Raw genomic sequence first — 69,333 nt, forward strand, 5'->3', positions numbered from 1 at the left:
GCTGCACTGAGACCCCCCACTCCCTCCACTAGCTGCACTGGGACCCCCCACTCACTCCACTAGCTGCACTGGGACCCCCCACTTACTGCACTCGCTGCACTGGGACCCCCCACTCACTCCACTCGCTGCACTGGGACCCCCCACTCACTCCACTAGCTGCACTGGGACCCCCACTCACTCCACTAGCTGCACTGGGACCCCCCACTCACTCCACTCGCTGCACTGGGACCCCCACTCACTCCACTAGCTGCACTGGGACCCCCCACTCACTCCACTAGCTGCACTGGGACCCCCCCCTCACTCCACTCGCTGCACTGGGACCCCCCACTCACTCCACTCGCTGCACTGGGACCCCCACTCACTCCACTAGCTGCACTGGGACCCCCCACTCACTCCACTCGCTGCACTGGGACCCCCACTCACTCCACTCGCTGCACTGGGACCCCCCACTCACTCCACTAGCTGCACTAAGACCCCCCACTCACTCCACTAGCTGCACTGGGACCCCCCACTCCCTCCACTAGCTGCACTGGGACCCCCCACTCACTCGCTGCACTGAGACCCCCCACTCCCTCCACTAGCTGCAGTGGGACCCCCCACTCACTCCACTCACTGCACTGTGACCCCCCCCCCACTCCACTAGCTGCACTGTGACCCCCCACTCACTCCACTCGCTGCACTGGGACCCCCACTCACTCCACTAGCTGCACTGGGACCCCCCACTCACTCCACTAGCTGCACTGGGACCCCCCACTTACTGCACTCGCTGCACTGGGACCCCCACTCACTCCACTCGCTGCACTGGGACCCCCCACTCACTGCACTAGCTGCACTGGGAATCCCCACTCACTCCACTCGCTGCACTGGGACCCCCCACTCACTCCACTCGCTGCACTGGGACCCCCCACTCACTCCACTCGCTGCACTGGGACCCCCACTCACTCCACTAGCTGCACTGGGACCCCCCCCTCACTCCACTAGCTGCACTGGGACCCCCCCCTCACTCCACTCGCTGCACTGGGACCCCCCACTCACTCCACTCGCTGCACTGGGACCCCCACTCACTCCACTAGCTGCACTGGGACCCCCACTCACTCCACTCGCTGCACTGGGACCCCCACTCACTCCACTAGCTGCACTGGGACCCCCCACTCACTCCACTAGCTGCACTGGGACCCCCACTCACTCCACTAGCTGCACTGGGACCCCCCACTCACTCCACTCGCTGCACTGGGACCCCCACTCACTCCACTAGCTGCACTGGGACCCCCCACTCACTCCACTAGCTGCACTGGGACCCCCCCCTCACTCCACTCGCTGCACTGGGACCCCCCACTCACTCCACTCGCTGCACTGGGACCCCCACTCACTCCACTAGCTGCACTGGGACCCCCACTCACTCCACTCGCTGCACTGGGACCCCCACTTACTCTACTTGCTGCACTGAGACCCCCCACTCACTCCACTAGCTGCACTGGGACCCCCACTCACTCCACTAGCTGCACTGGGACCCCCCACTCACTCCACTCGCTGCACTGTGACCCCCCACTCACTCCACTAGCTGCACTGGGACCCCCCACTCACTCCACTCGCTGCACTGGTACCCCCCACTCACTCCACTCGCTGCACTGGGACCCCCACTCACTCCACTCGCTGCACTGGGACCCCCCACTTACTCCACTAGCTGCACTGGGACCCCCCACTCACTCCACTCGCTGCACTGGGACCCCCCACTTACTCCACTAGCTGCACTGGGACCCCCCACTTACTCCACTAGCCGCACTGGGACCCCCCACTCACTCCACTAGCTGCACTGGGACCCCCCACTCACTCCACTCGCTGCACTGAGACCCCCCACTCACTCCACTGGCTGCACTGGGACCCCCCACTCACTCCACTCGCTGCACTGGGACCCCCCACTTACTCCACTAGCTGCACTGGGACCCCCCACTCACTCCACTCGCTGCACTGGGACCCCCCACTTACTCCACGAGCTGCACTGGGAACCCCCACTCACTCCACTAGCTGCACTGGGACCCCCACTCACTCCATTAGCTGCACTGGGACCTCCCACTCACTCCACTGGCTGCACTGGGACCCCCCACTCACTCCACTAGCTGCACTGTGACCCCCCACTCACTCCACTCGCTGCACTGAGACCCCCCACTCACTCCACTGGCTGCACTGGGACCCCCCACTCACTCCACTCGCTGCACTGGGACCCCCCACTTACTCCACTAGCTGCACTGGGACCCCCCACTCACTCCACTCGCTGCACTGGGAACCCCCACTCACTCCACTAGCTGCACTGGGACCCCCACTCACTCCATTAGCTGCACTGGGACCCACCACTCACTCCACTGGCTGCACTGGGACCCCCCACTCACTCCACTAGCTGCACTAAGACCCCCCACTCACTCCACTAGCTGAACTGGGACCCCCCACTCACTCCACTAGCTGCACTGGGACCCCCCACTCACTCCACTGGCTGCACTGGGACCCCCACTCACTCCACTCGCTGCACTGTGACCCCCCACTCCCTCCACTAGCTGCACTGAGACCCCCCACTCCCTCCACTAGCTGCACTGGGACCCCCCACTCACTCCACTAGCTGCACTGGGACCCCCCACTCACTCCACTCGCTGCACTGGGACCCCGACTCACTCCACTCGCTGCACTGGGACCCCCCACTCACTCCACTAGCTGCACTGGGACCCCCCACTCACTCCACTCGCTGCACTGGGACCCCGACTCACTCCACTCGCTGCACTGGGACCCCCCACTCACTCCACTTGCTGCACTGGGACCCCCCACTCACTCCACTCGCTGCACTGGGACCCCTCACTCACTCCACTCGCTGCACTGAGACCCCCCACTCACTCCACTGGCTGCACTGAGACCCCCACTCACTCCATTAGCTGCACTGGGAACCCCCACTCACTCCACTAGCTGCACTGGGACCCCCCACTCACTCCACTAGCTGCACTGGGACCCCCCACTCACTCCACTCGCTGCACTGGGACCCCCACTCACTCCACTAGCTGCACTGGGACCCCCCACTCACTCCACTCGCTGCACAGGGACCCCCCACTCACTCCACTCGCTGCACTGGGACCCCCCACTCACTCCACTAGCTGCACTGGGACCCCCCACTCACTCCACTAGCTGCACTGGGACCCCCCACTCACTCCACTAGCTGCACAGGGACCCCCCACTCACTCCACTCGCTGCACTGGGACCCCCCACTTACTCCACTCGCTGCACTGGGACCCCCCACTTACTCCACTAGCTGCACTGGGACCCCCCACTCACTCCACTAGCTGCACTGGGAACCCCCACTCACTCCACTAGCTGCACTGGGACCCCCCACTCACTCCACTCGCTGCACTGGGACCCCCCACTTACTCCACTAGCCGCACTGGGACCCCCCACTCACTCCACTAGCTGCACTGGGACCCCCCACTCACTCCACTCGCTGCACTGAGACCCCCCACTCACTCCACTGGCTGCACTGGGACCCCCCACTCACTCCACTCGCTGCACTGGGACCCCCCACTTACTCCACTAGCTGCACTGGGACCCCCCACTCACTCCACTCGCTGCACTGGGAACCCCCACTCACTCCACTAGCTGCACTGGGACCCCCACTCACTCCATTAGCTGCACTGGGACCCCCCACTCACTCCACTGGCTGCACTGGGACCCCCCACTCACTCCACTAGCTGCACTGTGACCCCCCACTCACTCCACTCGCTGCACTGAGACCCCCCACTCACTCCACTGGCTGCACTGGGACCCCCCACTCACTCCACTCGCTGCACTGGGACCCCCCACTTACTCCACTAGCTGCACTGGGACCCCCCACTCACTCCACTCGCTGCACTGGGACCCCCCACTCACTCCACTAGCTGCACTGGGACCCCCACTCACTCCATTAGCTGCACTGGGACCCCCCACTCACTCCACTGGCTGCACTGGGACCCCCCACTCACTCCACTAGCTGCACTAAGACCCCCCACTCACTCCACTAGCTGAACTGGGACCCCCCACTCACTCCACTAGCTGCACTGGGACCCCCCACTCACTCCACTGGCTGCACTGGGACCCCCACTCACTCCACTCGCTGCACTGTGACCCCCCACTCCCTCCACTAGCTGCACTGGGACCCCCCATTCACTCGCTGCACTGAGACCCCCCACTCCCTCCACTAGCTGCACTGGGACCCCCCACTCACTCCACTCGCTGCACTGTGACCCCCCCCCCACTCCACTAGCTGCACTGTGACCCCCCACTCACTCCACTCGCTGCACTGAGACCCCCCACTCACTCCACTAGCTGCACTGGGACCCCCCACTCACTCCACTAGCTGCACTGGGACCCCCCACTCACTCCACTCGCTGCACTGGGACCCCGACTCACTCCACTCGCTGCACTGGGACCCCCCACTTACTCCACTCACTGCACTGGGACCCCCCACTCACTCCACTAGCTGCACTGGGACCCCCCACTCACTCCACTCGCTGCACTGAGACCCCCCACTCACTCCACTGGCTGCACTGGGACCCCCCACTCACTCCACTCGCTGCACTGGGACCCCCCACTTACTCCACTAGCTGCACTGAGACCCCCCACTCACTCCACTCGCTGCACTGAGACCCCCCACTCACTCCACTGGCTGCACTGGGACCCCCCACTCACTCCACGCGCTGCACTGGGAACCCCCACTCACTCCACTCGCTGCACTGGGAACCCCCACTCACTCCACTAGCTGCACTGGGACCCCCACTCACTCCACTAGCTGCACTGGGACCCCCCACTCACTCCACTAGCTGCACTGGGACCCCCCACTCACTCCACTGGCTGCACTGGGACCCCCCACTCACTCCACTAGCTGCACTGGGACCCCCCACTCACTCCACTGGCTGCACTGGGACCCCCCACTCACTCCACTAGCTGCACTAAGACCCCCCACTCACTCCACTAGCTGAACTGGGACCCCCCACTCCCTCCACTAGCTGCACTGGGACCCCCCACTCACTCGCTGCACTGAGACCCCCCACTCCCTCCACTAGCTGCACTGGGACCCCCCACTCACTCCACTAGCTGCACTGGGACCCCCCACTTACTGCACTCGCTGCACTGGGACCCCCCACTCACTCCACTCGCTGCACTGGGACCCCCCACTCACTCCACTAGCTGCACTGGGACCCCCACTCACTCCACTAGCTGCACTGGGACCCCCCACTCACTCCACTCGCTGCACTGGGACCCCCACTCACTCCACTAGCTGCACTGGGACCCCCCACTCACTCCACTAGCTGCACTGGGACCCCCCCCTCACTCCACTCGCTGCACTGGGACCCCCCACTCACTCCACTCGCTGCACTGGGACCCCCACTCACTCCACTAGCTGCACTGGGACCCCCCACTCACTCCACTCGCTGCACTGGGACCCCCACTCACTCCACTCGCTGCACTGGGACCCCCCACTCACTCCACTAGCTGCACTAAGACCCCCCACTCACTCCACTAGCTGCACTGGGACCCCCCACTCCCTCCACTAGCTGCACTGGGACCCCCCACTCACTCGCTGCACTGAGACCCCCCACTCCCTCCACTAGCTGCAGTGGGACCCCCCACTCACTCCACTCACTGCACTGTGACCCCCCCCCCACTCCACTAGCTGCACTGTGACCCCCCACTCACTCCACTCGCTGCACTGGGACCCCCACTCACTCCACTCGCTGCACTGGGACCCCCCACTCACTCCACTAGCTGCACTGGGACCCCCCACTCACTCCACTAGCTGCACTGGGACCCCCCACTTACTGCACTCGCTGCACTGGGACCCCCACTCACTCCACTCGCTGCACTGGGACCCCCCACTCACTGCACTAGCTGCACTGGGAATCCCCACTCACTCCACTCGCTGCACTGGGAACCCCCACTCACTCCACTCGCTGCACTGGGACCCCCCACTCACTCCACTCGCTGCACTGGGACCCCCACTCACTCCACTAGCTGCACTGGGACCCCCCACTCACTCCACTAGCTGCACTGGGACCCCCCCCTCACTCCACTCGCTGCACTGGGACCCCCCACTCACTCCACTCGCTGCACTGGGACCCCCACTCACTCCACTAGCTGCACTGGGACCCCCACTCACTCCACTAGCTGCACTGGGACCCCCCACTCACTCCACTCGCTGCACTGGGACCCCCACTCACTCCACTAGCTGCACTGGGACCCCCCACTCACTCCACTAGCTGCACTGGGACCCCCACTCACTCCACTAGCTGCACTGGGACCCCCCACTCACTCCACTCGCTGCACTGGGACCCCCACTCACTCCACTAGCTGCACTGGGACCCCCCACTCACTCCACTAGCTGCACTGGGACCCCCCCCTCACTCCACTCGCTGCACTGGGACCCCCCACTCACTCCACTCGCTGCACTGGGACCCCCACTCACTCCACTAGCTGCACTGGGACCCCCACTCACTCCACTCGCTGCACTGGGACCCCCACTCACTCTACTTGCTGCACTGAGACCCCCCACTCACTCCACTAGCTGCACTGGGACCCCCACTCACTCCACTAGCTGCACTGGGACCCCCCACTCACTCCACTCGCTGCACTGTGACCCCCCACTCACTCCACTAGCTGCACTGGGACCCCCCACTCACTCCACTCGCTGCACTGGTACCCCCCACTCACTCCACTCGCTGCACTGGGACCCCCACTCACTCCACTCGCTGCACTGGGACCCCCCACTTACTCCACTAGCTGCACTGGGACCCCCCACTCACTCCACTCGCTGCACTGGGACCCCCCACTTACTCCACTAGCTGCACTGGGACCCCCCACTTACTCCACTAGCCGCACTGGGACCCCCCACTCACTCCACTAGCTGCACTGGGACCCCCCACTCACTCCACTCGCTGCACTGAGACCCCCCACTCACTCCACTGGCTGCACTGGGACCCCCCACTCACTCCACTCGCTGCACTGGGACCCCCCACTTACTCCACTAGCTGCACTGGGACCCCCCACTCACTCCACTCGCTGCACTGGGACCCCCCACTTACTCCACGAGCTGCACTGGGAACCCCCACTCACTCCACTAGCTGCACTGGGACCCCCACTCACTCCATTAGCTGCACTGGGACCCCCCACTCACTCCACTGGCTGCACTGGGACCCCCCACTCACTCCACTAGCTGCACTGTGACCCCCCACTCACTCCACTCGCTGCACTGGGAACCCCCACTCACTCCACTAGCTGCACTGGGACCCCCACTCACTCCATTAGCTGCACTGGGACCCACCACTCACTCCACTGGCTGCACTGGGACCCCCCACTCACTCCACTAGCTGCACTAAGACCCCCCACTCACTCCACTAGCTGAACTGGGACCCCCCACTCACTCCACTAGCTGCACTGGGACCCCCCACTCACTCCACTGGCTGCACTGGGACCCCCACTCACTCCACTCGCTGCACTGTGACCCCCCACTCCCTCCACTAGCTGCACTGAGACCCCCCACTCCCTGCACTAGCTGCACTGGGACCCCCCACTCACTCCACTAGCTGCACTGGGACCCCCCACTCACTCCACTCGCTGCACTGGGACCCCGACTCACTCCACTCGCTGCACTGGGACCCCCCACTCACTCCACTAGCTGCACTGGGACCCCCCACTCACTCCACTCGCTGCACTGGGACCCCGACTCACTCCACTTGCTGCACTGGGACCCCCCACTCACTCCACTCGCTGCACTGGGACCCCTCACTCACTCCACTCGCTGCACTGAGACCCCCCACTCACTCCACTGGCTGCACTGAGACCCCCACTCACTCCATTAGCTGCACTGGGAACCCCCACTCACTCCACTAGCTGCACTGGGACCCCCCACTCACTCCACTCGCTGCACTGGGACCCCCACTCACTCCACTAGCTGCACTGGGACCCCCCACTCACTCCACTCGCTGCACAGGGACCCCCCACTCACTCCACTCGCTGCACTGGGACCCCCCACTCACTCCACTAGCTGCACTGGGACCCCCCACTCACTCCACTAGCTGCACAGGGACCCCCCACTCACTCCACTCGCTGCACTGGGACCCCCCACTTACTCCACTCGCTGCACTGGGACCCCCCACTTACTCCACTAGCTGCACTGGGACCCCCCACTCACTCCACTCGCTGCACTGGGACCCCCCACTTACTCCACTAGCCGCACTGGGACCCCCCACTCACTCCACTAGCTGCACTGGGACCCCCCACTCACTCCACTCGCTGCACTGAGACCCCCCACTCACTCCACTGGCTGCACTGGGACCCCCCACTCACTCCACTCGCTGCACTGGGACCCCCCACTTACTCCACTAGCTGCACTGGGACCCCCCACTCACTCCACTCGCTGCACTGGGAACCCCCACTCACTCCACTAGCTGCACTGGGACCCCCACTCACTCCATTAGCTGCACTGGGACCCCCCACTCACTCCACTGGCTGCACTGGGACCCCCCACTCACTCCACTAGCTGCACTGTGACCCCCCACTCACTCCACTCGCTGCACTGAGACCCCCCACTCACTCCACTGGCTGCACTGGGACCCCCCACTCACTCCACTCGCTGCACTGGGACCCCCCACTTACTCCACTAGCTGCACTGGGACCCCCCACTCACTCCACTCGCTGCACTGGGACCCCCCACTCACTCCACTAGCTGCACTGGGACCCCCACTCACTCCATTAGCTGCACTGGGACCCCCCACTCACTCCACTGGCTGCACTGGGACCCCCCACTCACTCCACTAGCTGCACTAAGACCCCCCACTCACTCCACTAGCTGAACTGGGACCCCCCACTCACTCCACTAGCTGCACTGGGACCCCCCACTCACTCCACTGGCTGCACTGGGACCCCCACTCACTCCACTCGCTGCACTGTGACCCCCCACTCCCTCCACTAGCTGCACTGGGACCCCCCATTCACTCGCTGCACTGAGACCCCCCACTCCCTCCACTAGCTGCACTGGGACCCCCCACTCACTCCACTCGCTGCACTGTGACCCCCCCCCCACTCCACTAGCTGCACTGTGACCCCCCACTCACTCCACTCGCTGCACTGAGACCCCCCACTCACTCCACTAGCTGCACTGGGACCCCCCACTCACTCCACTAGCTGCACTGGGACCCCCCACTCACTCCACTCGCTGCACTGGGACCCCGACTCACTCCACTCGCTGCACTGGGACCCCCCACTCACTCCACTTGCTGCACTGGGACACCCCACTCACTCCACTCGCTGCACTGGGACCCCCACTCACTCCACTCGCTGCACTGGGAACCCCCACTCACTCCACTAGCTGCACTGGGACCCCTCACTCACTCCACTCGCTGCACTGAGACCCCCCACTCACTCCACTCGCTGCACTGGGACCCCCCACTCACTCCACTAGCTGCACAGGGACCCCCCACTCACTCCACTCGCTGCACTGAGATCCCCCACTCACTCCAGTACCTGCACTGAGACCCCCCACTCACTCCACTAGCTGCACTGGGACCCCCCACTCACTCCACTAGCTGCACTGGGACCCCCACTCACTCCACTAGCTGCACTGGGACCCCCCACTCACTCCACTAGCTGCACTGGGACCCCCCACTCACTCCACTCGCTGCACTGGGACCCCCACTCACTCCACTCGCTGCACTGGGACCCCCACTCACTCCACTAGCTGCACTGGGACCCCCCACTCACTCCACTCGCTGCACTGGGACCCCCCACTCACTCCACTCGCTGCACTGGGACCCCCCACTCACTCCACTAGCTGCACTGAGATCCCCCACTCACTCCAGTAGCTGCACTGGGACCCCCCACTCACTCCACTCGCTGCACTGAGACCCCCCACTCACTCCACTCGCTGCACTGGGACCCCCCACTCACTCCAGTAGCTGCACTGGGACCCACACCAGTAGCTGGCACCACAAATCGGGGGTGCGTGGTGCCTACACCCCCTGGCTGGCTGCAGTAGCTGGCACCCAGTCCACCCACACCAGCCCCCCAGTAACTGGCACCCAGTCCACCCACACCAGCCCCCCAGTAGCTGGCACCCAGTCCACCCACAACAGCCCCCCAGTAGCTGGCACCCAGTCCTTTCAGTTCTCATACACCCAGGAGAGAGAGCGAGACTACGCAGAGAGATCGTTAACAAAAGATTTAATGAGAAGATCCAGGAAGACAGGGCAGACATCAGCTGTGTCCTGCTGCCAATCACTTGTCTCTGGAGAGACTCCGGTGTCACCAGGTCAACCCTCATCTGAAAGTCCTTCAACAAGGTCAGAGGGGACGAATCCACAGTTGCGGGGTTTCTTCCTGCTCCCTGTGTACTTCTGCCTGAGCCCTCTGCCAACAGCCGCCTTCCCCTCTTTCCTCTGGAGCATTAACTTCGTCTCCTCATGTTCCTTCTCCAGCTGTTGACTTCTGCTGCTGTTTCTTTCACGGCTTTCAGTTCGCGCTCCGCCCTTTCCAGCTGGGTTTGAAGACAGACGCTCGTTTGGATGGCAGAATCTCGCTCCTCTGCCACTCGCGCTAGTGAGTCTAGTGAGCTAGACGTCCCAAGCGGCAGCATCTCAGTAAAACCCCTCGAACCCCTCCTTCCCCACCCCCACCTTACCTCAGCAAAGAAAGCTGCAGCCGTCACCCGCAGCTTAACCGAGCAGGAATCCAGCCACGGCAAGAGGTTCTTCACCAGGCAGGGGGAGACGAGCCCAGCACGGAGCAGGACGCTGCGCAGGGGACACAAGTCAGGGACACACAGTTAGTTACCCAGGAAGGCCACAGGCCAGGTCTCCAAAATTCCCTTGCTCCGATGCAGACACTGTTCTTTAGCTCAGAACCGCTTCCCAGGAACGCCGGAAGGGTCCCAGCAGCCTTTTCCCAGGGAGGCAACCAGATGCATCCCTGCGGCTCTTACCCGCTCAGCAGACACACCCCCTCAGGGTGAGCCAGGGGGTCTTCCAGGCGAGCCCACACCGCCCGATTCAAGAGCAGCTGCATCCATTTCTGCGCCACGCATTTCCCTAGCACCAACTCTATAGCTGAAAGGAAAATCCTGGCAGAAGAAACAGAACACAACATAAACAAACACAAACAAAACAAACCAAATCCAAATAACACCACCACAAACCCAAAGAAATCTCAAATCGCAGCACCTTAGGGAAGACTTATCTTTAGCAGAGCTAAATACCCCTGAAATGATGCTTCACAGCCTTCAAGGCTGCAGATAGCAACACTGGCGTTTTCGTCATGCCCCAAACCCGCTGAAGCAGAAGAAAACCCACGCCCCTAGACTGACTCCATGCTAGATACTTACCAAGGCAACACCTAATACCTCTTCCCACCAGCATTTTGCAAAGAACGACACCGGTGCCCACGAGAGCCACTGCTCCCTGCGGGGGTCCACTGCGGGAGCGCAATGCTATTGTGCATGCAAGGGTATGCAGGAGGCAAGATGACAGCCGCCCGCAGTACGAGCTGCGTAAGACCTTCCCGCCCGGGAGCTGGAGTTTCTCCAGGAACGAACAGAAGTAAAACCAACCATGATGACCGGTTTCCACGTCTAGGAAGCAGGGCAGGTGAAGCACTCCCTCAGCCCCACAAAGCCACGTGCTTTGGCGAGGGGAAATGAAGCCAGCCCCTCCATCCGGCCCTTCGGCTCCTTACCTGCACGGCTTCTCCTCAAGCACCCAGCCCTCGAGGAACAGTTGTCTCCAGCTGCTCGTGGGGGACAGCAGCCTCTCCTCGCCCAGCGTTTCACTGGCCCACCTCAGGAGGCTGGGAAGGAGGTGGGGAAGCAGTTGCCTGAGCTCCTCCGTGCTCCCCAGGGAAAGCACCACCTCCGAGATGGCACGGGTGATCTGCAGAGAAACACGACCAAGAACCACCTGTTCAGGCAAGGCCGCTTCCCACCGCCTGGTTCCCCCACCTGCCTGGGGCGGGGGGTTACTGTCTGCAGTTGTCACTTCTGCGACAGCCTTGTGGCTCAGGAGCACAAAACCGTCCTGGCTCCCCACACTCCTTGAGGCCGGCCCAGCACAGCGCCCTGGGAGTCTCCACGGGCATCCGCAAAGGGCACCCGATTCCCTCGCGACCAAGCATGGGTTAGAAAGCAGATGAAAGCTGCAGAAACGTGTCTGCTGTTCCACGTACCGTCAGAGTCTCCAGAGCAGTCTGACGGTTGTGCTGCTCACAAGCGGAGGAGTCAGTTCCCCGGCGGTTGTTTCCTGCTCTGTTTAGTTTCTCCACTAAGCACCTCAGGACCTGAATCCCAAGGATGCTTCTCCCCAGGCTCCTCCACAGCTCCACCGTGTCACTGCAAGGGAACAGACGTTCACCCCCGAGCCCGTATCCTCGCAGCCCTGCACTGCCCTCAAACCTCCTCATCTGCAGCGGGGCTTACAACGCCCCACGCACAGCAGAGACACGAGCACGCAGTCTTGCAACGCTCAAGACTGTTCAGGCAGAAGAAAAAGACCTGCTTCTCAACTGGACCCCCCAGTACGAGCAAGCTGTGGGGTCTCTGTTCGACTGTGGTGGGGGAGTGGGCAGTGTACGTACCTGTCCATGAGCAGGCCTTTCTGGAGGAGACTGCTGATCACGGGCTCCCGGTGAAAGCGGGCAAGGAGAAACACCGCACGGAGCAGGAAGGGCCTGTGGGTGCTCTGCTGCATGTAGGCGCAAAGGGTGTTCAGGATTTTCGGCACCTGAATGGAAGAAGAGGAGAAAGAAGGGCTCGGTGCATCCTTTACCCCTCCTGCAGGTTCCACCCTGCCTGACCCTGGCTCACGGCTGGAGCCGAGTGTGCTCTTGGCAATTGTGTGCACGAACGCACGCACGCACACGCACGCACGCACACGCACGCGGAGCCTCAGTCCCTGCATGTGCCTGGCCCAGCCGTATGAGCAGCTGCGTGCCCTGTGTGCACACAGAAAACACGGACACCTTTCACACCCAGCACTTTCACACCCAGCTCTCCCCACGTGTCTGTAGCGATGCAGGAGCAAGACCAAACACGCTCTTCGAGACCCTGAAGATGCCTTGCAGGGCCTGTGCAAGGGCACGTGACTCCTTCCAGAGGAACCCACTTCTCCGGGGACACTTTTCCTTGCCTCTACCCTCCTTTCCCAAAGCGCCAACCCCTTTCTCACACAGAGGGCCTTCTCTCGAAGCTACAAGCCGTGGCCACGATAAGGACAAGGAGGCAGCCAGGTCCCTCATCCCGTGGAAGACCCCAGCTTCTCCCACGGCTGCCTACCTCTGGCCCCTGGTGCAGCCACAACCTGCTCTGCGCCTGGGGAAGCAGCAAGGGGTGACCCCGCGGCCCACGGATGCGGCGCTCCCGCGGCCCGGAGCGGCCGTGGGCTCTGCAGGGACGGCACAGGGACGCCCTGCCCTGGCCCTAACAGCAGCAGCCTAACAGCTGGGTGAGCTTTAGCTCAGCTGGGTGCGATCCTGTGGGCTGCCACCCGTGGTTGCCATCACTGTGACCGACCTCTGCCAGCGGCGGACAGCCACAGGGTTGGTCTGGGCCGAGCGAGCTGCTGGTGGCCCTAGAGCCCAAGTGGAGCGCAGCAGAGCGCGAGCGGAGGAGAAGAGGAGCCTTGAAAGGGCAGGCAGAGCATGAGGCCAGAGGCTCCCAGGCTACAAACAGGCAGCAACTGGTGGCTAAAGGAAGGGCACCTCGCAGGCTGGGTAACACCGCAGTCGGGGAAAGCAAGGAGAGCAATGAACAAGTATCCAACCTGTGGAAAACCTCACGTGCCCAGCAAATCTCAGAGTAGAGGGAATTGGGGACCAGTGAAGAAAGAGCAGGGCGAAGCGGGTCCCAGGGCAGGGAGGACTGACAGTGACCCACGGAGGAAGGGGAGGAACGGCAAGGTTGGCACCTCATTCATGGGAAGGACCTGGACCAATGTGAGACTTTGGACAAGAAGTGCCCATATCCTTGTCACCAGCTGGAGCAGAAGCCGGCAGCAGGTGCTAACGCATGACTCAGACCATCAGTAGCCCCTCGGCTCGGCACACAGGCGGCGTTTCTTGAGCCCATGCCAACTGCACAGGGTGTAGTGCAACAGCCAACAGGAGAAAAGGCAAAGTCAAATGGAAAAAAAGGTCTCCTTTACCTCCTGGAGTATTTCCTTTCTGCATTCCACCAGGAAGACGAACACCCACTTCCACACTGCTCTTGCACGTCTGGGTGTGACACGCAGCAAGCTGTCCAGGACGGCAGTCAGAAAGTCCGTAGCCTGTGCTGGAGGGATGCATTTGCAAACAGCCTGGAGAGAAGTCAGGAACAGGAGAGACCGCGTCACAGCTCTGCTCCAGCAATTCAGAAAGGAAAGGAAACTTGACGGGACTGTTAGTTTGGCAGTCAGGGAGGGGGCAATCACTTGTCCCTCCTGCTGTGCATGCAGTGGTGTTTACATCTGATGCAGTTAAGCGATTTGGAAGTGCCTCCCCCATGCTGTTTGCTCACCTACCAAATCTGTATTCTGACAAGAGCACTCACACACACACACGCGCACAAACGCACACACCATGGTATCTGCTCCAGCGTGCCTAAACGACAGCCTTGTCTCAAAGCCTCCTGCTACTTGCTAACAACAGCCGTCCTGGACAGCTTGCTCTGGAGACAGCGAGAGACTGGAGGGGAGCAGGGAGGCGTGCAGGAGCCCCGGAGCTGGGCCCCACCCTGCTGTTTTGGGGCCAGTTACCTTTCCTATTTTGGTACAGGTCTCCATCTGAGTCTTCGTGCCTGGGTTGTTCAGCTCCTCACAAAGGCACCTGCTCTCATCTGCCTTCACGGTCTTGTCTGGAACAAACACCAGGAGAAAAGAGGAGTCACGTCTACAGAAACCCAACCTCTGGCCCCAGATACCAGTAAAGGAGAACCCAAGTGGTGGCAGTGAAGGCCACAGGGAAAGCCAGGGCCCTCCGGAGCTCGGTGCAGCAGGACTTCCTGAGCCCGATAAATGGCTGACAAATGACGGGCTGGAAAGAGCCCTCTTCCTTCCTGAACCGTTTGCTGGGGCTTCAGGGTTTCAGCAGCCTCTGCTCCCAGCAGCTGCGTCCGCTATTCCCGCACAGGCCACCCTCATCTCTGGGAGGCAGGAAGCCTCCCCGTGACTTCCTCAGCACAGGCAGACCCTGCTGCCTGAAGAGGAGAGGGTTTGAACACAACCCTTTGCAGCACGCTCCGGGCCTGCAGCTCAGATCTCTCCTCCCTGCCCAGTTTGCTCTGGGCAGCGGATTGGTTTCCTCTCTTGTGCTCGGCAGGAGATGTCTTCCCTGGCAGGGATGAGTTCGGAGACTGCCTGGGTAGCTGCCCCTCTCTCCAGGCTCAAGGCAGGGAGCGAGGGGAAGGCACCCTCCGAAATGTCAGGGACCTCATCCAAGCGAGTTGTCTGACCACCCTCTATCTCTCTAACGTGGAGGGGGACAGACGTGGAGTGGAACAGCCCCCAGCATTGGTGACAACGCGCTGCTCTCAGACAGCAGTGGGGGATGGCCCTGACCACTCAGCCTCACACATGCCCCAGGGAGGTGGGACTCAGCGACCCTCTCCCAGGGATCCTTCCTGAGATGGCCAGGGAGGCAGAGGGTTAACAGGGTGGGGGCACAAAACCAGCCGAGCACGTTGCCTCCCCCCTCCCTCCCGGGGACCTGGGACCCCGCTGGCGCCAGGCCAGGAAGGGAAGGAGGATCAGGCTGAGCAAGGCTGGGAAGCGCCCGCGCTCCTCACCTTGCATTTGGAGAAGGTAGTCGAGGCAGACCCATGCCTCCTGGCGGTCGCTGCTCAGAGTCCCCAGCAGTCCCACCAGGCAGCCAAACTGCTTGCAAGGACGTCCTCTCTGCAGGGGAGAGCAGCAGGAAAAGGGTCGCAGGCAGCCACAGCACCCGCTCGCCTCTACTGCCCATCCTGCTCCCTGAGCAGCGACCAGGCAGAGGGGCAGGCAGAAGGGCTGCCCCATAATCCCAGGAGCCCCGAAACCCAGCACCCAGTTGGGCAGGGCTCCCTTCCGGGGCCATGAATGGTGGGAAGGGGGCACCAGGGCATGCGGCGGGTCCCTACTCACCATGAGCTCAAATCGCTCTTTGCAAGCTCCCAGCACATGGGCGCAAACCCGCAGGGCTCTCTCCTGCTTCCATTCTTCGGCTGAGGTGAGCCAGCCCTTCAGGACCTGAGGCAGGGTGCATCTCTCTCGCAACAGGTATCTTTCTCTCCCCGAGATCCCTCTCCCTCTCCCTCCTTCTCTGGCCCCTCCCGGCACGGCCCCCGGCCCTACCGAGCACTGGCCCTGCTGCCTCCGCCGCCTCACTCTCTCCAACCGCCTCTGCCCTGAGCCAGGTGTTGCTTCCCTGCCGGCGTCTCCCCACTCCAGCCTTCCCCCAGGCTGCTCTCGCCCAGCTCGGGGCTGGCTCCTGGCTTTCCCTCCGGCAGGGCCCACTTCTCTGCCTGTCCTGAGGCTGCAGTGGCTGGGTGCTCCTGTTCCCCAGCTCAGCCCCTGGCCCCAGCCAGACGCACAGACTCGGAGCGAGCAGCCAAAGCCCCACTTTCCCACAGGAAAGGTATCCACCTGCTATTCACCCGCTAAGGCCTCGATTCTCTGCCCCCGCCACGCTTTCCCTGTTGCCCCATGCCTACTCACATGGACCATGTCGTCAAAGCAGGCAGAGGTCTTCTCTGCCTCCAGAAGCGTTGCTATCAGACGGCCCAGGTCTTCCATGCCTCTCCTGTGCAGAAGCTGAAAGCAGGAAAGGAGAGATGAGGTTCTTCATCATGGGGGCTGCCAGGGTGCACCGAGGTGGGATCCTGACCCAGAGGCGGGCAGGCACTGCCGGTGGGTACCTGCATGTTCACAGTTGCCCTCACTGTCTTCCTTCCCTTGTCCATCCGCTCCTTGGACGGATAGGACAAGACACTCTGGCAGCACACCGCCAGCAGGTTGCGATGTTCCTCCCTGCTCAGAGGTGGCCTCAGCTTGCTGGCCAGAGGACAAAGAAGAGAAAACAGAAAGGGCATTTACTAGCCCTCTCCAGAGTGGCTCAAACCACAGCTGGGTTCCTCCTAATCGAGGGCCCCAAATGCAACACCCCCAGCCCATGCCAGCGAGCACTGCCTTCAGCTCCAGCAATTCCTGCCTCCTCCCAGGCAGCGGCAACCCCCCACCCCCAGGTTAAGGAACCCCTGGGGCTCCCTTCCTTTGGGAGACACCCGAAATGGGGAACACCCTCCCACTCCACAGCCCCAGCAGCTCCCGGCCCCATGCTCGAGGCCACTGGGGCTGCCCCAACCAGCTGGGATGGGGCACACCGGGAGTCCCCAGCGCCCGGGGAACAGACCTCACCTCAACTCCTCCAGGACCTGAAACACTCCGTACACCACGGAGTCCCAGGGCTCCCCCTTTATCCAGTCCTGCAAGTCCCAGAGAGACAAGCGCAGAGTTGGCAGAGGGCAGGGACACGGGACAGGCCTCCCACCTCCCCCGGGGACAGGCTCTGCTGCCAGGCCTGGGCAGACACTGCCCTGTCACCCCCACAGATCCCCAAAGGCACCGCAGGGTTCCTCACCCTGCTCCCCAGCCACAGCCACCCAGCACCAGCACCCGTGGGCCCCACCCACGCGGGGGACAGCTCCAGGAGCTCGCATGAAGCTGCGAGACCGTCGTGCCTCTGGGGAAACCCGTCTGATGGCGCAGCCCAAAACTCCCCTGTGCGACTGCCCCGGCTACGGGCACTCACCAGCAGGGTCCACGTCGCCTCCTGCTTTAACGACAGCTCAAAGCTGCCGCAGTCGCCCACAGCCTGGATGGCACAGCTGACCTCGGTGATGCTCTGCACCAGGGCGAGCTTGAGCTGCAAGTTCTGAGGCCAGAGAGCCAGAGAGAGCAAAGCACCCCGTGAACTCTTTGGAGGGCTGAGAGGTGGAAGAGGAGCATGGGCAGGGGGAACCCATGGGCGGTTGGGTCTGGACATTGAGGACAACCCCTCCTTGGGGATCTTTAGAAAGAGACCGTCCATCTCGGGACACCCCAGCCCTGAGAGGCTGGAGCTGGGGCACCCAGGCATCCCTGCCCTGTGCGCCCCGTGCTCTTACCCTCTCTTGGGTTCTGAAGAGCTGCAGGATGTTGCCCACGATTTCTTTGTCCACGCGGGTGAGCAGCTGCTCCTTGGGGGCACGCAGCGCAATGCCGCTGTAGGTGCGCATGAGAGCAGCGCAAACAGCCTGGGCTCTCTCCATCTTCCGCCGCCGCTGTACCTGTGTCGACAGAGATGCCCCGAGACGTCAGCCCCAGGGCTCCTGCGGGCTCCTGTGGCAGGCCCTGCCCCCACCCTCACCAGCTCCTTGTTTCCCTGGGCACCTTCCAGCAGCTCCCCAAGCCGCTCCTCGAGCTGCGAGCTCCGGGGACGGGAGCTGTTTCCATCCCGCAGCTTGGGTTCTCACGTGGGGATGGGGAGGAGGTGCAGCCAGCATCGCACACGCTGCTGGCAGTTTTACCACTGATTTGAGAGGTCGGGGAGCTGTCTGGAACCTTTCTGTGGAAAGGTATCTGACATAGCCTGCCATGGTGCTGCTCAAAGTCGCGCAGCCTGCGCGGGTCAGCGGTGCAGAGGAGCCCAGCCTGCTCACCTCCCCAGGCCAGGCTGCACCGCTCTCTCTGCAGGGCCCGGCCCTGCCCAGAAAGGCTTCCCCACAGCCCCCGGGGGGGAGCAGAGCCAGCGAGACCTCACCAGGCTCCTGCTCCCGGCCCCCAGCTTTCAGGAAGGGGCAGAGTGTTGCACCGTGCCCACCCCACCTTGTCGCCAGCTCCTGCTGAAGTTAAGTCAGGAGCAACGTGGCTGCAAGCAAGCAACCGCTGCAGCTGCCCCGGCTGGGTGGCTCTCATCCACAAGGTGTCAAACCCTGTCCTTTCCAAAGACACCTCAGGGGCCCCAGTGCCAGGATGTCCCCTCTGACACACAGGCTTCACGTAACTCTTACAAGAGGGTTAATCTAAAGACGGCTGCCACGGTTTGGCTGCCGCAGGTGTAGCAGTGGAAATAAGGCCAAAAAAGGAAAGCCAGACAGCAAAACCCTGGATCCTTTACCTTCCGGCCCGTGGAAGTCTGACGGAACCAGGCTCTGGTGAAAGCGTCAGAGAACATAGTCGCCGCGTCCAAGACCAGGTGGAAGTGGTTCTCGGCAGCGTGGGACACAACAGAAATCATCCCCTGCAACCACAGAGAAACGGGGAGTCAGCTCCAGCCCAGGCACTCAGACGTGGCCAGCAACAACAGCCAGGCAGGACGTTGCAGAAAGGGGGAAATCAAGGAAGTCTGGAGCAGGGCCAGCAGCCCTCCCTCTCCCCAGGAACAGCAGGGGATGCCCAGGACGTGAGCGTCACGTCACCTGGGCCTCAGACAGCTCCACAGGGTTGGTCTCCTGGAGGAACCTCAGCACCTGCCCTTGGACGTGCCTGAGGTCCCGACAAGCTGCCAGCGCCGTCCCAAGAGCCTTGTACAGGAAAAGCTGAAAGAGAAGAGGCCGAGCCCGAGATGCGGTCACAGCCCGACCTGTCAGGAGAGGGCTGGCCCCAGGCGGACCCGACTGCCCCTGGGAGCGGGCAAGGCCGGCCGTGGTGCCAGGCTGTAGCCAGTCGCTGGGGCAACCCCAAGCGAAGCTCCTTTTGGGGGAGCCTGAGGGAAGGGGAAGCAATGAAAACCGCCTGCGTGGGCAGAGCACCGGCGCCGGTCCCAGCCCCAGCGCAGGGCAGGAGACACACCTTCTCCCAGGAGCCGGGGGCAGAGCTGCCCAGCTGCTGGCTCAGCTCCCGGCTCAGGCCCACGGTCCAGGCCTTGTCCTCAATGGGCTCCAGCGACGCTCGCAGGAACTGGGGTGAACAGGAGAGGAAGCGAGTGTTGCCCTGCCCTCGGCCAGGCCCCTTTCCAGGAGCTGCTGGGAACGGCAGTCTCTTCCCCCGCCCCACCCAACCCTCTTTCACCAGCCTCCCTCTTCTCCTAACACCTCCGGCGAGACCCCCCGGCACGGCGGACGTAGAGGAGGCGGCAGCGCTAAGGTGCGTGCCACAGCGTTAGAGGGCATTAGCCATCAGCCGTGCAGACAGCAGCTCCTCTGAGCGGGCAGGCACCTACTCCGGGGGGATGTACGGGGTGCTCAGGAGGTGCCCCCACCTCCTGGTGCCTGCACAGGCAGCCCCGAGCTTCCTCCCACAACTTTGTCTGCTCCCTCTTCTCCCCCTTTATTTGTGAACCCCCCCGCAAGGATGCTGTACCTTAAGCACACGGTGCTCCCACTCTGCAGAGTCCAGGGAGCTCTCGGTTCTTCCTAGAAAGCAAGAGGAAGCAAAAGCTCTCGCTGCTGTTTAACCTCAGACCAAAGAAGAGCCCAGTGGTCTCCTCTGCAGTCAGACCTCCCAAAAGTCCCAGGCCATCAGCCTAGAAAAGGCCTACAAGCACCCACGCCAAAGCCCTCGCGAGGCCAAAGACACGGGAGGGATCCCAGGGGCGTTTCTCAGAGCCACTGATTCAAGCTGGGGAAGGACGCACTGACCGCAGCTGATCCCCACCGCTTGACTGCAGCTCCCAGCACAACTCCGACCACTGAGTCACAGCACGCACCAGCAACACACATTTTCTCCTTAATGACCCACCGCATTCTGCCCGTTTGCAGCCCTTCTCCCTGGCTATTGCCAAGGACGGCTGCTGCAAACCTGGCCTGGCCTGGGGACTTGGTCCTCCAAAGCCAGGGGCTGCACCCGCTCCAGGAGCACCAGTCCTGTCCCTCCCCCAAACACCGTCCGGGCAGGACATGGGGGTGCCACCAAGGCCTGCCATCCAAGGGGACATCAACGGCCCCGTCCATCCCCTGGGCCGAATTGATGCCAGGGGACGGCTGCCCCAGCCTCAGTGCTGGCTCCCTGGAAGGGGAAAGGCAGCAGAGCAAGCGCTGGGCAACTGGGGACAATTCTTCCTCTCTCACGCTGGGAAGCTGCATTTTCCTGCCCCCCCTCCCTCCCCGCCAGCCCCTCCCTCCCCACTTGCTCTTTACCTTCCAGGTACTGCAGCACGAGCGGGATCTCGGTCGCCCACGCCGCCCCCAAGGCTCTGTGGATCCTGCCGTGGAGCGCCTGCAGCAGCTGCAAGGCAGCGGCTGCGCGTTCGCTGCTCGCGTTAGGAGCCGCCGCCACCACCTAGGCAAGGGCAGGAGAGAAGGGTCGCTCCTGCTGCCAGAGCCACAGCTTCTCCCGGGAGGGAGAGAGGGAGGGAGGGAGCTCGGTGCCACTCGGCCAGCAGCAGGCAGCCGATGGCTTCACCCGGGGAGCTGCCAGCCCCGAGAAAGGAGTGGGATCCCCGATAGGCTCGGGCAGGCTCGGGCATGCCGCCTCCTCCTCAGGGGCTCCCGGCGCTGGCCTCAGCAGCATCTCTGCCCTGGGCTCTCCCACCACCCCTGGCCAGAAAAGCCCTTTCCCCAGGGCCCCACTACTCACCAGCAGTCGAACAAACAGGACCTGGGGCGCCGGCAGCTGGGCTGCGGGGAGGAAGGAAGGCTGGGTGAGCCAACGAGCCCCCGCCATGCCCTGCCCTTTGCACCTCCGATGCCCCGCACAAGGCTGAGGGCTGAGGGCAGCTGTGCTGCCACAGCGCTGGCCCGGGGGGGCTCCCCAGGGCTGCCCAGCATGAGATGAAGGCAGCTCCAGCATGGCCAGGAATGAGCCCTGGCTCACCAGGAGAGTGCTGCGAGCAGGAGAGCTGTGCCCCTGCACCGGGCAAGGGGCAATGCAGGGCAGAGCCTCCCATATCCAGCAGCAGAGCCTGACTCTGCCCTTTGGTTTTCCTTTTGGCTCCTGCTCAGGTCTGGTGGGGCGCAGGGAGACATGGACTGGCCCGACGCCCGGCCAAACCCAGCAGCACTCTCTGGGGCTCCTACCTCGCTCCTGGGAGTCCATGGCATCCGGCTCCTCCTCTTCTTCCTTGCACCCTGCTCTCTCCCGTCTCTCAACTAGGGCTCGGAGGCAGCGGGAGAGCGGGATCAGCATGCCGCTGTACTGGGCTGGCACCACATACTGCAGCAGCCTCGGCCACAGGAGCTGCAGAGAAGAACCGGGCAATTCGCCACATTGGCATTTCCACTCAGCTCAAAGACAAAAAGCATGGTCTGCGTTTCCCTGAGCCTTGGGTGCTTCAGCACACGTGAGGGGAGAGGTTCAGGGCATGGGGGAGCATGAGGAAAAATGTCCTGAAGGCAAGAAGTAGCCACAGTAGCAGGGCAGAGGGCAACTCACTTTGGTCATCCCTCTCAGAGAGACATCCAGCGAGCCCAGGATGTCCATGCACAGGGCTCGAAGAGCTCCATCCTCCTGCGTTTCCCAGGCAAAAAGGCCTCCTGCCACCTGTAAGACAGAGTTGGCAAAACCCCCGTTACTCTCAGCTCCTGACCGACGAGGCTCAGGCACGACTCACCAGTGCTCCTGTGCCAGCCTCCCGGCAGCACTGACCTCCTGAAGGAGGACAAGGACAGTCGGACCCAGCTTGAGGACCAGGTCCCGGACCCTGGGAAGGACTGGGAAGCCTGGGAGCAGAGAGCGCCGCTGCCTGTCTGCACAGTACCCCAGGGCCCAAATGCTGCTGTCATGACACCAAAGCAGAGGTGAGGAACTTGCCCTTCAGCAGGGCTGTGCGCGGTGCCAAGGAACCCACAAGGAAGAGCCATTTGGAGGCCGCTCCAATGGCAGTGCCAGCGCTGATGGCCCTGCAGCGTGGAGCTCTCCATGGCCAAGGACACCTGCAGGAGCTCTCAGCACAGTCCAGGCACTGGTCAAAGCCCTGGGTGTCCTGCTCTGCCCTTACCAGTCTGCCCGAGGTCCGGCTGAACTCGATGAAGATGTGCCCCACCACATCCCATGCCCAGCAGCTCTGGGAGCCGGAGCTGAGCAGCTCCCTGATGAACTCCAGAACCGCCCTCCGCACCTGCCAGGGGAGAGTGCGGTTACGTTCCTCCTGTTCAAGGCCCAAAGGGAAGCTGCCTTTGCTTGGGGGCAGCCTTTGTGGCTCGTGGAGAGATGACAAGGGCACGGCAGAAGCTTTTGCTCCCGGCGTCAGCACCAAGCTGGACAGGCACTTGCCCCACGGAGCACAGCGACCTCCCTGCTCCACTCTGCCAGCTCTCCCCGGGGAGGAGCCATCACCCACTGCCTGGGCAACGTGCCGGCGCTTCCCCAGGCACCCCAGCTCTGCCCCAAGGGAACGGGTTTCTCTGCCTCCCCTGGCGGCACTGTCCCTTCCCAAACCAGCTCACCTGGGCACTCGGGTGGTTGCACACCGACTGCACGGCCTCCACCACCTGGGGCAGCTTCTCTCTCGTCTCAGGTGCTGGAAGAGATATGGAGAGGTGTGCGTTGAGGCAAAGCCCTGATGGCAGAAGGGATCCCTTGAAGCTTCCAAGTTTTTCGCACACCAACGGGACAGAAAAGTGGGGCCTGACTCTGACTTCACAGGAGGCAGTGGCGTAGCCACAGAGGCGCAGCTATTTTATAGGGACTGAAAGCCATGGTAATGTGGTAACACAGAGGATGACACAAACAGCATGGGTACAAGCAGCTCCTGTGCAAACCAGCCCACCCGCCCGCCCACCAGCCTGTCTGTGTTACTGAGCTTGGATCATCGTCCCTGGGGTGCCGCCATTTCTAACTGCCGGGGGAGAGCTCAATCCCTGTTGTGGGGTGTCAGCTCAGCTGGGGGACCTGCTCTTTGCAGCTCCTTTTGGGTGCAGGTGCACCACTTTCAGCCCGTTCCTGCTCTCAGCCCAGCAGCCCCAACCCCTGCCTCGTGTCCCTGGTCCGGGCACTGACCGTCAGAGTGGGCCAGCGCTCCCAGCAGGCCCAGGGCTGCCACGCGACCGGCCTCGCTCCCACTGCTCAGCTGGGAGCGCAGAAACACGACCGTCTCCGCGGGGCACATTCGTGCTGTGGGGAAGAAATCGCATTCTGCATTAGCAGGCAGCTGCTCCTGACCACCAAGGACAGGGAGAGAGCTGCCACGGCACGGCGGGGCATCGCCCAGTCTCCTCTCCTTACCCTGCAGCACGATGCAGCGGGACAGCACTGCCCTATGGGCCGGGCCAGGCTCCTTGGTCACATCGGAGAGCTGTGGGAACAAGGTGCGTTTTAGAGAAAGCTACATCAGCGTTGAGAGGGACTGAAAAGAAACGGTGCTCTCTGCTCCCCTCTCCCTGAGCTCCCTGGGCACGGGACCCACAGCCAAAACCCAGCCCACCCAACGATGGCCCTGGGCACACACAGAGGTTTGCAGCAGCCCAGGCTGCCCAGGAGCTGAGGCTGACAGTGTCAAAAGGCTGCCCTTAGGGTGCCAGCACGCCAGAGTCCTCCTGCGACTTGGCCGAGAGGGAAATTGCTGTGGGAACAGGGCTGCCCCTCGGGCCCGTTCCAAACAGCCCGGATCAGGCTTCCTGCAGCCTTAAGGTGGCACCTGGATCACAAATCCTGGTGTGCTCCTGGCCTGCAGGAAGGTCCCGGTGGAGGGACGCCCTGCCCTGCCCTGCCCTGCCCTGCCAGCTGGCAGGTCTTTCCCCTCCATGGCAATTAGGCTGGCAGCAGGGCGCAGGCTCCCCTTACCTGGCGATGCACAGCGGTGCTGATGGCAAGAGCCGTGCCCTGTGGGATTGGGGTCTGAACTCCCTCCAGCACGTCCAAGACATAACTTAGGCTCTACAAGAGAACGGGGGAGGAAGAAGAGGCTAAAGGCACCTAAAGGCACTTGGGAAAGGAAAATCCAGCACATCTGGGATAAGGGGAGTCCCTAACACCAGCTCCCAGGGAAAACCCTAAACCCTCCTGCATGGGACTCCTGGATTGCCCTCCCCTCAGAGCAACATCAGGAGGGTCTCCTTCCTCTGAACAGAGCCCGCGGTTGACAACTCAGTTTCCCGGCACTTCCCACTCATCAGACCTCGCCCCTCATGGACGGGGCTGGACACGGCCCTGGGCATTAGGGCAAAGCTCTTCCCGCACACAGAGCCCCAGGGAGGGGGCAATGCCTGCCTTCCTGAGAAGATGAGCCCCAGGGACTCTTGCCTCCCTCCTGCCCCGCCTCGCGTTTCTCTTTTCTTGCCCGAAGAGCCCGGGAAGCTTCAGGCCTCCTCTGCTCTCCCTGTTCTCCTCTAAGGGCTTCCCAGCTCCTCCTGGCACCCCACAGCTCCCCAGCTCCCCCTGGCACTCGCACAGACCCACCCCAGCAGCCATGCCAGGCCCTGCGCCTTGGTGACCTCACCTTGGTGACCCGGGAGGTGTCTCGGATCTCCTGATATTGGTGCAGGAGCCAGAAGACCTGCTCCCAGGCATGCTCTCGGTGCTGCTCCTCATGCAGAAGGACCTCCATCATGGCAGCCACTGCCCCGAGGACAGCCTGCTTGTCCTGAAGAGGGAAGGGAGAGGCGCTGCTTGGAGGGCCGAAGGTCTGCCTAGCGCTCAGCACCCCCTGGACACCAGTCTGCCCTTCCCGCTGGGAGGGGTTTCCCTCTCCCTTCTGCCCTGCAGGAGAAGGGCTCACTCCAGAGGAGAGAGAGCATTTCCCCAAGCTGGTACCCCAGCCCTCCCTGCAGAAAGGCCCCAGGACTCGGCTGTTTCCCGTCACGGAGACCCCTCCCCTCACCCCTCTGCTCGCACCCCACTGGGCACAGACGGAGATCTCTGCTGCAGCCCCAGGTGTGGAAAGCAGCACTTCTCACCTCTTCCTCCTTGCAGTCCAGCCAATTTGCCACCGCATAGCAGAAGACCGGGTAAATGGCTTCACAGAACTGTGCTACCCCCTTGCGAGGGAAGGGGCATTGCTCCTGGTTGCCAAAGTAGGTATTGACTCCTTTGGACCATTGCTCCAGAACTGCACCAGGAGAAAGGAAAAGGGAGCATGTGAGAGTCTGCAGCAGGGATGGTACCTTGCACCCTCACCCAAGCCTGCTTTGAGGACAGTCCCCGGCTTGGCAGGGCTCAGCCCAGGACCAGATCTGGATCTGAGGGCAATGTGTGCTCTTGAGGCGTCTGGATTCAAACACCTCGCTGTTTCTCTCCTCCTCCCCATCACACCTTCTCCTCCTCAATGGCCTGTTCCCCTCCAGCATTTCTCACTGCAGCCCCTCCCCTCCCCACCCCTTCCCTTCCCACACACACGCCCTTTCAGAGCAGGCATTTCAAGCCCAGAGGAAAGCAGGGGAACAGAAGCCGTGGGAAGGGACCCGGGAATTCCTCGCCGCGCGGAAACCTCCCGGGCTTCCCCCTCTCTTCTACACACTCACAGCAGTTTGGGATCATCGAGGCCTGACCTCACTGCGGGCTGACACCCACCACGTTCCCTCTGAGGTCACATGGAGGCATCGAAGGCCCCCACAGCCCCGGCCCCTGGGACCCCGGCCAAGGAGCCGACACTCACCGCTGCAGACGGCGCGCAGGATCCGGCCACTCCCCACCCGGCTCAGCACGGCGCGCAGGGCGAGCAGCGTCATTCCCACAAAGGGGATGCACCGCAGAGCTGCAGAGCAGGCAGGGACAGAGGGACCGAGAGGGTCAGTGAGAGACGTGGGAGACTGGGGTCCGTCCCTGGCAGGGCTGGGGCTGCTGGGCCATGCACGACATGCCAGAGGGCGTGGGGAGGGCTGCCCTCCCCAAGGGGGACACAGGAAGCCCTCTGGAGAAATGGGGAGGACAGTGGGGGGCAGAGACCCCACGGCTTTGTCTCCAACGGGTTCCCACCCTTCAGAAACTGGGATCGGGCTGGTAAGGCAGAGCTGCCAGCCGGCCCTGGCACGGAGCAAGGAGGCACAGCAACTCCATAGCCCCCCCGTTCAACACAGAGCACTTAGGGAGGGGGAGCATCCCCTCTCCCCATTAGCACAGACCCCTACCCAAACCAGTACCGTACCGTAGCTGCGGGCCATTTTGCCCACGGTGAGGAGCACAATCTCATCAGGGACCTTCCCCATGGCCTTCAGGTGGCTCTGGAGCTCGGACATGACGAAGTGGAAGTGGGAGCGGGCCAGCGCCACCAGGACGTCGCTAGCGGCCGTCTTCACATCACCTGTCACACCCTGCAAAAGCGTCACAGGTTAAACACTCCCAAGAAAAACGGCTGAGGCACTCGGACAGGCTGAATGACCCCGTCTCCTCTGCGAGACCCCTCGGGACAGTTGTGCTCGGGGCCGGGCAGCTGCCGCCTCTTGTACCCTGGGATAGGCGAGCAGCTCCCCGGCGAGACGAGGGAGGCTTTTCCCCGGCACAACCCTGTGCTGCTGGCCCCTCTCCATGGAGATGCCAGGAACAAACTGTCGCAGGCTCGACACCCCCCTGGGACCTCTCCGTGGGGCTGGTGGGTTCCCATGGCTCCTCCTCAAGGCAGGAGAAATAACCTTGAGCTTGAACCCAGCTCTCGCTCAGTTAGGAACAGCCCCGAGTCCACTTCTCTGCAGAGCTCTCTGCGTCCCCTCTCCCAATTCCCTGTAATGACGAGTCCCCAGAGCCTCTCCCTTAGGACCTCCGCTGGGTCTGAATAACCGAGGAACATCTCTGCGCCACTCTCTATTTCCCCAAAAACCAGGGCCAGAGGCAGGCTGCTTTGGTGGCCTTGAAAGAGAACAAGCTCACCTGGGCTGCTCGCATGTCCCTGGACGCCTCCGCTATCAGGCGGTTCACGACACCGCTCGTCAAGCAGCCGTCGTCTCCCTGCAAGACGCTCTCCAGCTCCCGGTATGTCTCCACTCGGTCACCCTGGGGACAGACCACGAAGGGGAGTGATGGGACTTGCTCTGCCCTCATTCCCAGGGAGCCACGAGAGAGACCTGCTGCCCCCCAAATCATCTGTGTGACACGGGCACGAGGTACGAGCTGCAGGCATCGGTCAGGACAGCCACGGGGAACAGCAAGATCTTCCGCGGCACCTCTGACATCAGCAGAGAGCCAGACAGGGAGATCGACTCCGCCAGGGTAAAAGGCCGTGCGGGAGCCTCGGAAGTCACTCCCGAGGACGGGAGACGGCGGAGGTCAGAGGGAAAGTGCCAGGCGAGGAAGGGTGTGACTGTTCACTCAACTCCTGCCTAGATTTTGGCTAACCCAGCTCATGCGAAGGCCTGATGTGTGCTGGGAGCAGTGCCATTAGGTCAAAGCAAGAGCCCCACGTAGGCAGGGCAGGTGGCCAGAAAGAGCTGCAGGGCCATGATGCAGCCATTATCACTGCAGATTGCTGTCTGCGGCAGCATCATCTTTTGTCTGGCAGTTTCCTCAGAAACCTTAGGATCCACTAACTTATGGAAATGGTAGAGACCAAACCTCCAAGCTGGAGGGTTTAAAACATCAGCTTACTCAGAAAACTTTTGAAGCGGATCCAACAGCAGCTCAACTGCTGAGGCTTTCGTGCTTCCCGGTGTGATACAGGGGACGCCCGCACCGTGACGGAGGAGGCAGGATGGGCCCTCCCCTCATCGGCTAGCTAACTAATTCTTTTTTTGCTCATAGGTGCACGATATTAAGAGCTACGGGTTGTAAGTTACGAAACCTTATGACTTGACTGGCAAAGAAGTGAATTCACGTCACAGACTAGTCTGGGCAAAAGGCGATTGAACCCCTGTTTGTCGTGTTTGTTTATTGTATTTCTTAATGAGCTCATGAAATAAAGTTTCAATTACAATTACAGAGTACGTTGTCCTGTAAATTTGAGAGATCCAGATGGACCGTGACAAAGGGGAAGGTGTGGGAACAAGACCAGGCCCTGAGGAGGGGAAGCCACGAGCACCCTGCACCTTGGGGCACAGGCAGGAGCCCCGGTGATGGGACAGTTCCCAAACCAAAGCTAAGGAGGGGCCTCGGGCACTTGGGCAAAGGCGCTGGGAGATGCTGGGATTTATGCCAGAGGCTTTGCCTTGCCCAGGAGAGTGCTGCGAGCTCCTGGGGAAAGGAGCGGGGAGCAGTGGCATTAGTCCAGCTTGAGCGGCAGGATCGGCGCTGGGGGACAAAGCGCCTGCAGGAGGGCAGAGGTGCCGTTCTGCCGCAGCACCCAGGGAAGCCAGCGGCATGGAGGGGAGCCCTCACCCCCCCGCCTCACCTCATTGTCTTGCAGCCGCTTTAGCAGAGAAGTCCCGACAGCCGCAAAGGTAGTGACGGCTGCAGGGACAGTCCCCGTTGCCCCGCCTCTGTCCTCAGAACGCGCGGGTCTGGACTGGGAACCCAGGCATGGGCAGAGAGCTGGAAGAAAAGAAATAAACGGTTTTGCTGGCTGCGGGGCTTCGCACCAGGGAGGGGTGAGGATCTCCCCAGCCTCCCCCAGCACTAACAGCCTGTGCTGGACTGCACTGGCAAGAGGGCAGTCAGTGGGATGAGGGGAGGGAGTCTTCCCCTCACTGCAGCAGTGGGAAGACCACTTTGGGGGACTGGGCCCATTCTGGGCTCCCCAGTGACAGAAGGGCAGCAACGCGCTGCAGCGAGTCCAGCGCGGGGGCCCTGAGCTGGGCAGGGGATGGACATGGGGCTCTGCGAGGAGAGGCCAGGGGGGCTGCGGCTGGGCAGCCCCAACAAGAGCCGGCCGGGCCAGGTTGTCTCTGAGCGGTCCCCAGCTGCCCCGCGGAGGGCAGGGAGAGGATGGAGCCAGAGCCCTCTCAGAGGTGCCTGGCAGCAGGATGAGAGGTGATGGGGACGCAGCCCCCAGCACCCGGCTGGGGTGGACACTGCCTCCAACAGGCATCAGCCCCCAACCTCCCGCCAGCCCCTCACCTCTGAGCGCTCTCATCCTCCTCATGGCCGCAGGATCTCCCGGATCGATGCACTGCTCTCTCCGGGCAAAAACCGCGAGAAACTGGGGCAGCACCAGCCCCAGGAGCAAGATATAGACCCCGGCCATTGTGACACCCCTGTGGGGCGTGGCACCCCACAGAGGGCTACTGTGACACGGGGACACGGGGACACATGCTGGGGACACACCATGGGGCGGGGACTGGACATGGCAGCACCCTGGGGACCGCCACAGGCCCAGAAATGCAAGATTTCCCCATTCTCCATCTTGAATTTGCTCGTGGTCCTCAAACAGTTTTAGCAAAGACTTTCTCCAGACAGCCCTTCCCAGCTCTGTCCCCGATCCACGTCCCCCTCCAGGGACCCATCCCTGGAAACATCCAAGGTCAGGTGTGACAGGGCTCTGAGCAACCTGATCTAGTTGAAGATGTCCCTGCTCATTGCAGGGGGTTGGACTAGGTGACCTTTAAAGGTCCCTTCCAACCCAAACCATTCTATGATTCTTTCAAAAAAAAGGAGGAGGGGGGACAGGAGGGTGAGGGGGAAGAGAAAGAAGAAGAGGAGGAGGAGGAATAGCAGGAAGAAAATTAGGAAGGAGAGGAGGAGGAGAAGGAAGAACAGGAGGAGAAAGAAAAAGAGGAATATGAGGTAGGAGAAGAGGAGGAGGAGGAGAAAGAGGGTGAAGAACAGGAGGAGGAGGAGAAGGAAGGAGAAGGAGGGGGAAGAGGAGGAAGTAGAAGAAGAGGAGAAGGTGGAAAAAGAACAGAAGGAACAGGAGGATGAGGATAAAGAACAGGGGGGTAAGCAGAACAGCAGAGTAACAGGAAGAGGAAGAAGAAAAACAGAAGGAAATAGGAGAAGGATGAGTTGGAGGAGGAGGAGGAGGAGGGATATAAGGAGAAGGCCTATGAAGAACAAGAAGAACACAAGGAGGATGAACATGCAGAGGATAAAACATACAGAGGCGGAGGAGAAGGACGAGGAGAAAGAGAAGGAGAAAGAGGAAGAGGAAGAAGAGGTGAAGGAAGAACTGGATGAAGACAAAAAGGAGGAGAAATGAAAAGAACAGGAAGAGGAGGAAGAACCGAGGAAGAACAGGATGAAGAACACAAGAAAGAACAAGAAGAACTGGAAGAACAAGAGCAGGAGAACAGGAGGAGGAAGAGGAAGAACAGGAGGAGGCAGAAAAAGAGGTGGGAAAACAGGAGGCAGAGGAAGAACAGGAGGAGGAGGAGAAAGAACAGCGGGAGGAGGAGAAGGAAGAGCAGGAGGAGGGAGGAGGAGGAACAGGAGGGAAGAACAGGAGGAAGAGGAACGGGAGGAGGAGGAGGAACAAGATGAAGAAGAACAGGAGAAGGAGGAGAAAGAACAGGAAGAGTAAGAAGAAGAAGAACAGAAGGAGGAAGAACAGGAGGAGGATGACCATGACAAAGAACCAGAGGACGAGGAGCAGGAGGAGGAAGAACAAGAGGAGAACGAACAAGAGGAGGAGGAGGAGGAAAGGAGGAGGAAGAGCAGAGAGGAGAAGGAAGAGGAACAGGAAGAGGAGGAGGGAAACGCCTCCAAATTCACTCTAGAGTGTCAGCACATCAAAATTCGGGGGTGGAGCACCTGCTACATCTGTTTGTCCATGGGGTTCACTAAATCCAAGCCTACTGGTGAAGCCATTACTCACATTAGTCGTTCCCTGTCGTGGCCATCACTCCTCTTGGGAACAGACGGGAAAGCTCTGGAGGACAAAGGCTGTCAGGACACGCTCCAGAAACAGAAGACCAGTGCAAGAAGACCTCCATCACCTAATCACATAGAAAAAAGTCTAGCTCAATGAAATGATTCTTGAAAATGAAACACACCGAACAGCATCCGCCATCAAAACTCTTTCAGTGGCAGTTTGAACTGCTGCAGAGCTGCAGGCTGACGACCTTACCATCCTGTCACAGGATCCCAAAAGAAATAATAACCGGCAAACAGTAACTCTAGCCATAGCCCATATCTATCTAGCCTTTAGAGGTAGAATAGCTCAGCCTACAGCTCTGGAGGTATAGACACCATGTCCTGGGCCTATCTACTCGATGATCTGTCCACAAAGTCAAATCAAAATTACCTTTGAAAGAGGGTGGAACTGAGGGGGGCAAGAGGGGAGAAAGAAAGAAATTGCTGGAAAAAAGGGAAAGTGTAGGCACACAATTAAAAAAGAAAGGAGCCGACTTATCCCGAAGGCCAGCTCAGCCCAACTCACTTTTGCTGGTGAAAAGCTGTGCAGCTTGGAGGAAAAAAACCTGACTTTGGTTGTGGGATGCACACAAATGTCTGAGTTCAGATCTGAAACAGCAGAAAAACCTTGACAGGACTCCTTTTCACTGTCCTCATACCTGGGTGCATGCTGTGACTTCCTCGTTTCCTTGAAGTCCTCCCAGACTAACAGGGAAGTGGCCTCTGTCCAGCCCATGTGCCATGAAGAGAAACAGTTTTGACCATTAAGGGGGGTAGCAAATAACGACGTATGCAGAAGCAAAGGGGCAGCCGCACCTCGGCTTCGGAGATGCCCGAAGCTGCCCTGAGCCTGTGACGGCTGCGCTCAACCCCTTCACCAGACCGGCGGTGGTTTGGTACAGGTCCGGAAGACGCAAAGGCCTGAGCTGTAGCCGGGCCGTGAACTCCTCTAGTTTCAATCTGTTCTCTGAGAAGCCACAAAGGAGCCGAGTGGCACGGTGAGCATCGATACGTATGAGCTTGCAACACCCATCACGAGACTGGCACATGAATAGCCATGAAATATGACAGCCTAAGCGAGCCTTCTTTGAGCTCTCCCTGCTAGGCAGCGTGGTTGCCTGGTGGTGATCTCCCCTTGAGCTGGGACACCTCTCAAGGTTGCTCCTTGAGGCAGAGAGACCTTTTACCAATGGCGGATCTTTGGTAAGCGACCGATATCGCGCACAATCTTGTAGTGTGGTAACTTTGATTTTGTCTTGGTAACTTTGATTGAATGCTGAATTGATGTTAATGAAACATTATGTTAATTTTGCATATATAATCCCATAGACCGTTGACCAAGTCTGAGTCCAGTTTGGACTTAGCCGCACTCAAGCTCCATCAGGAGTTTGGAAAGCAAGGGGGTCCACTCTGAACCTCGTGACTCAACGGGACGGCCCTCCCCATCCTTTTGCGTCCTCGGTCTCGCTGTGAATCATTCCAACGCCAGTGTAACTCAATTTTCCTTTGTGTGTTTCTTCCAAGCAGTAATTAATAGAGTGAATCTTGCCATCGGACTTTGTCAAGTCACACTTTTACAGCATCATAATAAAACCACTCTTGCTAATACCTTTGTTGATGATTCTTTAAGCGATCTAAATCACTCATCCGCAACAGAGCCCCGGGAGCCCCTGGCGCCCCAGCATGTGCTTGGCCCTGAAGCCCTGGGGGGCCTGCCACTGCTGGGGAGCCCCGGGGACAGACACGAAGGACAGTGGTCAGCCCCCGCGGGGAGAGTGACGGGGGCTCTGTCCTTCCTTCTGGCCGCAGGAGGATGCCCTGGGCCATGCCAGGACAGGGCGCCTCTCCTCCTCAGCACCGGGGGAAGGCGAGGCCTGAGGAAGGCCCTGGGTGCTGGGCTCAGCACGGGCGGTGTGACCCGGGGCAGAGCCCCGTCTCCTGCCAGGTGCCGGCCTGGCCGATGCGAGCGGCTCCCGTCACGCAGCTCCTCCTGCCCAGGGCTGCGGCTGGCGCACAGCCACAGCCACGTTTTCAGCAAGACTTGCCGATCCACAGCAAACCCATGGCAGCTCCCCTCCTGGCGGCTCCCCTCCTGTCCTGTCCCCTGCCCTCCCCCCCTCCCTGGGCAGGCCCCGACCCCGTGAGCGGACCGAGGGACGGCAGAGCTGTGCACACACCTGGCGCTGCCCAGAGAGCCGCTCCGGGAGCCATGGCCCTTCCTGAGGGCCGTCTCTGCGCAGGCCCAGGGTCCCGGCTGGGAGGAGCAGCTGCGGGGGGGGAGCGGGCGCAGGGCAGCTCTGTGAGGAGAGGCCCGGGCTGCCCCTGCCGCCCGGCAACAGCCACGCCATTGGCCACGGCTGAGCCAATCAGCGGAGCCGGAGGAGGCCTGTCAGTCACAGCTGGCCTGGGGCGGGGCCGGGGGGGGCAGAGGCCGAGGGGCCTGAGGAGAAATGGGTGAGAGACGGGCGGGGGGCAGCTGGGGCTGGGGGGCAGGGCCAGGGCCAGGGCCAGGGCCAGGGCCAGGCCAGGCCAGGCCAGTCACCATGCCAGGACAACGGGTAGGAGAGCTGCAGGCGCTGGAGCAGGTATCTCCCAGCGAGGACAGGCCTGGGGGGAGGGAGCTGGAGACCTCACCACCCATGGGCCCCGCCTTGGCCCAGTTCAGCAGCCCTGGGCCCGAGTGCTCAGCCCCAGGGACAGCCCGACAACCAGGGTCAGAGCGGCTCCCGCTGCTGCCCTGAGAGTCACCAGCCCAAGCCCTGACAGCTGGTGTTTCATGTCCGCAGGCCAGGGGAAGGTAGAGTGGCCTCCTCTCCGACGGGAGGCTCCAAGCTTTGCAGCAGGCATGCTCTGGTGGGACAGACCAGGTGCCTTTGCTGTCCCCAGGCCTTCCTGTGGGTCTCGTGCTCATGGACGACCCCATCTCTGTTGAGAGCCTTTCATAAATGGGGATTTCCAGACGTGTGAGGTGTTTCTCTGTCCTGGTAGAGCACGCACCAGGGCTTTGTTGTCAGAGAAGCAAGTGGGGAGCGCTCCTGGTAGGATGCAGATCCCTTGGCAGATGCTTATTCTCCTCTCTCGGCCCCAGGGTCTGGTACGTGCCTTCCCCCCCACCCAAACTGTGCTGCCGGCTCTTGGGAAATGAGGGTGCGGAGGGTGGATGGTTTTACCACAGCTGGGAGGTTCCAGTCAACCTGCCAGGGATTTTTTTCTTCCTGGTTCTTGCAGTAACAAGTTTTTTCTAAAAAAATACGTATGTTTTCCAAGGAAAGCTCTGATTGGTGTCTGTGTGGATTGTGTCTGTCCTCCGCCAGGCGCACAGTAGCTTTCAGAGGAGGAATGGGACCATTCCAGGGCAAAGTGAGCAATGGGGATCCCAAGCCTGTTTTGTTTAAGGCAATCGGGTGCAAATGTGCACTTAGAGCTGTCTGCATTGCTTACCCTTTTGATTGCAGTGCTCCCCTCTAGTTCTCCCTAATACTCACTTCTACTCGGCTCCATCAGGTTTAAATTTCTGTCAATTTGTGCTACACCTTGCACCTGTTTCTACCTGATTCTTCACAAATTTGAAAATTCCCTCTTCAGGTCTGTCTACTTTCTTCTTCCCCTGTCCTGCAGAACCGTATTTGACTGCAGGGGCTGCAGAGTCTGTGTTTCCTCCCAGTGGTGAGGAAAATATGGACATGAAAAAGAAGTAGATACTGATTCTGAAAAGACCCCTTTCATAGGATCATACAATCATGGAATAGTTTGGGTTGGAAGGGACCTTTAAAGGTCATCAAGTCCTTCCCCCCTGCCGTGGGCAGGGGCATCGTCAACTAGATCAGGTTGCTCAGAGCCCGGTCCAACCTGACCTTGAACTTGAATGCCCCCAGGGATGGGGCATCTACCACCTCTCTGGGCAACCTGTGCCAGGGTTTCACCACTTTGCAAGTTTCTTTGGGCTCATTTTCACATTCAGTTGCCTGTAGTGGGTTCTGACATGATGTGAGTTACTCTGGGTCTTAGCAATCCCTTGTTTGCGTCCCTGTGCATCAGAAACTCTCTTTGGGCACTGCTTCTGTCAGACAAGTGACGGTAGCCCTTTCTGAAAAACAGCTCATGGGTGAGTTGGTTCCTAGGCCGTAACAGAAAGGCTTCGGTTTGCATCTCCAAGAACTCGGGAGCAAACCCTGCTGATGGAAACCCTCAGAAGAAAGGGAAGACTAGAGAGAGAAGAACAGATCAGTAGAGTTATGCTGCTTTACCCCAGAAGGTGTCACACCTCCTAGCACAGTGACTCTGGGTAAGGGTGCCCTCAGGGTGTTTTCTAATCTTTTCCAGTGCTCAGCACCGGAGAGCTGCCAGCCCCGGGGGAAGGGCGGCACCCCCCTTCTTTGTGCACCCCGGGCTTTTGTCACGCTGCATAACCTCCTGCGCAAACAGAAGTGGCTGATGGTGGACTTCTTGGAGGAGGCTGGTGTGGGCACGAGGAAGATCCCGGGAGCAGACTTCATTCAAGTCAGCAAAAGGGTATGTAGGGAGCAGGACAGGAGTGAACTGCTGCCACTGCCTATGTCCTTGCGTGCAGACCCATGGAGGTTCCAGTGGAGGAAGTGGTGGCGGTTCAGCAAGGGGCACTTTCTCTTGTCTTACCCTCGGAGGACGACTCCCACAGCCTGTGGAAAGCTGGAGGGGAAAGGGAGGGCAAGGATGCGAGCAGTGGGATGTCATCTAGAGCGGGTCGCGGGAGTGAGGGGTAACTGTTGCTTCACAGTCTCCAGAGAGACTCGCTGCTCAGTACTGTGGCTGCCCGGATCCTGCTGCAGACACTGAACTGGCACCGCGTTTCCCAGTGTCGATACTTGACCTTTTCCCCACCGGTCTCATATATATGTTCCCATTGCGCTGCCTTCCAGCACGTAGCTGTGTGCACTGCTCACCCTGAGCCTCACCTCCCACAGGGTACAGCACTACGGAGCTGTGAGGAGCACACTCAGGTCTCTGAGGCTTCGGCAGTGCAGGTGTTAACTGATACTCTAATCCAAGCCAAAATAAGCCTTCTGGAAGCCCAGGGGGGCTGGGAAGTTTGGCACGTTAACAGCATCTGCAGAAAGCCCAGTAAAGTTGTTCATGCTTAAACCTCACCAGGTTTTCTTTGTGCTGTGCTTCCCTGCAGAACAACAACAAATCTCATCCCACCTACCTCTGGGGCAAGCCTTGCTGTATTGGTTGCCAGACCAAATTCCCATAAGAGACAAGGATCAGGAGGACGTGGTTGTCTTGTTGATTTCCTTGAAACGGGGAATTTTACAAGCAGTGGAGATCTGACTGAAGGTCAAAACCAGTGGCTGGAGATGAGGAAAGGACAATGCAGAGAGACCAGAACAGGTGAGAGGGGCACAGGGTGCTGGGAGAACGTCTCTGTTACCAGTCGTGGGTGCCAGAGTGCTGTTCCTGCTCTCTCCTCCCCGGTGCATTAATTTAATCTTTTTGTGTATATGCAGGGCCTTGGTAGTGCTACTGTGTGCGCACCATGTATGTGATTGGCAGGTTTCCTGCATATTTGTGGCTGATTTTCCTTATTTCTTTTAAACAGGAAAATCTTGCTATGTAGTCCCCAGGAACTTGAAGAAATGCAAAGAACTGATGAAGAAAGAGGTGCCAATCAAGGAGGGAGTGGAGGTTAGTTCTGGTTTTAAATTTTCTTGTCTGTGTTCTAGCCAAAAGCCTTGTCTTAAACAGTTGAAAGGAGCTGAACTATTGGGTATTTTTCATCCCTACACAATTCTGTGTTGCTACAGGCTTGACCAGCCATAGTCATGGACTCTGGGCCTGTCCTGTAGTGAGGTGAAAGCAGGTATTAAAAAAGAAAAAAAGCGTGCTTTTCCAAACTGTTTACAAGATCGAAAACAGCAGATGGCTGTGGGCAGGTGGGAATACACAGAAATGGGCAGTGTCACTCAGAATGAGGAACGGTGATGTGGGTACAGCCATAGTGTGACAGCGTTCGTGTCCTTGAGCAGCACAGCAAGGATGTTCAGGCGGCAAGGCCAGCTGCCAGGGGTGTGTGAACACCTCCTCCCGAGCATGGAGATGGCCATGGGAGAGGACAATGCTGTTCTTATTGCGTGTAGCAAGGGACAGTCGGTGGAAGCTGCTCTCAGCACATGGAATTAGGCGCTGTCGTCGTGGTACTCGGTGGGAAATAACATGAGGGAGGAGGCTAAGTCATGAAAGGCTGCATTAACTGTATGTGTGAAGTGACGGAAACAACTTCAGGGTGTTAAGGAGACTATTAGTTGTGATTAAGGCTGTGAGTCAGGTGATCCTTGTAGGAGCCTTCTGAGTGGGTGAGAATGGGGCAAGACCGCACGTAAGGACAGAAAAGGCTGTGGCAGTAGTTGAGCTGATCAGAACTCGAGTAGGAGATGATTTGGGCAATACCTGGCGAAGTCAGCGTCTTGTACATGTTGCGCAGACTGCGTAAGGCCTAACTGCTGGCGAGGAAAGGAGCGTGGAAGGAGTGTTGGAGGGCCAAGGAATGGGGATGGAAGTGATCACAGACTCATTTCTCGGTTTTCCATGGGCTGTCTGTACACCCCATGTAACTCCTCTTGCATTCAGAAAGAAGCGCCACCCTTTTGGTGAAGAGAGGGGGGGAAAAAAAAGGTAATCTGTGGCAGAGCTAGAACTTGGAGTGAGGTTACCATGCTTCGTCTTACCATTCTAGAGTATTAAAAAGATTTCCTGGAAACGCTTTCCCAAAATAGCAAGGCATGACTTTTGAAATAGCTGTTTTCCTAGGAGCTCCATCTGAGCTCAGCCAGCTGAGAGAGTCTTGTCTGCTGTTAGTCACTGAGGCTGATGACAGCTCTCCCAGCAGTTTTGGCAAGGTCAGACCAAGATCGATATTTACGCTTCTCTGTGCTGATTGTAATTTCTGGAACGTTTCTTGCATAAGTTGGTCTTCAGGTTTTGCAGGTTGTAGGTTTGGCAGGATCCATTGTGTCATTAACATGATAGTATTAACAAAACCTGGTGGGATGGGGTTGAGAATCAGAAGGGTAAAAGTGAGAAAGAAACTCGTGGGTTGAGATAAAAACAATTTAATAATGAAAAAGAAATTGTTTTAGAAAATTGTAAGGAAAAGGAAAAAAAAATCAACAGAGAGAGGAAAATAAAACCCAGGAAAAACAAGTGATGCAAATGAAAACAATTGCTCACCACCAACCATCTGATGCTCAGCCATTCCCTGAGCAGTGGCCCCCCTGCCACCCTCCCCCCCAGTTTTAATGCTGAGCACGACGCCATACGGTATGGGGTATCCCTTTGGTCAGTTGGGGTCAGCTGTCCCAGCTCTGTCCCCTCCCAACTTTCTGTGCACCTCCAACCTACTCGCTGGCGGGGCAGCGTGAGGAGCAGAAAAGCCTTGGCTCTGAGTAAGCACTGCTCGGCAGTAACCACAACATCAGTGTGTTATCAACACTGTTTTCAGCACAAATCCCAAACATAGCCCCATACAAACTACTGTGAAGAAATTTAACTATCCCAGCCACAACTAGGACAGTAAGGCATTTTGGATTTCATAAAATTTGCAAGAGTGCTTGAACAGTTTAATGTTATGTTGAGGTACGGCAGTTCTAATGTCATCAGAAGAAAGTGAAGAGAAAGGAGGTGAAGACGGCAAAGATACTCAAAAGCGTTATAACCTTTGACAGCAGAGACATGTAATTTACAGTTTATATGAGCAGTTTTCCCTCAATGTATTGTTCTTTTCAAAGATTTATAGACTACGTTTTGCTAATTCCATATCAGAATTTAGTGATTTTAATGTAAAGCTGCCCACTGAAATGTAAAAAAAATGACCGACGTATCCTGGAAAGAAGCGTGATTACATAGACTGGATAGTTTTATTCTTGTAGCTTACAGTTCTCCTTAAAACGCAGGTGTGTGGTTTTGACTTGTGCTGTGCAGTGATTATAAAAAAACCCTCAAACATAAAAAACCACCCCTGAAACTTTGAAATTAGAGGTGGTGAGACAGATCACATTTTCTGCTGGGGGCCAGGCCAAAAAGTTCTCATGGTCTTGAGCAGCAGAGCAGGCAGCAAGGCTGGTTGCCAGGGGTGTGTGAACAGCTCTTCCCGAGTGTGGCGATGACTAAAGCCAACCATCTTGCGCACCTATAAAGGCTGGTCCTAAGTGAGGCCCTTTGAGCTCTCCTGGACCGCAGCGAGCTGCGCCCAGCATCTCCCTCCGAGATGAATGCTCCTCAGAGTTTGCAAACTCTCGAGTTTGCAGTATTCGGAGGATCGTCGCCGGCTGGCACAGGACCTGGGCTGCAATACTCCTTGAGGCTCAACCCTTCCCCCACTGAGAAATGCCAAGACATTTTAGGTGAGTATTTCACTGAACTCGAGGGGGAGTGTTAACAGATATATCTTTGTGTATTTATCCATCTTTGCATCCGCGTGTGTGTGTGTATTGATGGAAGTATCTGCTAGCAAATATAGTCTGCTAAAATCTTATGATCTATCTTAAGATTGTAAATGAACCTTAGGCTGCTGCTGAACAGATATAATCCCTTAGACATATACCGTCGACCAAGTCTGGGACTAGGGGTGGATCTAGCTGGGTCTACTCTGAACCTCGTGACTCAGTGGGAGGGTCTTCCTTAACCTTTTCCTTCTCGGCCTCTGTATAAGTCATCCCAACTCAGTTCTGACACAATACACTGGCTTCGGCTGGGATAGAGGTAATTTTCTGGCTAATAGCCGGTATAGTGCTGTGTTTTGGATTTAGTATGAGAATAATGTTGGTAACACGCTGATGTTTTAGTTGTTGCTAAGGAGTGTTTACACTAGCCAAGGACATCTCAGTTTCCCGTGCTCTTTTCCTTTGTGTGCTTCATCTGCGTAGTAAGTGATAGAGCGAACCTTGCCATCGAACTCTGTTAAGTGGCGCGTTTATAAATTCCTATTAAAATCACTTTCTGCTAATACCGTCAACAGTGATTCTTTGAGCAGCCTCTAAACCACTCTTTCGTGACAGCAGGGGAGAGGACAATGCTGTTCTGTTGTGTGTAGCAGGGGACGCGCAGTGGAAGCTGCTCTAAGGGCCTGTAATTAGGAGCTGTCATTTTGGTACTCGGTGGGAAATAACATGAGGAAAGAGGCTGTCATGGGACTCTTAGTTGTGATTAAGTGAGTGAGACGATCCTTGTCAGAGCTTTCTGAGTGGGTCAGAACGGGGCAAGACTGCACGTAAGGGCAGAAGGGTTCCCTTTGTTGGCTCGGTCTCTAATTCTTACCCATAAGCTTTCAAGCTGCTCGTGGCTATTCTTGTTCTTCAGAGGGAGCTCTTCACAACCTGTCCGTTTCCTGACATAGAGGGACACCCCTCCGCCCCTCCTTCCTCGCCTGTCCCTTCTGAACAGCTGGTAGCCATCGACAGCAGCGCTCCAGCCGTGGGATTCGTCCCACCGCCTTTCGGTAGTGGCAGCTAGGTCGTAGCTTTCTAGCAGCACGGTGGCTTCCAACTCCTCTGGTTTGTTGCCCAGCTGCGTGCATTGGTGCAGAGGCACTTCAGCTGGGCTGTAGGCTGTGTCATCTTTTTAGAGGAACACACCTTGATTCCTTTGAGGTATTTCTCCGGTGCTTCCCTGTTGGCCTGTACTACCTAGGAACTGTGCCGCAAGTGACATCACAAGCACCCACAATAGTTGCGCTGGCAACTATTAAGTTACAAGTGACATTGTGTGAAACTGCAAAAACTAGATTCCCACGCCTGCCTAAACAGGAACTATGCCGGAAATGACATCACAAGCACAGGCACAGACCAGGTTCCTGTGCCTGCCCAATCAGGAACTGTGCCACAAGTGACATCACAAGCACCTGCACAAGACAGGTTCCCACGGCTGCCGTATGAGCTAGAAATCGACCTGTGACATTAAAACAGCAGGATAAGCCAGATTCCCGTGTCAGCCATGTCACCTAGTCAGCCACCCGTGACGTCACAAGCACCCGCACAAGCCGGGTTCCCACGCCTGCTCAGTCAGGTACTAACCCAGCAGTGGCATAAACACCTGCACAAAAGCCAGGTGCTTGTGCCTGCCCAATCAGGAATTGTGCCAAAAGTGACATCAGAAGCACATTTTCTGCTTGTTCCGCTATCCTGCTTTCTCTTAAACTTGTTTGTACCACTATCATAAATTCCTTGCTTACTCTGGAGCTAAGACAATGTAAGATGCTTTTTTCGGGCCGGTCTTCTCCTGTCAGTCAGAGATATCCGTGTAGACATGCTCGGTCACAGAGGCAAAAGGACTAACGGGTGGGTGCGTGCTTAGTGATGGTTCTCCCTTATCAAAAGTGCTGTCAGTCACGTCAGGCAATAATGCTTTCAAGGGGTTTCAGATCGGTGGGACTTACAGAATAATTACGTGGTTATTACCGTGGTAGTCTGAGGGTATGAGAACAAAGATCTGGGGAGGAGAGGGTAATTTTATTTTTTACAACACAGTTTTTGTGGGTCAGTGACGACAATCATGGAGGCGGTGGCTGAGATTCTGTAATGGAGATTCTTTTGTTCTGGAACTGAAGCCCAAATCATCCTCTAACAGTCTTAGTCAGACTGCTGAATCTGGGAGCATACAGTTTCTTTTCTTAAACTGAAGATAATGCAGTTAGAGGAAGAGCCTGTTTGGAAGTTTTAGTGGTCTGGGGACAGAGGCCAGTTGGGGGCGGGGGCCCTCGGGGGTGGGGGCTGTTTCTGCCCCGTGCCCTTGGCCTGGAGCTCAGCTGGGAACGGGCTTTCCCAAATCCTGCTGGAAGGAGCCAGATGTGGGGGCTGTGCCCGAGCGGGGGGACAGGGAGCACCCCTGGACCAGCCTCAGGACCTGCGGCAAACCTGCCTTCAAATCAGCTCTTCCCAGCTGGACACTGCCCAGGAGCAGCTCGGAGCGTTGCTGTTCTCCTTCGGGAAGCACGGTACGCACCAAGCACACCCAGAGCTGCGCCTGTGCCAGGAGAAGACTTCAAGCACAGCCGGGCCGATGGTGACAGTTCCCACCGTCTGTCCAGCTCAGGAGAGTGCAGGGAAGGTGCACGGAGGGGACACCGACCGGTTGTCACTTCTCGTGCGGGAACAGGATTTAACAGCAGAAGGGAGGCAGGGTGAAAGGGCCTCTGAGGTCAGAAGTACGTCAGAGGGCGGGCGGAGTCACGGTGAGAGCAGAGGGAGAAGAGCAGGAGATGCAGGCGGCCCGGCTGGGACAACGCCTCCGAGGTGACATCGGCCACACAAACACCGCGACAGACAGAGGCACTGGAGGGGGTGGGGGGGTGAGAAGGTGCCCGGGTGCGAGGAGAGCAGGGGGAGACGGGAGACAGCGACGGAGGTGGAGGGGAAAAGCCCGGGGTGCTGGGAGTGAGGACGCTCCTGCTGGGCAGGTGCTTGTGATGTCCCTGGTGGCAGAGGAGCCGACAGGGCAGGAGCAGGCCCCGGGCGGGTGCAGCTGCTGGTGTCGTCATTAACTGCAGTTTTCACATCTTTTCAGAGAAGAGGCAGTCAGCTGCGAGTTCACAGCGCTGGCTGCTCTGCAGGTCTTTTCTCTTCCCTGTCCCTGCCTCTCCCTTTCCCGGTCTCCTTCCCTTTTTCCCCTCTGTCCCGCTCCCTCGCCCTGCCTGTGTCGGTCTGTCCCTCTGTCCTTCCTCCCGCCCTCCTCTGCTCTCTCTGTCCCTCTGTCCTTCCTCCCGCCCTCCTCTGCTCTCTCTGTCCCTCTGTCCTTCCTCCCGCCCTCCTCTGCTCTCTCTGTCCCTCTGTCCTTCCTCCCGCCCTCCTCTGCTCTCTCTGTCCCTCTGTCCTTCCTCCCGCCCTCCTCTGCTCTCTCTGTCCCTCTGTCCTTCCTCCCGCCCTCCTCTGCTCTCTCTGTCCCTCTGTCCTTCCTCCCGCCCTCCTCTGCTCTCTCTGTCCCTCTGTCCTTCCTCCCGCCCTCCTCTGCTCTCTCTGTCCCTCTGTCCTTCCTCCCGCCCTCCTCTGCTCTCTCTGTCCCTCTGTCCTTCCTCCCGCCCTCCTCTGCTCTCTCTGTCCCTCTGTCCTTCCTCACGCCCTCCTCTGCTCTCTCTGTCCCTCTGTCCTTCCTCCCGCCCTCCTCTGCTCTCTCTGTCCCTCTGACCTTCCTCCCGCCCTCCTCTGCTCTCTCTGTCCCTCTGTCCTTCCTCACGCCCTCCTCTGCTCTCTCTGTCCCTCTGTCCTTCCTCCCGCCCTCCTCTGCTCTCTCTGTCCCTCTGTCCTTCCTCCCGCCCTCCTCTGCTCTCTCTGTCCCTCTGTCCTTCCTCCCGCCCTCCTCTGCTCTCTCTGTCCCTCTGTCCTTCCTCCCGCCCTCCTCTGCTCTCTCTGTCCCTCTGTCCTTCCTCCTGCCCTCCTCTGCTCTCTCTGTCCCTCTGTCCCGCTGCTCATTACCACATTCCTGGCTGCCCCTGCCCCTTCCCCTCATCCCCTTCTCCCTGTCCCTCCAGGGGTTTCCTTTCTCCACTCCCTGTCCAGCCCCTCCCTTGTTCCTGCCGTCCCTCTGTCCTGCTCCCGTCCCTCTGTCCGTCTCCCGTTCCTCTCGGGCCACCCCACCGCCCTGCCCCACCCCTCTCTGCCGCTCTCTCCCTCTCCCCTCCTCCTCCCGGCTCCACCGGGGCTTCGGGACCCCCGCAGCCCCGGAGGGGCGGCCATGGGGCCTGTGGGGGGCAGGGCCGGGCCGGGCGAGGACGACGGTGTCCTCGCAGGGTCAGACAGCAAGGCAGGCACACCCTGCGGCATGCCGGGAGCTGTAGTCCTGGGTCTGCCAGGTGGCCATGTTGGCTCCCAGGGCATGCCGGGAGCTGTAGTCCTGGGTCTGCCGGGTGGCCATGTTGGCTCCCAGGGCATGCCGGGAGCTGTAGTCCTGGGTCTGCCGGGTGGCCATGTTGGCTCCCAGGGCATGCCGGGAGCTGTAGTCCTGGGTCTGCCGGGTGGCCATGCTGGCTCCCAGGGCATGCCGGGAGCTGTAGTCCTGGGCCTGCCAGGTGGCCATGTTGGCTCCCAGGGCATGCCGGGAGCTGTAATCCTGGGTCTGCCGGGTGGCCATGTTGGCTCCCAGGGCATGCCGGGAGCTGTAGTCCTGGGTCTGCTGGGTGGCCATGTTGGCTCCCAGGGCATGCCGGGAGCTGTAGTCCTGGGTCTGCTGGGTGGCCATGTTGGCTCCCAGGGTATGCCGGGAGCTGTAGTCCTGGGTCTGCCGGGTGGCCATGTTGGCTCCCAGGGCATGGCGGGAGCTGTAGTCCTGGGTCTGCCGGGTGGCCATGTTGGCTCCCAGGGCATGCCGGGAGCTGTAGTCCTGGGCCTGCCGGGTGGCCATGTTGGCTCCCAGGGCATGCCGGGAGCTGTAGTCCTGGGGCACAGGCTGCTGGTCAGCCATGTTGGTCTTGGGAACAGCAGGGATCAAGGGAGATGAAATGCCGTGGGGTGGCTCTGCCGGGGATGCTGAAATGCCCCGAGTGCTGCAGGGGGATTTCTGGTTTGCAGCAGCAAAGCTAATCACTAAAGGAGACCGATCCTCCGCGGGTGGCATCTTTGCTGGCTCTTCGTCACCCTGTCAGTGGCTTTTGGGGGCTTTGGCTGGTGGGACGCATAAGGCACGTTATGACAATTTCCCTCCCGAACTATTTAATCAACCAGTCTTTATAGTATGAAAGTGTATTAACTTTGTTTGTAGTTATGAGTTCACATGATGTGCTGTAATGTGATGAGGTAGTGGAGTTTTACTGAAGACTTTGGTATTTTCATGCTGAAGTAAAACAAACAAAAGGACAGCCCAGCCTTGGAAAGAAGGACTTTGCCTCTGGGAAGCTCAGGGCTGTCCATGAAGGATAAAGGACACCCCAGGTCAGCCAAGATAACGCCAGCATCCTAGCTGTCGCGAATGAGTGGTTTAGAGGCCGCTTAAAGAATCACCATCAAAGGTATTAGCAGAAAGTGATTTTAACAGAGATTTATGAAGGTGCGACCTAACAGAATTCGATGGCGAGGTTCACTCTATTACTTATTACATGGATGAAACATATAAAGGAAAATCGTCTAAGGGTTTATATCTCAGGGATTATATGTGTTTAGCAGCAGTCTAGGGTTCATTCACAGTTTAGCAGCGCTTAATCATCAACTAATAATTAACAAACTTTAGTAGCACTTAATCATTACTAATTTAATATTTACGAAATAAGTGTTAGTAGAGTCTACTATAATCACGACTTAATTACAGATTATGCTTACTATTAGTCCACACATACAGACAGGCAGAAATATAAAAAATATATATGTACAGAAGGTATACCTGTTAGAAGTTCCCCTTGATTTCAGTGAAGAAATATTCACGTCGAACGTCTAGGCATTTCTTTCTCAACAGGCGAAGGGATGAGCTTCGAGGAGTGAAGGGGTTCAGCCCAGGTCCCGTCGTTGGCGACAGGCCTCCGAATATCTCAGACTCGAGAGGTCGCAAGCTCTGAGAGGCTCCCACTCTGCGGGAGATGCTGGGCGCAGCCGCTGCGGTCCAGGAGAGCAAAAAGGGCCTCACTTAGGACCACCCTTTATAGGTTCGCAAGATGCTTGGCTTTGGTCATCCGTAAATTTCCATCCTGGCCGCAGTCCCAGGTGGCAATTACTAAAAATTCTCAAGGTTTCGGTGTTGTTCTACCTGACACCTGGGCCAGGCAGTGGGAGGACGTTCCCAGCCTCAGCCGTGCAGAGTTTCTGATACAGTCAAGGAGCGCTCAACCGCCAGACTCAGAATTCCAAGACCGAGGTTTCACGGAAATTTCTGAGATCAACAAGCGGCCTAGGAGAGCGGGGGGAACGCACCACCACACGAGCCCATCTGACACGTCTTTGAAACCCCCCCAGCATCGTTTGGTGTCACAGATCAGTAACTCTAGCAAGACTGACTGCAGGGACTTCTGTATCAATAGGAAGCAGCAAGAATGCTGCAAAACTAGAGTTGCTTTGCAAAGTTTGACTATGATTAGTAATCGGTAGTGTGGGTGCTAGTGATTAGTCAAGTCGTCTGGTCCCTGAAGGACTGAAGGGTATAAGAACCCTGTGTAAAGGCACATTTAGGGTGCCCCAGTTGGGCTGGAGCACGGCATGCGCATGAAAAAATATTTGCCCCTGTAATTCTATACTTTGCATCCAAGCCTCTCGCCTCGGTCAGCGCGGGCCAGTGCGAATTTTTCATCACATCGGCTCGGGGCTCACCTGTGGGCAGGGGGGTTTGTTGGATGAGGTCCAGGCAGCGACGGACGAGGCCGTAGAGGGGGTGGAGCGAGCTGGGCAGCCGGTGCAGCGTCAGCTCCGGGGTCTTGGCATGCGAGCCCTGGCCAGTGATGCCTGCTCGCCAGCCAGCTGCGAGCTGAGTTTTCTGCGCTCAGCCGGTCCCTGCCTGGCCCCCTGGGGCAGCTGCAGCTCCATCGCAGGGCTGGATGCAGCTCGCCGGCAGTGATGCTGTGCTGGGGCAGTGATGCAGATGCCAGTACTGGGGCGCTGATGCTGGTACTGGGGCAGTGATGGAGGCCTCCGTCCTCCCAGCGTTGATGATAATCAACGTGGTTTCTCCCACGGGCGCCCGCCACCCGGGGCGATGCCCCGTCTACCCATCCTCTCAGCCACCCGCGGGGTGGGCAGGGGCTGCATTAACCCTGCCACACCCCGTCCCGCTGCGCAAATGACTGCAAGCAGAGAGAGGCGCTGCAAAGTGAACACCCGTCTTTTAATGAATTAAGGAAGACAGGGGTCTGGGAGAGGGCTGGGGCTGGAGCAGCTGGGTGCAGGTCTCTGCCCCGGGCTCTCCTCTGCGCGTGGGTGCTACGGGGGATGGTGCTGGACTGGTGAGTTATGGGCAGTCGTACTCATTGGCTATCTCCATGTCGATCTCCCTCTGCCCAAAAAACTGCAACTGACCCGGTGACATCTGCAGGGCCACCCGCTCCCGCTCCTCCTGGGCCAGCTTCTTGATGCGCTCCTGCTTGGGCCGCTGCTCAGGTGTGATGGGCACCGACTCCTCCTGCTCCTCGAGATGGGTGGGCACAGCCATGAGGCCTCCCCAGGGCCTGAGGGATAGCACGGAGTCGGCGGGAGGGCACAGCAGCCGTGGCGGCATGCACAGCTGCTGCGGCAGCCCCTCCCGTGGGGTTTGGCCCCCCATGGGCGACAGGCGCAGCCAGCTGCGGCTACTTGGGTTTGGCAGCTGCCCCAGTGCTGCCTCGCTGCTCGATGCCGCCGCCGGTGCCGTCTCCTTCTTGCTGTCAGCCAGGGGCGTGGAGGCAGCCGGCTCCATGCTGGGTCTCAGGACTACCGGCAGGGGATTGGGGAGCCTCGGGGGCACGCTGGGGCCGGCCTGGGGCTCCGGGTCGGGCGGACCCATGGCGATCATTCCGCCAGCAATTGGTTCAGCCAGCCTTGCAAGGGTTTGATTTTTCATACCACAACTTCCCGTCTCAATGATTTCCTACCCTGCAGATTTCCTGTCTCAATGCTGATTTCCCACCCCCATGACGATTTCCCGTCCTAATGATGGTTTCCCATCCCAATGATGATTTCTCAGCCCCAGGATGGTTTCCTATCCCCACGATTTCCCATCCCAAGCGTGATTTTTGCGGGGAGGTGAATTTCCTGTCCAAGGGGAAGGGATGGGTCCGGCATCGGTGACCCTGCGATGCCAACGTGTGTGCTGCCCCTTCCTGCCCAGGTGGTGGGGTTGGGGGGGTTGGGGTGCTTTTGGGTTGTTTTTGTCCTCCCCCTCTCTGCCCTGGGGGGGGAAACTGCTGCTCCCAACTGTGGTGGAACCGGGGCTGGTACTGGTACTGTGCAGTCATGATGGGGACCTGTCACCTAAATCTGGCAACTGGCCCGTGCCGACTGAAGAGAGAAGCTGGGATGCAAAGTATAGCATGACAAGAGGAATTCTTGCATTCGTGCGCATGAGCTGTCCCGTTCAAACTGGGGCACCCCGAATGCAGTCTTAATCGGTACAATAGTTAGGGAATGAGATTTTCCTGACAGTCCCTCCTTTCCTTTTGACCATCAGGGTCACACTACTACACTATTCATTCTTTAAGTTGTCAGTCGAGCGCATAAGGTAATACAACACTGCAAACATATAATCATAAAGCAGAACAAGAGAGTGAATACAGCAACCTAAATCTGTCGGATTGACCAGGAGTCGGAGCGGGAGGCGATCCCGGAGTAACGACGAGTCCCAATATGGGTATGATCATTCTCCTTTATTTCAAAATACTGCGCTACTTTTATAAGCCAGCCACACTAACACGCGCACCTACGAATCCTCTATGGGTTACAAGTGATTGTCCACGCGCCCCAAGCTAAAAACTCATTGGAATACATAGCTGTTCACGCGCCGTTCTTGCACGCCTACTTCCGGATCTTGTGGTTCTCACTCGTCCTCCTTGTTCTGCATTAACTGTTTACTTCACTGCTAAGTTCCTCTTCTTCTTTGTGTCAAGGAGAGTCCAAGGTTACTTCAAACTTAGTCTTGCAGATCAGGGACAAAGCTCGGATTGCTCATAGGGATAAGGGCATGTCCTCGTTCCGTCAGCCAGGCCTCCACAATTCCCCCTTCTTGTTTTTGAGCAATCCAAGCCTGATTTATTACTTTCGATACAGCTTTTTTTATACAACTAAAAGCAATACAAAAGCATACACACAGTATTAAAATGATGATCAATATACGCAAACCTTCTTTTATCAAAGCTATCAGCCATTGCGGCAACCCTCCAAAAATATTCATGAGCCATTCATGTAAAATGCCATGATTTTGTTGTATCATGCTTGCACGGTTTTTTAACCATTGTAATTGTTTATGTATAGACTCACCATGATCGCATAGGTTCATGCAACACATTCCTTCGAAATCTTCACATCCATGGCCTTGTGCTAACAGCAAAAAATCAATAGCTGCTCTATTCTGCAATATAGCATGGCGCAAGCTGTCCTGATCCTCAGGCAAGGTTTCTATAACTTCTGTTGTAACGTTGGCCTGTTTTTCAGCCCAACAAGCTAATTTCCCTAGTTGATTTAGAGCATCCGCTGCTGCTGCACCAGGAACAAATAGTGACAAGAACACCCGTTCTGTAGCACTAAGCAGTGTCTCTTTGTCGTCGCAGTCAGGAGGGAGGCCTGTGGTACTCCTCTTTTTGCGACTGCTTGTGCTAGTTGTTAAATTCTTCCACTAATTTTCTCCTGGTGCCAATAATGTCAATTGTCCTAAATAGCATGGGCCTCCAAAAATATTTGCTGGGATGCCTTGCCAGGCTCTATCACCGCATATTAAGAAGACCTCAGGAGGCAGAGCTTTTGGCATACCGTTATTCCATATAGGTATACCCCCACTCGTTTCAGCTCCAGCGGCTCCCAAACCCTGGTTACTGGTCGTGTTTGTTCCGCAAAAATCGCCCTTGTGTTTGTAATTATAATAAGCGACATGTGGTGTAACATTGGTCCATCCAGTCCAATTGCGTGCTGTAAAATAATTAATGCTAGTAAAGCTAGGACCTCCAAATACAACACAAGTTTGACTCCAATTACCTGATGTATTACCAATACGCATTGAACCTAGTAAATTCAATTCTTGGGGGTCCCACGGCAATGTACGATTTAATCCATTTATCAGTGAGGCAGTGCATTTACTCACTTCGTTAATGTTGGAACAATTATTTTTGCTGAAGTTGGCAAACTTTTCTACCCGGAAACCAGGCACGCCCACCAAACAGGTTCTGAAAGGCTCTGTTGCCGTAGCAAGAGACAAACAAAACGCAGATTGACCTGTTTTGTTTGCCCAGGTAGCCCACATATTTTCCCTAGGCTCTATGTGATGTATGGACATGGTCACGGGGACTACCATCACTATTACTAATGTTCCAATCACCAGGTTTCGTAGTTGTTTTGCTTTACTTTCCATGCGAACCGCTTTTGACATTTTTCTTTTGTTGCAGCCCATTGGTTAAAGGGTACTTTCCAGATCTCTGGCACCAGGTTATGTCGTTTACACTCAACACCTAAAATAATAGGCAAGCAAGCTCTTTCAGCAGTTAATCTAGTCCACTGGTTACAGCTGATCTGATATGAAAGTGTGTTAGTTATCTCATGCCCAGTAATCAATAATATTTTAGTCAAATCAATTTCTTTTTGATAACAGTGATCACACCATCGATTAGCGTGATTAAGCCGAACCCACCATTTTTTCCCACATTGATAACATTCGCATAACACCCAGGGTTTACATCGGTGACAGTCTTCGCATCTGATTTTGCTTTTTTCTATTTCATAAGGAGAGTTCATAACAACGTACAGTCTCGGTCGTTACAATTCCTTTGATACGTCTTCCTCTTCTTGTGAGAGCGCAGGCTTCACCGCTCGGCTAGGCACCCATATTGGTCCCTTATCTGTGGAAACACACATGTATCCCCTCCCATTAAATATTACCGAAACTGGGCCCAGCCACATGCCAGTGACTGGGTCTCGATACATTACTTTTAGTTTTGGAAGCGTTGTATGAGAGTTAAACTTAAGGTTTTGGTGATGTATTATAATCGATGGCTCTTCTCTGTCTCCCATCAGACACAAATAATTTAGAGTAAATAGGACTTTATGCAGTCTCATTTGCGGGTCCTTTTCTTCCTCCTTTTGCTTTGTTAGATAGTCCTTCAATACCTGATGCGTGCGTTCTACAAGGCTCTGCCCCGTCGGTGAGTGTGGGATGCCAGTAATATGCTTGACCCCCCATCTCATCAGAAAGGTTCTCAACTTCTGACTGGTGTAAGCAGGGCCATTGTCTGTTTTCAGTTGTTCTGGCACACCCAACACCGCGAAGCAAGCAAGGAGGTGCTTACACACGATGAGCCTTCTCACCCGATAAAGCCGTGGCCCATATTACTTTAGAGAAGGTATCTATGGTGACATGTACGTATTTGAGCTGCCCAAATTCAGCAATGTGAGTGACGTCAGTCTGCCAGAGCTCTAAAGCCTTGAGACCTTTTGGATTAACGCCCAGCCCTATTCCAGGTCCATGATTTCCACACTTGGGACAGGCCTGTATGATAGAGCGGGCTTCGTTTTCTGATAACCCTTATTGCCTTCTTAAACCCTTTGAGTTTTGATGAAATATTTCATGACCCTGCCTAGCTTGTAAAAATTTATCTACAGGTGGTACATGACAGGCTGGACTGACAAGATTGTCCGCTATCTGATTGCCCCGTCCTAAACCCAACTCCCATTGATGGCTACGGATATGAATGACACAACACGGAGCCGCTCTCTGGGAGATGGTCGATCTTAATTGAATAAACAGTTTCCCTAGCTGAGGATTATTTGTTTCCCTAATCAGTGCGTCTTGAATTCTTGGTATAAGCCCAGCTACGTATAGAGAATCAGTCACCACATTCAAAGGATGATCATGCCAATTCCCTAATGCCCATACTACCGCCATTAATTCTAAAGTCTGTAAGGTATCTCCAGCTTGCCCTTGCAAAATCTTTTTGCACCATTGATCTGTTTTCCACCATACGCACGCAGCTTGTCTAGAGCGTTTTCCCGCATCTGTGTATACCGTCAACCCTTCGAGTATCGGGCTATCAACCACTTTAGGTTTTTCTAGCCACTGATTTCGTTTTAGAATCTGCCACAATTTCCCTTGAGGTTGCTGAGAGTGCACCTTTCCGCTAAATCCTAACAGAGATTCTTGAAAGGCCAGCACGTGGCGTATCCACCACTCTAAATCTACAGCGTTAACAGGAATACTGATGTCTGCTGGTTCCTGTCCTGTCAGCTCTATAATTCGCGTTCTCCCTTTTCGGATTAATTCCCCTACGGCTTCAGGACGAGTTTGTATACTGCAACGTGGTTGTACCCGTAAGAAGACCCATTCCAAAATTTGAAAAAAGGAGGAATTTGGCGAGTTATCATTATTCTTGTTGTCAATGGCAGTCACGGAGTTCATTCCCTGTTGTCCCTTCGTCTCCCCCTTCTTGTTTTGCCATTGACATATAACGGCAAAAGGTGATTCTTCGGTGTTACAGATAAGCAAAGAAAGTGGCAGTTCAAGGATTCTTCTTGCAGTCCAGGCTATAGTAAGTTTGTTTATAATGTGCTGTAAGGCTACGTGATGTTTGTCCGTCATATGAATTTCAGCTGCAGGCTGAGTGCCACGCAGTAATTCAATTAGTGGTTTAATGTCTGCATTGGTAATGCCAGCGCAGTTGCGAACCCATTGGATGTCGCCTAAGACCGTCTGCACATCAGCCAATGTTTTGAGTGGAGTTTTTAATGCCATTTTTTGTGGACGAATTTTGCCTGTTCAATGATCCACCCTAGGTATTTCCAAGGTGGAGACCTCTGGATCTTTTCTGGTGCAATTACAAGTCCTTTGTCTGCTAGCATGGTTGTTAATTGTTGTATATGATGCACTTCAAAAGGAACTTGTTGACAGCACAAAATATCATCCATATAATGATAGATGATAGTGTCAGGCCATTTTTTTCTTATCGGTTGCAGTGCCCAGGCGACATATAGTTGGCACAATGTAGGAGAGTTTTTCATCCCTTGTGGAAGTACCACCCGCTCATACCGCTCTGCTGGTGCTGCTTTATTTATCGAGGGTATGGAAAAGGCAAATCTCTGAGTGTCTTGAGGGTGCAGTGGGATTGTGAAAAAGCAGAGAAAATCCAAATAACGATCTGTCGTGAGGCTTCCGATTTTACACCATACTGCGATATAGTATTTTTGGCTTGTTGTAGAATCTTCCAATCATGTGGTTCCCATTTTCCTTGACCGTTTTCCTGTACCACCGGAAAAGGCATGGGGCCAATGTTGGATGCCACCCCGCACTGTCCTTCCAAAATAGCAGCCCGAACAACTCCACTCCATCGGCCGGGACGGGCAGCTGCGGTAGGTCCAGAGAAACAGTGTGGCAGATTGTCTCTCAAATCTGCTTTTGAGCAAGGTTCCCCTTTTTTCTGAGTCTGTGTAGTTAATTCCTTTAGTTGTTGCACAACCTCTTTTAACAGCTTATTAATACTTTCTGTTGAATTTTTCTCTTTTTCTCTAGGTGGCGGTGTGGCTGCGCCGGAGGAATCACTGAAGGGCGGCAAGGGCGGGTAGAGAGGAGGGGCGTTGGGGGGAGGGCGGCACCTTTCCCCGCCTTGAATTGGGGGGGTGGGTGGAGCTGGCCACTCCTCCCCCTTCATGCCTGGCGGTTGATCTTCTGCTTTTGTCCCACACTGCTGCTTTGCTTTAGCCCCGGCAACTTCCGTCTTTTCTAGCGAAGACGACGTTGCCGGGGAAAACGGAGAACATAGATTATTGGGCGTTTTAACCTCAGAGTCCTGCTCAACTTTATCACGCAATTCGGCAACAGCCTTGCAGGTGGACCCCGTCATACCCTTCACAGCAGGCAGCCCAAAAAATCGCGCGATAGGTCCCGCCTTGGGTTCCATGCTCTTAGACTTTTCCGGCATGGGGTCCGGAGCCAGCATCTGAGCAGCCGCACACACCACCTCCCGTTCAGCTTTCATAGCTTTTAAAGTTTCTAGTACGTCTCTCCACAATTCTCTCACAATTTTTCATCACCTTCAATAGTCTTCTGCCACATTAGTTCCCCCAGCTCCCTCCATTCAGGCACAGAAAACAACATGTGAGTGTCCTTAAAATGTCCCAAACATTGTCCTAACTTAATTAGCTTGATAAGCTGTTTCACCGTTGTCTCTATCCCCCTCTTATAGAGTATACTTGCGAGCAACGTAGCAGCTGCCTCACTTTCCATGATGGCAGCTCACCCTCTGGGAGGCAGTTAGCCACTCTGCACCGTTATCTACTCTACTTAAGCAATAGAATAGTACTTCTCCCAGTTGCTTGTTTCCCACTCCCCTTCTCTTGCTGCTCTTACCGCAGTCTCGAAGAATTGTAGCTTGTAACCATCCTCTGCTACCAGATGTCGGAGTGACCAGGGGTCGGAGCGGGAGGCGATCCCGGAGTAACGACGAGTCCCAATATGGGTATGATCATTCTCCTTTATTTCAAAATACTGCGCTACTTTTATAAGCCAGCCACACTAACACGCGCACCTACGAATCCTCTATGGGTTACAAGTGATTGTCCACGCGCCCCAAGCTAAAAACTCATTGGAATACATAGCTGTTCACGCGCCGTTCTTGCACGCCTACTTCCGGATCTTGTGGTTCTCACTCGTCCTCCTTGTTCTGCATTAACTGTTTACTTCACTGCTAAGTTCCTCTTCTTCTTTGTGTCAGGGAGAGTCCAAGGTTACTTCAAACTTAGTCTTGCAGATCAGGGACAAAGCTCGGATTGCTCATAGGGATAAGACCATGTCCTCGTTCCGTCAGCCAGGCCTCCACGTAAATCCTTCTAGTTCACAGTCCTCTACCTAAGCCTAGAGCCAAGAGGTTAGCCACCCAAATAGATTTAGGGGAGATCCCTGCCTTACTTCATGTAATATCTTTAAATGAGTCTTTATCTTGTTCCTATCAGTTTCATTTCTCTGGTTTTGTTTTACATAAAAACCCCAGCAGCTATTATTCAATAATGCACATACTCTGTCCTGTGCTGCTAAAAGGTGGTCTAGGGCTAATCAATTCTGTATTACCATTTGTGATAATAATTTGATTTCTTTCTGTAGGGTTATACTACTATCTGCAGTTTCATTAATGGCTTTTTCTAGTTCTCTTGACACATTTGCAATAGCTCGTTCTAGTTCTGCAACCCCTGACCATGGGATAAAGGCTGTTACAGACAGGTGGAACTTAGTGCCACATTCCCTCAGAGGGCTGTAACACTTCTTCCCGAAGATACCAGTAGTTAGGAGCTACGGAGGCAGAAGAGGTACTGGTTCGAACCTGTGCGGATGGCATTAATGCTCTTAGAATACACTTTTCAGCTGCGGTTGAGAGTAAATCCTCGAATGCCCTTTCTCCACCTGTCTAATATTGCCCTGGTAGTTGTGTCAACGGGTAGTATAATCTTCAAATGAGTCTGAATCATGTAAATTATTTCCTGTGAAAGGGTTAGCATGTGCCGGATTTGGTTGGTTAGGTAAACCAGTAAGGTTTGGACCCAGAGTAGAATGACTCAGAGCAGTCACAGGATCCTATAGGCCCATAGAGGCAACCAAACCTTTAACATTATCTTTAGTTTGATTATGGCTTTCTGCAGAATACCAAGTTAATCTATCTGTGAATATCCACATTGTCTCAGAGTCTGCAGGGCCTGATAAACTCCATCCCGGAAGAAATCTACACCGTGATGGCTTATTACAATGGGTTTTATGTAATGGCTTCTGGAGAATCCCCCTTCCACATTCAGCGGCTGTGGTACACAGTAAGGTTTTGGAAGAACCTGTGGAGGAATACCGATTGCCTTTCGGCCTAGGAACAGATCTATGGAACGTTCTAGGCATAAGACTCCCCTTTTCATCTGTATGGTCCCAAGATCCGAATTGTCCATGTCCGTCCACTCTATTAATTGTAAGGCTCTCTTGACATTTCCAGCTCCCAGCCTGTCCTAGTTTCGGCAGAGATAGGGTTAAATTTCTTCCTAGTGCTGTGTTTTGGATTTAGTATGAGGAGAATGTTGATAACACCCTGATGTTTTCAGTTGTTGCTAAGTGCCCTCCTAGTCCAAGGACAGCTCCCGTGCCTACTGACTGAGCTAGGTACACAAGGTGGGAGGGAACATAATCAGGACAGCCAGCCCAGCTGGCCAATGGGGTATTCCATACCATGGGACGTCATGCTCAGTATATGAACGGTAGGCGTGATCCAGGAAGTACCGATCGCTACTTGGTTATCGGTCAGCGCGGGTGGTGAGCAATTGCATTGTGCATCACTCATTTTGTATATTCTATCATTATTTATTATCATTATTCTCCCTTTTCTGTTCTATTAAACTGTCTTTATCTCAACCCACGAGTTTTTCTCACTCTTACCCTTCCGATTCTCTCCCCGTCCCACTGCGGGGGCGGGGGGAGTGAGTGAGCGGCTGCGTGGTATTTGGCTGCCTGCCAGATTAAACCACGACAGTCCTTTTTGGCGCCCAACGTGGGGCTCGAAGGGTTGAGATAACGATAGATCTGACCAAAGTGTGTTAAGGCAAAATTGTTATAAGCATCCATTATATTGATTGGTCACAATGTTGATGTATTGGCTGTCAAAGTTGTGGGGCTGGCTCTCAATGTTGGGTCATGTAATACCTTGCTTGCAGTATGTGTTCCCTTTTGTGCTGTTTATCATCAGTCGGAACTGGGCCAAGATTATCATTTTGTTGCTGTTTTATGAGGTGATAAAATCGTTGGTCGTAAGTCTAATCTGGTATCTGTACTCGGCACTGCCGTCATTTCTGTACCTCGGGAACCACCTCTTAGAAATTATTGGTAATTGCACTTGTTCCTCCTCGGAGAATGAATTTAAGGGGGAGACGGGATGGGACACTCTCTCCCACTTGTTCATCTTCCCTTCCATATCGTCAGAAACTCCTTTTTCTTCTATCCTCTTCACAAAGATGTCCACAATATTCCCTGAGAATTTTGAATATCCTTGGGATGTTCAAACAAGCATGTTCATATTGCTATGTCTCCTGAATGTGGTTCAGGCCTTGTTCAGGGTTAAACAACTCTTCAGGAATACTGTCCAGAGATCAACCCTCAGCAACAAGAAAAGAGGGAGGGCAAGCAGCGGTGCCTCATCGGGGCGGGCGGAGCGGCGAGTCTCGGGGGCGGCTACAGACACGGTGGCTACTCAAAACCCCACGACAGGCACTGCAGCTACTCCAACCCCCACGACAACCCCTGTGGCTACTCAAACCCCGGCAACAGTCACCGTAGCTTCTCCAACCCCTGCGACAGGCACTGCAGCCACTCAAGCTCCGGCAACAGGCACTACAGTTACTCCAACCCCCATGACAAGCACTGCAGCTACCCAAACCCCAGCAACAGGCACTACAGCTGAACCAGAGGACCAACCCTTGCTGGTATCCGTTGCCCCTGTACAGAAGAGGAAATCTTGGAAGCGGAGATCAGGTCGTTTAGAAAGGGATGATGAAAGAGCAGGGACATCACGAGGAGAGGAGGAGGAAGAGGAAGAACTCATAAACGAGACGGAAACCACCCGATCCCTATCCCCGAGTGAGCTGCGAGATATGTGGAAAGATTTCAGCCGTTGTCCAGGCGAGCATATTGTTACCTGGCTGCTCCGATGCTGGGATAATGGGGCCAGTAGCCTGGAATTAGAGGGGAAGGAGGCCAAACAGCTGGGATCCCTTGCTAGGGAAGCGGGTATTGACAAAGCAATCGGAAAAGGGACACAGGTCCTCAGCCTCTGGAGGCGACTGCTGTCAGGCGTAAAGGAAAGGTATCCCTTCAAGGAAGATGTTATACATCGCCTAGGCAAATGGACCACTATGGAGAGAGGTATCCAGTACCTGAGAGAACTAGGCATGCTGGAGGTGGTTTATAGTGACCTGGACAACAACCAAACGCCCAAAGATCCAGATGACGTCCAGTGCACCCGACCCATGTGGCGGAAGTTGGTACGGAGCGCACCAGCATCGTATGCCAGTTCGTTGGCAGTACTGTGCTGGAAAGAGGAAGAAGCACCAACGGTGGATGAGGTGGTTAGCAGACTTCGGGATTTTGAAGAAACTATCTCCTCCTCCCTTGTCTCGGCTGTAGAGAAACTGTCCTGAGAGGTCCAGCAACTCAAAGACAATAGGTCCTATTCTCCACCTGTACGGACCAGTATCTCAGCCAGTAGGAGTCAGCGTTTTTCTCCTCCAGAGAGAGGATATCGAAAGTACACACCCCGGGGCACCCTGTGGTTTTACCTGCGTGACCACGGAGAGGACATGAGGCAGTGGGATGGAAAACCTACCTTGACCCTAGAGGCACGGGTACGTGAGTTGCAAGGAAAAACAATCACACAAGGGGGTTCTCCCAGGAAAAATGCTGCTCCAGTTTTCAGGAAAACCCTGTCTCACGGCGGTCCAGTTTCCAGTGAACAGTTCCCCAGACAGAGTAGAAGGGCTGATCTTACTTTGGACTGTAATGAAGGGATTCTTGACTCACGTTTGCAAGAAGTGAGAAGCGGATACTATGACCAGAACTAGAGGGGCCCTGCCTCCGGCCAGGTGGAGAAGAGGGACAACCGGGTTTACTGGACTGTGTGGATTCGATGGCCTGGCACATCAGAGCCACAGGAGTATAAGGCTCTCGTAGACACTGGTGCACAGCGTACCCTGATGCCATCAAGCTATAAAGGGGCAGAACCCATCTGTATTTCTGGAGTGACAGGGGGATCCCAAGAGGGATCTGTATTGGAGGCCGAAGTGAGCCTGACTGGGAACGAGTGGCAGAAGCACCCCATTGTGACTGGCCCAGAGGCTCCGTGCATCCTTGGCATAGACGACCTCAGGAGAGGGTATTTCAAGGACCCGAAAGGGTACCGGTGGGCTTTTGGTATAGCTGCCTTGGAGACGGAGGAAATCAAACAGCTGTCCACCTTGCCCGGTCTCTCAGAGGACCCTTCTGTTGTGGGGTTGCTGAGGGTTGAAGAACAACAGGTACCAATCGCTACCACAACAGTGCATCGGCGAGAATACCGCACCAACCGAGATTCCCTGATCCCTATCCATGAGCTGATTCGTCGACTGGAGAGCCAAGGAGTGATCAGCAAGACTCGCTCACCCTTCAACAGTCCCATATGGCCAGTGCCAAAGTCTAATGGAGAGTGGAGACTAACAGTAGACTACCGTGGCCTGAACGAAGTCACGCCGCCACTGAGTGCTGCCGTGCCGGACATGCTAGAACTTCAATACGAACTGGAGTCGAAGGCAGCCAAGTGGTACGCCACAATTGACATTGCTAATGCCTTCTTCTCCATCCCTTTGGCAGCAGAGTGCAGGCCACAGTTTGCTTTCACTTGGAGGGGTGTCCAGTACACCTGGAACCGACTGCCCCAGGGGTGGAAACACAGCCCTACCATTTGCCATGGACTAATCCACACCGCACTGGAACAGGGTGAGGCTCCAGAACACCTGCAATACATTGATGACATCATCGTGTGGGGCAACACAGCAGAAGAAGTTTTTGAGAAAGGGGAGAGAATAATTCAAATCCTTCTGAAAGCCGGTTTTGCCATAAAACAAAGTAAGGTCAAGGGACCTGCACAGGAGATCCAGTTTTTAGGAATAAAATGGCAAGATGGACGTCGTCAGATCCCAACAGATGTGATCAACAAAATAACAGCCATGTCCCCACCAACTAGCAAAAAGGAAACAAAAGCTTTCTTAGGCATTGTGGGCTTTTGGAGAATGCATATTCCAGATTACAGCCTGATTGTAAGCCCCCTCTATCAAGTGACCAGGAAGAAGAACGACTTCAGATGGGGCCCTGAGCAACAACAAGCCTTTGAACAAACTAAACAGGAGATAGTTCATGCAGTAGCCCTTGGGCCAGTCCGGGCAGGACAAGATGTGAAGAATGTGCTCTACACCGCAGCCGGGGAGAATGGCCCTACCTGGAGCCTCTGGCAGAAAGCACCAGGGGAGACTCGAGGTCGACCCTTAGGGTTCTGGAGTCGGGGATACAGAGGATCCGAGGCCCGCTACACTCCAACTGAGAAGGAGATATTGGCAGCATATGAAGGGGTTCGAGCTGCTTCGGAAGTGGTTGGTACTGAAGCACAGCTCCTCCTGGCACCCCGACTGCCAGTGCTGGGCTGGATGTTCAAAGGGAGCGTCCCCTCTACACATCATGCAACCGATGCTACGTGGAGTAAGTGGGTCGCGCTGATCACATCGCGCTGCACTGGGACCCCCACTCACTCCACTAGCTGCACTGGGACCCCCCACTCACTCCACTAGCTGCACTGGGACCCCCCACTCACTCCACTAGCTGCACTGGGACCCCCCACTCACTCCACTCGCTGCACTGGGACGCCCACTCACTCCACTAGCTGCACTGGGACCCCCCACTCACTCCACTAGCTGCACTGGGACCCCCCACTCACTCCATTAGCTGCACTGGGACCCCCCACTCGCTCCACTGGCTGCACTGGGACCCCCCACTCACTCCACTGGCTGCACTGGGACCCCCCACTCACTCCACTCGCTGCACTGGGAACCCCCTCTCACTCCACTGGCTGCACTGGGACCCCCCACTCACTCCACTAGCTGCACTGGGACCCCCCACTCACTCCACTCGCTGCACTGGGAACCCCCACTCACTCCACTAGCTGCACTGGGACCCCCCACTCACTGCACTGGCTACACTGGGACCCCCACTCACTCCACTAGCTGTACTGAGACCCCCCACTCACTCCACTCGCTGCACTGAGACCCCCCACTCACTGCACTAGCTGCAGTGGGACCCCCCACTCACTCCACTAGCTGCACTGGGACCCCCACTCACTCCACTGGCTGCACTGGGACCCCCCACTCACTCCACTAGCTGCACTGAGACCCCCCACTCACTCCACTCGCTGCACTGGGACCCCCCACTCACTCCACTAGCTGCACTGAGACCCCCACTCACTCCACTCGCTGCACTGGGACCCCCCACTCACTCCACTCGCTGCACTGGGACCCCCCACTCACTCCACTCGCTGCACTGGGAACCCCCACTCAAACCACTCGCTGCACTGGGACCCCCCACTCACTCCACTCGCTGCACTGGGACCCCCCACTCACTCCACTAGCTGCACTGGGACCCCCCCTCACTCCACTGGCTGCACTGGGACCCCCCACTCACTCCACTCGCTGCACTGGGACCCCCCACTCACTCCACTGGCTGCACTGGGACCCCCCACTCACTCCACTCGCTGCACTGGGACCCCCCCCTCACTCCACTCGCTGCACTGGGACCCCCCACTCACTCCACTGGCTGCACTGGGACCCCCCACTCACTCCACTCGCTGCACTGGGACCCCCCACTCACTCCACTGGCTGCACTGGGACCCCCCACTCACTCCACTCGCTGCACTGGGACCCCCCACTCACTCCACTAGCTGCACTGGGACCCCCCACTCACTCCACTCGCTGCACTGGGACCCCCCCCTCACTCCACTAGCTGCACTGGGACCCCCCACTCACTCCACTAGCTGCACTGGGACCCCCCCTCACTCCACTGGCTGCACTGGGACCCCCCACTCACTCCACTCGCTGCACTGAGACCCCCCACTCACTCCACTAGCTGCACTGGGACCCCCCACTCACTCCACTCGCTGCACTGGGACCCCCCACTCACTCCACTAGCTGCACTGGGACCCCCCACTCACTCCACTAGCTGCACTGGGACCCCCCACTCACTCCACTCGCTGCACTGGGACGCCCACTCACTCCACTAGCTGCACTGGGACCCCCCACTCACTCCACTAGCTGCACTGGGACCCCCCACTCACTCCATTAGCTGCACTGGGACCCCCCACTCGCTCCACTGGCTGCACTGGGACCCCCCACTCACTCCACTGGCTGCACTGGGACCCCCCACTCACTCCACTCGCTGCACTGGGAACCCCCTCTCACTCCACTGGCTGCACTGGGACCCCCCACTCACTCCACTAGCTGCACTGGGACCCCCCACTCACTCCACTCGCTGCACTGGGAACCCCCACTCACTCCACTAGCTGCACTGGGACCCCCCACTCACTGCACTGGCTACACTGGGACCCCCACTCACTCCACTAGCTGTACTGAGACCCCCCACTCACTCCACTCGCTGCACTGAGACCCCCCACTCACTGCACTAGCTGCAGTGGGACCCCCCACTCACTCCACTAGCTGCACTGGGACCCCCACTCACTCCACTGGCTGCACTGGGACCCCCCACTCACTCCACTAGCTGCACTGAGACCCCCCACTCACTCCACTCGCTGCACTGGGACCCCCCACTCACTCCACTAGCTGCACTGAGACCCCCACTCACTCCACTCGCTGCACTGGGACCCCCCACTCACTCCACTCGCTGCACTGGGACCCCCCACTCACTCCACTCGCTGCACTGGGAACCCCCACTCAAACCACTCGCTGCACTGGGACCCCCCACTCACTCCACTCGCTGCACTGGGACCCCCCACTCACTCCACTAGCTGCACTGGGACCCCCCCTCACTCCACTGGCTGCACTGGGACCCCCCACTCACTCCACTCGCTGCACTGGGACCCCCCACTCACTCCACTGGCTGCACTGGGACCCCCCACTCACTCCACTCGCTGCACTGGGACCCCCCCCTCACTCCACTCGCTGCACTGGGACCCCCCACTCACTCCACTGGCTGCACTGGGACCCCCCACTCACTCCACTCGCTGCACTGGGACCCCCCACTCACTCCACTGGCTGCACTGGGACCCCCCACTCACTCCACTCGCTGCACTGGGACCCCCCACTCACTCCACTAGCTGCACTGGGACCCCCCACTCACTCCACTCGCTGCACTGGGACCCCCCCCTCACTCCACTAGCTGCACTGGGACCCCCCACTCACTCCACTAGCTGCACTGGGACCCCCCCTCACTCCACTGGCTGCACTGGGACCCCCCACTCACTCCACTCGCTGCACTGAGACCCCCCACTCACTCCACTAGCTGCACTGGGACCCCCCACTCACTCCACTCGCTGCACTGGGACCCCCCACTCACTCCACTAGCTGCACTGGGACCCCCCCTCACTCCACTCGCTGCACTGAGACCCCCCACTCACTCCACTGGCTGCACTGGGACCCCCCACTCACTCCACTCGCTGCACTGAGACCCCCCACTCACTCCACTCGCTGCACTGGGACCCCCCACTCACACCACTAGCTGCACTGGGACCCCCCCCTCACTCCACTAGCTGCACTGGGACCCCCCCTCACTCCAGTCGCTGCACTGAGACCCCCCACTCACTCCACTCGCTGCACTGGGACCCCCCCTCACTCCACTCGCTGCACTGGGACCCCCCACTCACTCCACTAGCTGCACTGGGACCCCCCACTCACTCCACTCGCTGCACTGGGAACCCCCACTCCCTCCACTCGCTGCACCGAGACCCCCCACTCACTCCACTAGCTGCACTGGGACCCCCCACTCCCTCCACTAGCTGCATTGAGACCCCCCACTCACTCCACTGGCTGCACTGGGACCCCCTACTCCCTCCACTCGCTGCACCGAAACCCCCCACTCCCTCCACTCGCTTCACTGGGATCCCCCCCTCACTCCACTCGCTGCACTGGGACCCCCCCTCACTCCACTCGCTGCACTGGGACCCCCCACTCACTCCACTAGCTGCACTGGGACCCCCCACTCACTGCACTAGCTGCACTGGGACCCCCCCTCACTCCACTTGCTGCACTGAGACCCCCCACTCACTGCACTAGCTGCACTGGGACCCCCCACTCACTGCACTAGCTGCACTGGGACCCCCCACTCACTCCACTAGCTGCACTGGGACCCCCCACTCACTCCACTCGCTGCACTGGGACCCCCCACTCGCTCCACTCGCTGCACTGGGACCCCCCACTCACTCCACTAGCTGCACTGGGACACCCCACTCACTCCACTAGCTGCACTGGGACCCACACCAGTAGGTGGCACCACAAATCGGGGGTGCATGGTGCCTACACCCCCTGGCTGGCTCCAGTAGCTGGCACCCAGTCCTCCCACACCAGCCCCCCAGTAGCTGGCACCCAGTCCACCCACAGCAGCCCCCCAGTAGCTGGCACCCAGTCCACCCACACCAGCCCCCCAGTAGCTGGCACCCAGTCCTCCCACAGCAGCCCCCCAGTAGCTGGCACCCAGTCCTCCCACACCAGCCCCCCAGTAGCTGGCACCCAGTCCACCCACACCAGCCCCCCAGTAGCTGGCACCCAGTCCACCCACACCAGCCCCCCAGTAGCTGGCACCCAGTCCACCCACGCCAGCCCCCCAGTAGCTGGCACCCAGTCCTCCCACACCAGCCCCCCAGTAGCTGGCACCCAGTCCACCCACGCCAGCCCCCCAGTAGCTGGCACCCAGTCCTCCCACACCAGCCCCCCAGTAGCTGGCACCCCGTCCTTTCAGTTCACATACACCCAGGAGAGAGAGCGAGACTACGCAGAGAGATCGTTAACAAAAGATTTAATGAGAAGATCCAGGAAGACAGGGCAGACATCAGCTGTGTCCTGCTGCCAATCACTTGTCTCTGGAGAGACTCTGGTGTCACCAGGTCAACCCTCATCTGAAAGTCCTTCAACAAGGTCAGAGGGGACGAATCCACAGTTGCGGGGTTTCTTCCTGCTCCCTGTGTACTTCTGCCTGAGCCCTCTGCCAACAGCCGCCTTCCCCTCTTTCCTCTGGAGCATTAACTTCGTCTCCTCATGTTCCTTCTCCAGCTGTTGACTTCTGCTGCCGTTTCTTTCATGGCTTTCAGTTCGCGCTCCGCCCTTTCCAGCTGGGTTTGAAGACAGACGCTCGTTTGGATGGCAGAATCTCGCTCCTCTGCCACTCGCGCTAGTGAGTCTAGTGAGCTAGACGTCCCAAGCGGCAGCATCTCAGTAAAACCCCTCGAACCCCTCCTTCCCCACCCCCACCTTACCTCAGCAAAGAAAGCTGCAGCCGTCACCCGCAGCTTAACCGAGCAGGAATCCAGCCACGGCAAGAGGTTCTTCACCAGGCAGGGGGAGACGAGCCCAGCACGGAGCAGGACGCTGCGCAGGGGACACAAGTCAGGGACACACAGTTAGTTACCCAGGAAGGCCACAGGCCAGGTCTCCAAAATTCCCTTGCTCCGATGCAGACACTGTTCTTTAGCTCAGAACTGCTTCCCAGGAACGCCGGAAGGGTCCCAGCAGCCTTTTCCCAGGGAGGCAGCCAGATGCATCCCTGCGGCTCTTACCCGCTCAGCAGACACACCCCCTCAGGGTGAGCCAGGGGGTCTTCCAGGCGAGCCCACACCGCCCGATTCAAGAGCAGCTGCATCCATTTCTGCGCCACGCATTTCCCTAGCACCAACTCTATAGCTGAAAGGAAAATCCTGGCAGAAGAAACAGAACACAACATAAACAAACACAAACAAAACAAACCAAATCCAAATAACACCACCACAAACCCAAAAAAATCTCAAATCGCAGCACGTTAGGGGAAGACTTAATCTTTAGCCGAGCTAAATACCCCTGAAATGATGCTTCACAGCCTTCAAGGCTGCAGATAGCAACACTGGCGTTTTCGTCATGCCCCAAACCCGCTGAAGCAGAAGAAAACCCACGCCCCTAGACTGACTCCATGCTAGATGGCAACCAAGGCAACACCTAATACCTCTTCCCACCAGCATTTTGCAAAGAACGACACCGGTGCCCACGAGAGCCACTGCTCCCAGCGGGGGTCCACTGAGGGAGCGCAATGCTATTGTGCATGCAAGGGTATGCAGGAGGCAAGATGACAGCCGCCCGCAGTACGAGCTGCGTAAGACCTTCCCGCCCGGGAGCTGGAGTTTCTCCAGGAACGAACAGAAGTAAAACCAACCATGATGACCGGTTTCCACGTCTAGGAAGCAGGGCAGGTGAAGCACTCCCTCAGCCCCACAAAGCCACGTGCCTTGGCGAGGGGAAATGAAGCCAGCCCCTCCATCCGGCCCTTCGGCTCCTTACCTGCACGGCTTCTCCTCAAGCACCCAGCCCTCGAGGAACAGTTGTCTCCAGCTGCTCGTGGGGGACAGCAGCCTCTCCTCGCCCAGCGTTTCACTGGCCCACCTCAGGAGGCTGGGAAGGAGGTGGGGAAGCAGTTGCCTGAGCTCCTCCGTGCTCCCCAGGGAAAGCACCACCTCCGAGATGGCACGGGTGATCTGCAGAGAAACACGACCAAGAACCACCTGTTCAGGCAAGGCCGCTTCCCACCGCCTGGTTCCCCCACCTGCCTGGGGCGGGGGGTTACTGTCTGCAGTTGTCACTTCTGCGACAGCCTTGTGGCTCAGGAGCACAAAACCGTCCTGGCTCCCCACACTCCTTGAGGCCGGCCCAGCACAGCGCCCTGGGAGTCTCCACGGGCATCCGCAAAGGGCACCCGATTCCCTCGCGACAAAGCATGGGTTAGAAAGCAGATGAAAGCTGCAGAAACGTGTCTGCTGTTCCACGTACCGTCAGAGTCTCCAGAGCAGTCTGACGGTTGTGCTGCTCACAAGCGGAGGAGTCAGTTCCCAGGCGGTTGTTTCCTGCTCTGTTTAGTTTCTCCACTAAGCACCTCAGGACCTGAATCCCAAGGATGCTTCTCCCCAGGCTCCTCCACAGCTCCACCGTGTCACTGCAAGGGAACAGACGTTCACCCCCGAGCCCGTATCCCCGCAGCCCTGCACTGCCCTCAAACCTCCTCATCTGCAACGGGGCTTACAACGCCCCACGCACAGCAGGGACACGAGCACGCAGTCTTGCAACGCTCAAGACTGTTCAGGCAGAAGAAAAAGACCTGCTTCTCAACTGGACCCCCCAGTACGAGCAAGCTGTGGGGTCTCTGTTCGACTACGGTGGGGGCGTGGGCAGTGCACGTACCTGTCCATGAGCAGGCCTTTCTGGAGGAGACTGCTGATCACGGGCTCCCGGTGAAAGCGGGCAAGGAGAAACACCGCATGGAGCAGGAAGGGCCTGTGGGTGCTCTGCTGCATGTAGGCGCAAAGGGTGTTCAGGATTTTTGGCACCTGAATGGAAGAAGAGGAGAAAGAAGGGCTCGGTGCATCCTTTACCCCTCCTGCAGGTTCCACCCTGCCTGACCCTGGCTCACGGCTGGAGCTGGGTGTGCTCTTGGCAATTGTGTGCACGAACGCACGAACGCACACGCACGCACGCACACGCGGAGCCTCAGTCCCTGCATGTGCCTGGCACAGCCGTATGAGCAGCTGCGTGCCCTGTGTGCACACAGAAAACACGGACACCTTTCACACCCAGCACTTTCACACCCAGCTCTCCCCACGTGTCTGTAGCGATGCAGGAGCAAGACCAAACACGCTCTTCGAGACCCTGAAGATGCCTTGCAGGGCCTGTGCAAGGGCACGTGACTCCTTCCAGAGGAACCCACTTCTCCGGGGACACTTTTCCTTGCCTCTACCCTCCTTTCCCAAAGCGCCAACCCCTTCCTCACACAGAGGGCCTTCCCTCGAAGCTACAAGCCGTGGCCACGATAAGGACAAGGAGGCAGCCAGGTCCCTCGGCCCGTGGGAGACCCCAGCTTCTCCCACGGCTGCCTACCTCTGGCCCCTGGTGCAGCCACCAGCTGCTCTGCGCCTGGGGAAGCAGCAAGGGGTGACCCCGCGGCCCACGGATGCGGCGCTCCCGCGGCCCGGAGCGGCCGTGGGCTCTGCAGGGACGGCACAGGGACGCCCTGCCCTGGCCCTAACAGCAGCAGCCTAACAGCTGGGTGAGCTTTAGCTCAGCCGGGTGCGATCCTGTGGGCTGCCACCCGTGGTTGCCATCACTGTGACCGACCTCTGCCAGCGGCGGACAGCCACAGGGTTGGTCTGGGCCGAGCGAGCTGCTGGTGGCCCTAGAGCCCAAGTGGAGCGCAGCAGAGCGCGAGCGGAGGAGAAGAGGAGCCTTGAAAGGGCAGGCAGAGCATGAGGCCAGAGGCTCCCAGGCTACAAACGGGCAGCAACTGGTGGCTAAAGGAAGGGCACCTCGCAGGCTGGGTAACACCACAGTCGGGGAAAGCAAGGAGAGCAATGAACAAGTATCCAACCTGTGGAAAACCTCGCGTGCCCAGCAAATCTCAGAGTAGAGGGAATTGGGGACCAGTGAAGAAAGAGCAGGGCGAAGTGGGTCCCAGGGCAGGGAGGACTGACAGTGACCCACGGAGGAAGGGGAGGAACGGCAAGGTTGGCACCTCATTCATGGGAAGGACCTGGACCAATGTGAGACTTTGGACAAGAAGTGCCCATATCCTTGTCACCAGCTGGAGCAGAAGCCGGCAGCAGGTGCTAATGCATGACTCAGACCAGCAGTAGCCCGTCGGCTCGGCACACAGGCTGAGCATTTCTTGAGCCCATGCCAACTGCACAGGGTGTAGTGCAACAGCCAACAGGAGAAAAGGCAAAGTCAAATGGAAAAAAAGGTCTCCTTTACCTCCTGGAGTATTTCCTTTCTGCATTCCACCAGGAAGACGAACACCCACTTCCACACTGCTCTTGCACGTCTGGGTGTGACACGCAGCAAGCTGTCCAGGACGGCAGTCAGAAAGTCCGTAGCCTGTGCTGGAGGGATGCATTTGCAAACAGCCTGGAGAGAAGTCAGGAACAGGAGAGACCGCGTCACAGCTCTGCTCCAGCAATTCAGAAAGGAAAGGAAACTTGACGGGACTGTTAGTTTGGCAGTCAGGGAGGGGGCAATCACTTGTCCCTCCTGCTGTGCATGCAGTGGTGTTTACATCTGATGCAGCTAAGCGATTTGGAAGTGCCTCCCCCATGCTGTTTGCTCACCTACCAAATCTGTATTCTGACAAGAGCACTCACACACACACACGCGCACAAACGCACACACCATGGTATCTGCTCCAGCGTGCCTAAACGACAGCCTTGTCTCAAAGCCTCCTGCTACTTGCTGACAACAGCCGTCCTGGACAGCTTGCGCTGGAGACAGCGAGAGACTGGAGGGGAGCAGGGAGGCGTGCAGGAGCCCAGGAGCTGGGCCCCACCCTGCTGTTTTGGGGCCAGTTACCTTTCCTATTTTGGTACAGGTCTCCATCTGAGTCTTCGTGCCTGGGCTGT

At 57.6% G+C, this 69,333-nt stretch overlaps 3 protein-coding genes across 3 annotated transcripts in view; all 3 read right to left on the reverse strand.

The window, feature by feature from the left end:
- Positions 1 to 10,447: 10,447 nt before the first annotated feature.
- Positions 10,448 to 16,724, reverse strand: LOC142077072 (maestro heat-like repeat-containing protein family member 2B). Its single transcript, XM_075139239.1, has 10 exons — positions 16,716 to 16,724; positions 15,809 to 15,917; positions 14,781 to 14,878; positions 14,190 to 14,342; positions 12,625 to 12,770; positions 12,217 to 12,379; positions 11,731 to 11,924; positions 10,982 to 11,119; positions 10,682 to 10,793; positions 10,448 to 10,537 (listed from the first exon to the last, which is right to left on the reverse strand). Exons 1-10 carry the CDS (start codon positions 16,722 to 16,724, stop codon positions 10,448 to 10,450), a joined length of 1,212 nt encoding a protein of 403 aa, XP_074995340.1.
- Positions 16,725 to 18,068: 1,344 nt separating this feature from the next.
- Positions 18,069 to 29,961, reverse strand: LOC142077073 (maestro heat-like repeat-containing protein family member 2B). The gene is made up of 22 exons (XM_075139240.1): positions 29,835 to 29,961; positions 29,170 to 29,309; positions 27,717 to 27,839; positions 26,998 to 27,163; positions 26,509 to 26,607; positions 25,811 to 25,962; positions 25,354 to 25,497; positions 24,699 to 24,791; positions 24,141 to 24,210; positions 23,916 to 24,029; positions 23,363 to 23,436; positions 22,915 to 23,034; positions 22,350 to 22,457; positions 21,995 to 22,154; positions 21,555 to 21,595; positions 21,116 to 21,257; positions 20,340 to 20,392; positions 19,830 to 19,937; positions 19,457 to 19,576; positions 19,156 to 19,278; positions 18,164 to 18,325; positions 18,069 to 18,104 (listed from the first exon to the last, which is right to left on the reverse strand). The coding sequence occupies exons 1-22, from the start codon at positions 29,959 to 29,961 to the stop codon at positions 18,069 to 18,071; spliced, it is 2,475 nt and encodes an 824-aa protein (XP_074995341.1).
- A 34,849-nt stretch (positions 29,962 to 64,810) lies between these two features.
- LOC142077074 (maestro heat-like repeat-containing protein family member 2B) overlaps positions 64,811 to 69,333 on the reverse strand; it is a 6,417-nt gene continuing 1,894 nt past the window's right edge. The window contains exons 3-10 of the mRNA XM_075139241.1: positions 69,284 to 69,333; positions 68,693 to 68,845; positions 67,130 to 67,275; positions 66,722 to 66,884; positions 66,236 to 66,429; positions 65,485 to 65,622; positions 65,185 to 65,296; positions 64,811 to 65,040 (exon numbers count right to left, since the gene is read on the reverse strand). The exon at positions 69,284 to 69,333 is cut by the window's right edge and continues 48 nt beyond it. Of these exons, the coding sequence (XP_074995342.1) occupies positions 64,951 to 65,040; positions 65,185 to 65,296; positions 65,485 to 65,622; positions 66,236 to 66,429; positions 66,722 to 66,884; positions 67,130 to 67,275; positions 68,693 to 68,845; positions 69,284 to 69,333 (1,046 nt within the window). The 3' untranslated portion in view covers positions 64,811 to 64,950. The remainder of the gene's footprint in view (positions 65,041 to 65,184; positions 65,297 to 65,484; positions 65,623 to 66,235; positions 66,430 to 66,721; positions 66,885 to 67,129; positions 67,276 to 68,692; positions 68,846 to 69,283) is intronic.

Source organism: Calonectris borealis, unplaced genomic scaffold, assembly GCF_964195595.1.
Source record: "Calonectris borealis unplaced genomic scaffold, bCalBor7.hap1.2 HAP1_SCAFFOLD_141, whole genome shotgun sequence".
Taxonomy (NCBI): domain Eukaryota; kingdom Metazoa; phylum Chordata; class Aves; order Procellariiformes; family Procellariidae; genus Calonectris; species Calonectris borealis.

What these genes read in the sequence shown, in the direction of transcription:
- LOC142077072 (XM_075139239.1), bottom strand. An exon ending in GAAAGGAAATACTCCAGGAG is followed by an intron (nt 12,771 to 14,189) that starts GTAAAGGAGACC and finishes TCTTCCATTCAG; the next exon opens with GTGCCGAAAATCCTGAACAC. An exon ending in AAAGGCCTGCTCATGGACAG is followed by an intron (nt 12,380 to 12,624) that starts GTACGTACACTG and finishes GTTCCCTTGCAG; the next exon opens with TGACACGGTGGAGCTGTGGA.
- LOC142077073 (XM_075139240.1), bottom strand. Translation starts at nt 29,961, where the DNA reads ATGGCCGGGGTCTATATCTTGCTCCTGGGGCTGGTGCTGCCCCAGTTT. An exon ending in CGTGCTGCAGTACCTGGAAG is followed by an intron (nt 20,393 to 21,115) that starts GTAAAGAGCAAG and finishes CTTGCTTTCTAG; the next exon opens with GAAGAACCGAGAGCTCCCTG. An exon ending in CCCCCGGCTCCTGGGAGAAG is followed by an intron (nt 19,577 to 19,829) that starts GTGTGTCTCCTG and finishes CTTCTCTTTCAG; the next exon opens with CTTTTCCTGTACAAGGCTCT.